At 37.9% G+C, this 60,948-nt stretch overlaps 1 protein-coding gene and 1 long non-coding RNA gene across 2 annotated transcripts; one reads left to right on the forward strand and one right to left on the reverse strand.

The window, feature by feature from the left end:
* Positions 1 to 17,567: 17,567 nt before the first annotated feature.
* On the reverse strand, positions 17,568 to 58,478 carry PAPSS1 (3'-phosphoadenosine 5'-phosphosulfate synthase 1). The gene is made up of 12 exons (XM_085058352.1): positions 58,234 to 58,478; positions 50,685 to 50,799; positions 47,331 to 47,566; positions 45,834 to 45,972; positions 43,344 to 43,462; positions 38,483 to 38,596; positions 36,445 to 36,556; positions 33,323 to 33,528; positions 31,082 to 31,217; positions 29,372 to 29,640; positions 26,824 to 27,053; positions 17,568 to 18,609 (listed from the first exon to the last, which is right to left on the reverse strand). The coding sequence occupies exons 1-12, from the start codon at positions 58,291 to 58,293 to the stop codon at positions 18,471 to 18,473; spliced, it is 1,875 nt and encodes a 624-aa protein (XP_084914478.1). The 5' UTR covers positions 58,294 to 58,478; the 3' UTR covers positions 17,568 to 18,470.
* A 15-nt stretch (positions 58,479 to 58,493) lies between these two features.
* LOC146438076 (uncharacterized) lies at positions 58,494 to 60,195 on the forward strand. Its single transcript, XR_014851659.1, has 2 exons — positions 58,494 to 59,594; positions 59,760 to 60,195. It is a non-coding gene; the product is annotated as an uncharacterized LOC146438076 (long non-coding RNA).
* The last annotated feature ends 753 nt before the right edge of the window (positions 60,196 to 60,948 follow it).

Here is a 60,948-nt window from a genome sequence, read left to right on the forward strand (position 1 = left end):
TCACCTCCTCAGGCCTTGTTCTGAGGGTAAATGACAATACAGTTTTCTTTCAGGCATGGAAAGAGAATAGAGGAATTCAAAAAGTTTGTAAATCTGAAATGTAGTCTGCATTTGTTTTTCATCACAGGATGCCTTATTACCATTACATTTTCTTATCTTGCAATGTTTTTCTTGTATGATACTAAAATGCTGGAAGGTCTGGAAGGAGACTGTTTCCCAGTTAACTCTAAAGCACAGTGTTCATTTCAGCAGGCATGTGCAATGTATGGCAGCAATAAAACAGCCACTGAGATCTCTGTAATGCTTGTCACCCCCAATAATGGGATGCAATAGCAGCACACTTTATACTATAAGATTTTAAGAAGTTATTATTAAGCATTTCAGTCAATTTAAAAGCATCAATAGGTATATATGGGATATCTCACTCATCCGAATGGACTTCCCAGTACACTGAATACAGAGAAGAGGTGTATTAAGTTCTTGTACATCAAAATTATGCAATAGTTTATCTGGACTTTTAGAGAGCTTTTATATAGATTACTTTTTTCTTTTATATATTTTAATGTAGGTGTTTTATATGTACACTGACTCCACATTTTTAAGATGACAGAGGATATTCTGTAGCAAAATAAGTTTGTTTTTCAGAATTAACAGCACATTTAAACATCTATCCTATACTATCCAGTACAGTTGGCACCAACTTGTGTGTGAGACACTGTTTAATCCATTCTTCAGAACTCTAGGGATTTTGATAGAGGGCTGTAACTGGGGATTTATTCAAATTATGGTTTTAGGTTAGCTATGGAAATACTTCAGTTCCTTGTAAATTATGTTTGCAATGCAAACAAAAAAGCTTTTTCTTCGATCAGTCAGGAAAGGTATTCTGACTGTGGCAGGGACAAAAGTAATTTTATTACTCTTCTCTGTCCTGCACCTACTTTATACTGCTACTGTTCTCTGTAATAACATCACACTGTCATAATAGAGCCCATAAATCCTGGTATTTTAATATAAATATTTACTTTCCACACATTTTCCTACCACCAGAGAACAGTCCCCTTGGTAAGGGCTGGACCATGTGGTTACAGCACTCTACTATTCCAAAAGGCCCACTGTGCACACTTAACTCCGGTTATTCCTTCTGGAAGAGAAGTAACTTACCATGAGGCAGTAGAGGTAAGAACTTGCACACACAAGAAATTTTCAGGGGGCAGCTTGCTCTCTCTGTGACAAGATCACTCCACTACCAGTTTGTGAGTTCACACCACTGACCTCTGTGAGTGAATCAACACCTTCCTTTTGAAAATGCTCTCTATACTACAAGTTGTCATGCAGCAGCTCCACATAAAAACATCAGTAACAAGAGTAGGCTAAGAGGAGATTCACACTACTTGATAAAAAACACTTAAGGATTATTATCCTTGCTTCAGTCACAATGAAGAATAACTTGCAGACTATAAGCAAGAATTTTCCAAAAATTCATAGTTCTCTCTCCAAGCAACAAAACAACTCAGCAATCAGGGCTGGCAGCTGACGTGATAAATGTCAGCTGGGTAAAATTAGAAATGCCTCACATGTGGGAGCTTCAGAATTGAATTTGCCTAGCAAAAATGCTACAATTCTATGTACAATCACTTTTATTTTAAGAGGTTTCAAAGGACTTTATTGTCACAGATATTTATTTCTGTCTTTACTACGACAAACTTGAACTTTTCATTCAACGCTTGTATTAATATTTTGTTACAAGAAAGACTAATTGTCCTAAAGGTTTTCTGTGGGTTTTTTTTCCTTTGCAATTACGTTTTATGTTAAAATTAGGTAAACATCCAAACTAGAAGTACCTTCCATCTTCATACATTTCCTGCTGAAAAATCAAAGTATGCCTCTCCTAGGTTCTCTTGTTCCTCTGATATTAACAGCAAATGGTTGCTGACAATAGTCACTGGAAATCAGCAAAAAATACAGGTGTTATCTTTCAAACACAAAGCCAAAGCAGTGTATTAGAACCATCCACACCCCTGCATTTCACACTTGCCAAACAGAAATGTAGAACGGATATTACCATTTAATATTATGCACATTTTCAAACATCTAACAAGCCATTACCAACAATGGTGGGTAACAAAAATTTAAACTTAACAATGGTAAGCAGCATTATCTTTTGAAAGAAAAAGAGCTAAAACACAGTTTAGCAGTTTTAACCGTGAAAGGATTTCTCACTAGAATTGCCTGCCCGCCTGCTGTTTATGATTTCCATATTCCAAGAGTTTTTCTGTAATGAAGCCACAAAACCACCAGGCATTTACCCCTATTGGCTTTTGTGAAGTTCATAGATGCATAATCAGGAAATATGTTGTTCCACTTTTTACATCAGTATGCTGCTTATATTCCCCTCAGCCTTATAGGGAAGAAAAATTTGGTCACATCTCAATGTTGCTGCAAGTTTTGCTCCTTTGTCACTGCAGTCAGAGTAACAAATGCAGTCTGAGAATTTCTCATTCAGAACAAATTATAGTAGAAAAGAATATATTCTGTAGATGTCTTCCTGTGGATCAACCAGATGCCTTTGTACAGCTCCTCCTCTCACCTACAGTATTTCACCTGGACTCTCCTATATCATGCCTTGTTTTGTCTAAAATTCCTTTCAAAGGCTTGTGGCCTTTCTATGAAATGAGAAAAAAAAATCACATCTCTAGGTAATCTGTTTCAACGCATAATCATGCTAACTACAAAAATACATCCCTATTTTTCATTTTAATTTCTTTGACCAATTTTGACCAATGCTGGTGCTGTGTTTCTCTCTAGATCAGGATCTCTGTGCTTTCCCAACTTGAACATACCTTGGGCAATACTCAGTTTCTTTTTGAATGAATTGAATGAATGATGGAGGATTTAAAATGTATTTCCACAAAATGTTTGCCAGTTTTCATTTAGATGTAATTTTGATTTTTTTAATGTGTGTTTTTCTTTTGTGTGCTAACCTATGATAGAATCTAAGGCAAATTTTCACGGTTCTGTAGAAAACAGAATCCCACACCCCAACCTACTACTGCCCCTGTTTATAGCAATTAAGTACTGCAGCAGCCAATATAGTCACACTGCAAATAAAGTTGCAACATTTTTCTCACAACTACTCTATAATAGATTTTATTGTTCATACTTTACAGCATTTGCATGCCACATTGATCATCCCACTATTTGAACCACAGTCCTGATGAGGCAAAAAATAAAACAGACAAAAAAAATTCCAACAGGATAAACCCAAAATATGAGCCTCACTGAACTTAATAATTATCAATTATAAAATGCTAAGGAGAACCAAAGAGTCATTTTCTGAAACATAAGAATCTTGCATTTTGTCATTGCTCGGTGGAGCAGAAAGCTCAGTTTTATTTTTTAGAAGGCAAAAATTTACACCAGGGCTATGAAATAAATAGAACTCAAAGTTTTGTATTACAGTAGGAACACCTTCAAAGGCTCACCTTGTATATTATATTTCTTTAATTCTGATAAATGCATCTCTCTCAAGCTCTTCATGAAGCTACAAATGTCTTGGTACTAATATCAACTAAAAGACAAACTACAGCAATGGTGTTCAAAAAAGAAACCCAAAACACCACACTCCTCAATTGCCTTCCCTGTACTTTTTAGCAATAGAAATAGAATTAATATATTTTAATCAGTTCCATATTCTGTTGCCTTGAGCAATACAGGTGCCCAAAATGCAGATGAAACTTAGAGTTCATACATATTTTCAGAGGTCATGTGTTTTGGGGTTGTTCCTTTTTTCTCCTTTCTAGTAATCTACAAGACCCTTGGCTATAAATTGTTCCTTCTAGCAACCACATGCCAGGATTTTGCTGGCTATTTTTATTCATTAATACCAGCTGCCTCACAGTGCCTGAACATAACAGCAAAAATATGTATATATGTTTTAACCATATGGTAAAAACTGATGAAGACCTTTTATGTAGGATAATCCATATATGCAGAGTATATGAATCTCTTATGCAAAGACCAGGCTAAAAGGCCTGTTCTCCACTTGAACCTTCAAGGAGTCACATCACTACAATTTCTTGACCCAAATCCAAAAGTGTCTGTTCGTAATGCTCCCAATAAAGTCAGAAGAGCAATGCCTGCTTCCATCAGTGTGTATTTTCTGCTCAAGTGGTGAGCACTTTATTAGCCTTCTGTCCTGGGGTAGATTTTACCATTGCTCTTAAAAATAAAAGAAGCATAGGCTTCCTTCTAACAACCATTTGTCATGCCACACTTTGGTTCCAAAAGTGTTCTGTTTAGTGTCATTGTTAAACAAGTAATGTTTGCTCTGAGACTATCTAATACCAAAGTTTAACACATATATAAAAATTAAAAAAGATGAGATAGTTGCAAAAATAATGTATTCAAATGACATGTTCCAATAGTCTAAAGTATTAAATAAAGTCAAGGACATTAAATGCTAGCACACAATCAAGTGCAGAATGCTTTACTTCAACTCATAGTAAGTTTGCACAAAATAACAAGATTTGTACCTCTTAACCACAACAGTTCTGAACACAGAACCATAGGAACACATCAGAACAAAACACAAAAATACCAAACCAGAGAGACAAATGTTATTGAAAGAAGAGTAACAACAGAAGATGAAGGAAAAGTCATGGATGGGTTTATTCAGAGGTACTATTGGGATCCTAAGATAAATTAATTCCTGGAAACTATATTGATTTCTCTTTCAAGAGGTTACAGACTATTCTACATGACTTTTCATTGAGATCTCTCATTTCAGTTTATAAATTATTTTCAATTCCTGATGTTTATATAATATGACAATAGAACAGGCATCTTTTTTGTATCTACAAATGCATATAATTAATGAGTTTTCTTTCGTATCAGTCTCTCATTTCCTCCTTCACTACTACTACTTCCAGGTATAAAACATTTCTAATTAACATAGCCAACATACTCTCTAGCATAGGAAAAAGGACAATCCAGACCTATGAAATGCTGAACATTCATTTGTGCTGCAACTTAATTTAAAAACTGGACATGGAGAAAAGTACCCTTGTATCATCTGGGAGACAATGTCTTCAAGATTTTCCATTTCTAAGCATGGGACAAAGTTATACCTACTTGGAAAGTCAATTATAGAATCACAGAATCATTAAGGTTGGAAAAGATCTCCAAAATCATCGAGTCCAGCTTTTGACTGAACACCCTAATGTCAACTAAACCACAGAACTAAATGTCACATCCAGTTGTTTATCAAACGCTTCCAGGAATGGTGACTCCACCACTTCCCTGGGGAGCCCATTTCCATGCTTGAAAACCCTTTCAGTGGATAAATTGCTGCAGAACTCCTCTGTGTTATAGACTAGAATGAATCTCTTTAATGACACCAAACTGAATTATAACAAGTGATTAAATGAAGGTTAACTTTATACGTTTTTCTTACTATACTCTCAGTGAATATCAAGCTAATTCAAACCACAACTCTTCTATACTGTGTAGAAGAGAAATAAGTGTTAAGAGATTTGTTTGAAGCCTTTATGAAATCCTGAACAGTAATAAAACCTTATAATGGTGAAAGTTTTTCAGTTTTGGCTTAGCAGGAAAACTGTTCTCAGTGATATTATCTATTCTCTCTGTGTCATTGTACATGCACCACGAAGTTAAAGCAAACTATTGCAAAACTACATTGACTGTGCTTCTCTGAGCAGGGACAATTCTATCTTGAATTCTAAAAATTTTCCCTTATGTGTCAAATGTTGACTTTGCTCTTTAGTGGCCATATTAAGAGGCCTAAGAGGTTTGTCAAAGAAGTGAGTAACCTGAAAATGCTTATAATAATACTCTGCATAACCCTTAATATGCAAGAAACATTCCAGCCCTGGAAAAGATACTGTTTGCCCTTCCCCACCAATTTTCATACTAGTGGTTTTCAATACTCCAAGCTTCAGTGTCTAGCAAATACCTTTTTCCCAGCTGTTAGCAAAAATGACAAGATCTGAAAATTCATGTTATATTATTTTTGTCAGCAGCTATGACATCTGTCCTCTGCACAAAATAACTAGACTAACCAACCACCTGGCTGATTAAACAATATGGCATCCAGCTCATTCTTCCATAGCTCTATTAGCCTGCAATCCCAACAGGGATAATCAAGTGGCTTTGTCAGTGAAGAAAACAGATTAATCTCCAGAGAAACATATGTTTTGGTTAAGACACTTTCTCTCTTTTCCCATCTCTCTCTCCCCCTCTCTCTCTCTACATGTACACACAAACACTTTAAAATATCTTGGTATCTCTTGGATGTGAACAACATTGAAAAAAAATGCTGCTCAGTTGTCACTTCATATTTTAAAAAATCCTTTTATTACAGACAGAGCTTTTATTTTAAAAGAAGGTCTCTTGTATTACTCATTATGTGATTCCTACTAAATAACAATTATCACTAGGACTCCACAAAACTGATTCTGAAGCCAAAAAGCATCAGTAAAACACTCACCTCTTGAGCATAAGTTAGGATAAAACTCATCTAACAACGTTATTTCACCATACTGAGTACACCTCGCTCACCTATCAGGCATCTTGTCCTGTGGAAACAGACCAGCAAATCTAGTGCATATTTCTAGTAAATGAGAAATACATCACTACACAAAAATTTAATGCCAACTTAGTTTGAAAAATAAATTGCATCTAAAAATGGCTGAACATTTATGTCTGGTTTTAATGCTAATTGAAATGGTTAAGTCACGAGTAAAATAGTTTGATTCATGGGTGATAACTATAATTTAGTAGAAATCCAGAGAAACCAATAAACCAAAAATGACAGAAGTTAGATTTGGCAAGTTCTTCTGAGAAGCAATGAAAAGCAGTATCAAACCTTAGAAAGATGAATGTAGTCTAATACTATCCCCCTTATGCTCTGATGAAATAGAACCCTATAAAACTACATACCCTAAAAACTAAAATGCTAATATTTTTGCTTAGGACTTACAATGAGAGAAAATTTACTAATTTAATTCACTATTTTCTTTGTGACAGAATCACCCTAATGCCATTACACTAAATGTACGCTTCTGTCAGAAGGAAATCAAACAAAACACAAAAAGGCACACATCAGATATCTCCTTCTTAAGAAGATAAAATGGAGAGCAGAAAGGACCATGTTTCAAAAGTTCTGCTCAGATAAATATATACGCTCCATGACTGCCTCCATAAAACAAAGCTTAAATAAGCCCTTAATTAAATCCTATTCAGTTCCTGCTTTTTTACTTGGGCAAAAGATCAGAGCAAATGCAAATAAGCATGTCACATATGAACAGCAGGTCTGGCTGGTATTTAATTTTGAGGAAGACTGATACAGTCCTGCTTATTCAGCAGAACTGTGCAAAGGGAAGGTTTTTATTCTTCTAGATGTATTTACAGAGAATGTTCAATTTTACAAAATAAGACAGAAAAGGAAAAAGAAATCCCTCAGCAACCACTAAGTTTTCAACAATATTCTAATCTTCCAGTTAAGTCAGTCTAATATACAGGACAGAAAGGCCTGTTCACCAATCTCAGGAAAAGATCAAGTACTGACTCCTGCAGTGAAACTGCAATGCCCTTTCTTTGCACTTGCAAAATTACTTTTCCAGGGACAAGATTCACCTCTGAGCATAAGAGGGCATCTGCCAGCACTGATTGCCACAGAAAAGAAGTCCAAATGGCTTGAAAGTCTACCAAGGCAAGAACATGCTAAAACAGCTGTTCCCATACTAGTCTGTTTTCACTGAAATCTATGTAACATTTTGCACTTCACCCATTAAATTAATCCCAGAGCATGAGTGTTAAGGGCGGATCTGCTGTTAGTCCATTGGGAATGACATCTTCTAATTAGAGCAAGGTCAACTGGCCCACAGAGAGGCTCTGACAGAGCCCAGAGAAATGCTCATGTGTAAAAGCCATCATTGTGCAGATTAAGTGTTATATTTTCAGGCTGGCCTGAAAATAGCCATGGTACCAGAGACAACGGAAAAATCTGAACCATTAAGAAACTTATCACTTTACAGGTGCAATGTTCTGTCCTCCTACAATTTAAAAGTGTTATTAATTAAAACAAATTCAGCAGCTCTTGGATAACTGCAAATCAGTTTAAAAACAAAAAATGGTGATTCTCAGTTCTTCGAACAAACTTAATCTTTCAGCTTGCATGCAATCAGCTCTTTAATAAAGAAATCTGATCAAGACCAAGACTAAACTCCTTTAGTATTTTGTCTGTGTTGATTTGAAATTTTGATGCTCTCCCATCCCCTGCACTCACTGCAGGCCTGGCATGTTTCTACTTGGAATGGGCTTCTCTTCTGCTCTTTGTTTCCAATGAAGCCTGTAAAAAATAAAGTCTTTTTGACTACTTCCCAGGTTGTGCATCAGTACCACGGATAGTGTTAGAACAATTCTGTGAACACTTTGCAAATGAACTGCTACCAGATGCACCTTAATTATGTCATACTGCAAACAAAAAGGCTTTCCTTATTACCATGGTTATTTATCATCTTACCTTGAAATACTGAGGAATCGTGGCCTTTATTGTCAGCTTAGTAGCAAACAAGGTTTTATCTCTTTGATCTAGGCTGCTCATCAAGGAAGCATTAGAGAGAACAAAATATAGAACAACATAGAGATGAGGTCAAAAGATGAAGGTTGGGTTATTAAGAGATATTTAAAGAAAATGGTAATTCAGAGCTCCTTGCTTTCTTCAGTTCTGCTGCTTCCATGTCACTTGAGCTTGTACTATGTTTCCTCATTTTTGAGAAGAAACCATTCTGATTGTTGTACTAATAAAGTGAATATAACATGGTAAAAATAAAAAAAGCTACAAAGTGCAATGTTCTGCTTCCAGATCTGGCACAAGTTCTTTCAGCAGGCTTCACCTGTGCATTGCCACTTGATGTTCCCCAGATAGAAGCTTTTATAACTACAGCTAGAAGCATATGGAAGTAGTGCAGTCCACAAGCATTGCAACCGTCTTCACTATCTGGCTACATGAAAAGAGAGTTTCTGCCAAATATGGAAATATCCTGGGATATCTGGAGCTGAAGCTCTTCAAACCTTCACAGCTCTTGTGAAGAAACAAAGGTTTACTGGGTTTGTGTGGGAGGGAAATACCTTTCTTTAAAGTAGCTCTTATGACACTGCAGTTTGTATTTGTAACTTAAAGCATTGGTTTAAGTTACACCAGTATTTGAGTTATTGCTGGATATTGTGTGCATTCACTGTTTCTCAGCAAGTAGGTTGTTAACTGGAAGCTGTGACATAAAAAGCAGTAGCAGAAGCAAAGAGAGACCATGAACTAGGACACTTTGGTTTATACTACAGTAACTGTTGTTTTCAGCTCCACATAGATGACAAGGAAGGGGTAAACCACATGCCCAAAACCACAGACCACAAAAACATGCTCCAGAAATAATAAAAATAGCAAAGCTCACTGAAAAGCATGCTCAGGAAACCCAAAAATTCTGGCTGTGAGAGAGCATTCAGCATCTGCCACAGTTATGAAGCAGCTGAGCCCAAAGAGAACCAGCTCCTGGAGCTCCACGGTGATAGCTAGAGTCCAGGTAAACCCAAAGCATGAAAGGTCAAGGCCATCAGGTCCAAGACCAATAATCTCAAAGCAGCCAAAGTTAAGGCACAACCACATGGCAGACAATGCCTGCTTTTCTAAAGAGAAAGGCAAATAAAAGAACATTTATACTCTATATGATTTCTTCTTACACAGACAAGGCTCAACATATTGTGTAGACAAGACTATTCTAGATGAACATTCTACCAGAGAAATGGTGATACTTGCTTTGGCTCCAACTCAATAGGTAGTGTTGGAGAGATCCAATCCCAGAGTTCAGGGTCTTAGTTCCTCTTTATGGAACATGCTAACCCCTCAAATACTGCCTACTCAATTTATAACATTTTTTTTCTTTTGATCTTGTTCCTTTGAATGCATCTGTACATTGCAATTTTATATAGACAAAATGAATCAAAACTTGTTAACTCTTATTCTAGAGCAATGGTTTCAAACTTGTGAGCTGCGCTTCCCAAAAGGCTCACAGACTACCGTTAAAAGATGAAAGGCTGACTAATGCTTACTAAAACAAACAAAAACCTCCAACCAAACAAAAAAACCCCCACATATCTGTAATAGTCTGCAAATAAAACAAATGAAAAAAGACTGTACACCCCTTTTATATTGACTCTGACCAACATCAGAAAGTCCATTGTCAGAGAACACTCTCCAGTTCTTTCTCAGTTTGCACAGCTGACTGATAAAACTGTAAACTGCATGAGTTCCCTTTTAAACTGCAATGTTTCCTTCAGAACATCCAAGCCAAGAAAATTTTCAGCCTGAAACAACGATAGCATTTTGTGAGAAAAGGAACACAAAGGTTCTAGAGGAGAATGTACACCATTACAATTTCATGTGAATGTAGGATGTTTTATTAAAACTGCGCACGGAGATGGAGCAGACATTGAAAATTCCACAGGAATCGTGAAATGCATAATAAATTCATACTGCAAAAAATCCTCTTCAATGCTGGAATTCTTGGCATTAGTGATAGTCTCCCTGGGGAGTATATCCAGTCACAAAGATCTGGGTTTTAGTGGGCAGACCTTCTTTACTTTGTACTGATCATTTTGTAAGCCGCATTTTTGTCTTTATTTGGCTTGCTAAGATAAGTCTGTTTCTTTGGAAAACCCAATTGTGTCACATTTTAAAAAAAAATAGTGGCTTACTCCTTTTCTTTCAAAATAAAAGCTCTATGTAGTCCAGCATTCTGTTGCACACTGAAAGAGAGAAGCTCGGAAGGCTCTCAATACAGTCAGATTCGTTTCTCCAAAGGCAGTGAAATCTTTCTTCAAATTCACATTGATGGACATCAAAGATGTCTTCTACAGTTAAAGTCAAACAATCAGCATGGAAAAGAACCTACTTCCCTAGCATAGTTTCAATGTCCACAGACATGTCGGGTAATAATCAAACCAAGAGCACATAGGCTGAATTTGCTTTCATTACTTACATGGTTATGTAGGAAAGTCTCAAATAAGGAGTTATTGTATACAGGTGAAAAAAGCCAACTAGTTATGTCTAAATGAAAACAAACTGTCTAGTGCAAGATTGGTCTAGACTGGCCAGGATTTTCAGTTCTTGGCTAATTCTCATTCAGCAGATTCTCAAACTGAAGACAATGCAACTGATTGAAAATGAAAGAGAATACACATTGGTCCCCTATCAAGGGGGGACACTTGCATTAATCTGGAAATTACTGTTTAATTTTTCAAGCACATTAAAAATGTGAAAAGGGAGCTGGTTTTTTTCCCCCAGAAAACTACTGACTGAAGAACATTCATTCATGTGGTGCTTAATGGTTCTATATCCACAAGGAGGCCGGTAACGAGTGGTGTCCCTCAGGGGTCTTAGGACTGGTGATTTATAATATCTTTATCAATGACATAGTGAGATTGATGGCACCTTCAGCAAATTTGTAGAACTGAGCAGTGCAGCTGACACAACAGAAGGACAGGATGCCATCATTGGACACATGGACAAGCTGTGGAAGTGCACACAAGAACCATGTGAGGTTCAACGAGTCCAAGTGCAAAATGCTGTACCTGGCTCAGGGCAATCCCAGACAAGAGTCGGGACTGGGAGGAGACCTCATTGAGAGCAGCCCTGGGGAGAAAGGACTTGGGGGTTCTGGTGGATGGAAAGCTAGATATGATCTGGCAGTATGTGCTTGCAACCCAGAAAGCCAATATTATCTTGGGCTGCACCAAAAGAAGTGAAGCCAGCAGGTCAAGGGAGGTAATCCTCCCCTTCTACTCTGCCCTGGGGTACTGCAATCTAGGTCTGGGAGCCCCAGGACAAGAAAGATGTGGACTTCTTGGAACAAGTCCAGAGGAGAGCCACCAAGATGATCAGAGGACTGAAGCACCTCTCCTCTGCAGAGAGGCTGAGAGAATTGGGGTTGTTCAGCCTGGAGAAGAGAAGGCTCCCAGGAGATAGTGTGGCCTTTCAGTATTTACAAAAAATAGGAAAAGTGATTTTTCACATGAGCATGGTTCAAAATTTATAAAGAAGAGGTATAGGTTAGATGTTAGGGAGAAGCTCTTCACTGTGGGGGTGGTGAGGCACTGGGACAGATTACCCAGAGAAGCTGTGGATGTCCCATCCCTGGAAGTGTTCAAAGTCACATCAGATGGGACTTTAAGATATCTGATGTCATGGGTGGTGTCCCTGCACATGGCGGAAAGTTGAAATTAGGTGCTCTTTAAGGTCCCTTTCAACCAAAAGCAATCCAGGATCCTATGATTTCTTTCTGCACATCTTTTAGGCAGAGCATGCTGCCTTAAATTTACATTGAACCTTAATTGTGATTATAGAAAGGGCACAACATTCTTTTGAAGTTGTCTGATTTTGGCTGGCATAAAGTTCATTTTCTTCATGGTGGCTAGTATGGGGCTATGTTTGGATTTGTGCTGAAAAGAGTTCTGGTAACAGAGACATGTTTTACTTATTTTGCTGAGCAGTGCTTACAGTGTCAAGGCCTTTTCTGCCCCTCACATCACCCCACCAGCAGAGAGGCTGGGGATGCTCAAAAAGCTGTGAGCCAACACAGCCAGGACAGCTGACCCCAACTGATCCAGGGGATATCCCATACCATGTGGCAGCACGCTTAGCCTAGAAAGCTGGGGGAAGAAAAAGGAAGGAGGTTTACATTCTGAGTGATGGCATTTTTTCTTCCCAAGAACCCATTACACAGGATGCAGCCCTGCTTTCCTGGGGATGGCTGAACACCTGCCTGCCCATAAGAAGTGGTAAATGAATTCCTTGGTTTCTTTGCCTGCGTGTGAGGCTTTTGCTTTAGCTATTAAACTGTCTTTATCTCAACGCCCAGATTTTCTCACTTTTACCCTTCTGATTCTTTCCCCCATCCAGACATGGGGGGAGTGAGTGAGCAGCTGTGTGGGGCTTAGTTGCCAGCTGGGGTTAAACCACATATTACAAGATGTGGGTTTTTTATTGTCAGTGCTTGAATAAGGTTATCCTGAAATTCTCCAGCACCAAATCACCGTCTTTAAATACACTTTTCTCCAGCCCATAAAGTATTTGACAAAAAATCCTCACATTAATGAATCCCTGAACCAGAGGCTAATCTGAAAAAGAAAAGAGCTAGAGCCGTTTTAATAGTTGATGAAAATTCACCAGTCTCTACATAGGACTGATGTTTACAAGACAACTTCTTTCTACAGAGGGAAAATGATCAAACTACAATGAGCAAAATAGCCAAGAACTTTACAAAGAAAAACTTTAAAGCTTTAATACTCTTTGCAAATTCATCTCATGGTAGACCTCAGAAGAGTCCATGTATTTAAAAATACTCACAGCAAATCAGAAAAACTACAAAGATTCACTTTGTAGTGTCCCTAACTACCAAGTAAGGAATACACATTTTCCATTTTCAGAAAGAAGCAGCATTTTCCTTGAAGGAATTAGGAACAAAGGAGTTATAAATAACTGTCTCTAATGAAAAAGTGTCAATAATACTTAGATTTTTGCACTGTACTTATGATGTTGACTCGGATGGTATGTTTATTGCTCTGCTGTCACATGGTATGATAGGAAATTTTTGCTCATATAACTACAACAGTGTATCTTTCAGACAGTTTATATTTATACTAGGATGCAGTAACAACACTAAACTTTTTCCTAGTGGAAAGTTAAACATGAACTTGTCTCATAATTGTCTTCATTGTCTGGAAACAATTGAATCAAGTCATTAAAATATTGTTTTTCACAGGTCGTAGATGAACTATAAACAAGGCAGAACTCACTGACACATGAGCAATCCTGCAAATAACCTTCCATTGACTAAACAACTGCAGTTTTCCATTCTGCACCAGGCAGTATTTGAGTCCAATGTTTAAGGGTAAAGAAATTTCTCCTGCTTCCACTTAAGTCTTTGAGAAAGCTGTCAATGAAACCAAATTAATAAAACAAAAGCCTTAATAATTTCTCATTCTCTAAGGAGCACTGTTGAAATCAGCAAAATGCTTCCATGTTAGAGTGGGTTTGTCCTGAAAAAAAAGTCATGTTTTATAATAAATAAAATGTATCAACAATGGATACTGATCTCTCTCATGTGTCTCATCACAATTATTGCAACAAACTTTCCTTTCAATCATTACAAAAATAATTGTTTAGACCGCAACATTTCAGACTCAAGTAATCTGGGTAGAAGCCCCAGAGATCTGCAGGTATTCAGCAAAAAAAAACTAACTCACAGCTTAGACTGAAAGTATTTTTTTACATGCATCATAACTGCTGTTATGAGATGAAAATAAATGGATGTGAATGTTTGTTTTCTTCTCATATGATGAAATTTAGAGTGATTCCACAGACAAAACAGCTTTGCTTGCAGAGGATAAAAGCAAGATTTAGGCACTACTTCCAGCCCACTAAAGTTTATATTGAAACTGATTTTTTCCCTTGTTTTATACATTCACAGGTATCATTCTGTCTACAATCATACTTCAAAGCATCGTGTAGATGGATTTTAACATGATGGTCGGGTGACTAGTCTTATACTGAATCCAAGGCTACTTGAGTTTTATGACATATAAAATCTCTGTATTCTCTGTTTTAAGTTGGAGCCACTAACAGTCTAAGCATTCCAGATGTGGCTTTAAAGCTGTGTTTTCTAGCTTTCAGTGTAGTTGCCTTTCCCCCTCAACTTCACAATTGTATCAAGATGAGGCTTCTAGGGCAAACAGCTCTGGAAATACTGAATGCATGATTCTGGCTCATGAGCATATATAACCTCCATAGAGAAGAAAAAAAGTGATTTTAATAAAGACTAAATAATGAAAAGGGATACAGGTCAAAAAAATTAATTCCACAAGAACAGACATAGAGCTTACAGTAGAAACAAAGAAAACCCTTCAATAGACACTTCAAAAGCCTAGTAAATATTCAGCTATATTCATAATCAAAAAGTTTTTTGTGAATGAAAAAGCTAATTTAAAAGAGGTGCTGGTATTCCAGCCCTCAGGCTTTCTTCAAGGTAAAAACAACACAAATGAGCAGAAACCTCTGCAATCTTCCTTTAAATCACGTTTACCTGGCACTTGTTTGGCTGCTGGCAAGGAACTCTCATTTCCATCAAACTAGCCATTGAAGGCTTTAAATTTCCCCTTAGCAATCTAGCTTCTCAGCTCCATCTGTAAAAAACTAAGCACGGAAAAAAAAAAACCAAAATGGAACCAGAGTCACTCTTCTCTTTAATAGCATCTAAATGAAGAATTTTGGTAAGAAAGTTTCCAAGACCAGTCCAAAAAGACAAACAAAATACTTATTCTAAGCTATCGGTTGCTTTCATTCCTGCATTTAATTCGGCCAACTCACTCCAGGCTGAAGTCTCTGGCTTTTAACGGGTGATGGGGAAGGGATTTTGTGTCTGGTTTGTGTGGAATACCATCTCTACACATTTTTTTACTAATGTTCTAACACCACAGTAAATCTCATACCTATAGACATATATGCAAAGGATAAACAGACATACACGCAAAGTTAAATGAAGATCCGGTTTCCATCTTCTCTTTTGCCTATCAGTTGTCCCACATTAAGTGAAGGATTAGTTTTTCCTTTCCCTGTCTTTGGAAATGGTGCCATAGATGCAGTAACAGATCTTCTGACTCACAGAGAAGCAGAGATGAGAGGTTTTTTCCGTGTTCCTACAATGCCTAGCACAAAAACTTAAAGGTTCATGACTAGAGATAAAAGGAATGCTGAAGTTGTCAACACTTACAGGGAAAGGGTGTAATACACTGGTTAGTAACTTTAAATCATTGGGAAGGGAAAAGAATCTGCATTACAATGTTAATATTTGCTTAGGATGCTCTAAGTAACTTTTATTCTTTTTCTAGCACAGAAAGACAGTAAGTTCAATGCTCTGGATGACCCACTTATAAAACTTTTTAAAATTAAGGAAATATGAAATGCAAGAGCGGTTCAAATTGAGGCAAGTTACAGTACTGGCTACACAGGTCAGTAACCTTGTTCTATTTCCACAACCACTGTGCCAGGATAGCCTCTCATTTCCTCCCCCCCGATTTCTACTGCATTATTCCAGATGTAGAAACTTGATTAGCTCCAAACTGCACCTAAAAAACAACCTGTGACCTAGTCTACATTCTCCATTTTGCATCTCAGATGCATTACTGAGTTACTAGTGCTCAGATTCCCTATTGAAAGAAAAAAATCAGACAGAAGTCAGCATCTTCAGCATTTATCTACTATTTTTACATCACAACCTGTTGAGCATTATGCTGGAAATGCTGTGGCTTTAAGTTAGAAAAAGCCTGCAGCTTCCTTAATACAGAGCCCTACAAAAATTGCTTTGCAGAAGCACTATAACAACAAAATGGTTTTAGTCTAGAAAACTAGATCTACTTGTTATCAGTATATTAATCGGCTTGAAGGCATTCCTACTTCTAAATTAACTTGACAGGATAATTCACATCCACGTTCATCACTCCCACTTCTTTTCTAGGCTTCATATAGCATTTTTTTTAAAAACATTAACTTCTGTAGACATTCACCTGCATTTGCTATTCTGTCAAAATATCTTTATTATCTTTCACTACAGCTTGCAAAAGAACCAAACCTGACAGCAAAGAGTTCAAACTGCAGCTTCCAACAGCAAAGCCCATTTTAGCAGCTGACAACTCGCGTTCACCTTCATGGTTAAACATGAAGTTTTGCATAAACAGCTGCAAATAGACGAATGGACTCTTCTGGATTTTGTACATCCTAAATATTGATACAATCTAAAAAGAAAGCCAAATTTGAAGAAAATCTGTTCAGTGATTCTGAAGAAATAAGCTTGACACTACCAAAACACAGTCTCAAGTAATTTTTGTAGTTGGCTAATAAACAAGCCTCTTGTTTTTCCCCAATTCCACCCTACTGTCTATCAGAGGAAAGAATCCCACTAAAACATATATTCTACATCTCTTCAGAGACAGAGGAAGAAAAGAGGAGGTCATTCTCAAAGAATTTGTCTTAAGTGCTATGGTGAACAAGTAAACAAAGACTGCAAGTAGCATACATCTCATTCATTACACAGATCCCCTAACCACAACCTTCCTGGCATTCAAAAAATCAAGATGGACATATGCTTAATCCAGTATCAACATTCTAAAAACAATTTTGAGCTGGTTCTTCCTATATACACTGTTTAATATGAAAAAAGTAAGTTTCTGTGGCAAGGATAGGAGATAAGAGAGGTTATGACTATTCACTGATTACCTGCAAATGCTTGAAAATATCCCAATAGGTCAGTATTACTTTACCCTTGAAGAAGTGTTTTACTTTTCACTTTTGATGTTTCTTCAGGATTTTTGAAGAACCCTAAAAGAACATGTGCTTTGTCTTTAAAGCAAGCAAAGCTGACTCACAAGATTCCTCTTTGGAGACCTTGAAAAATAGACAGAAAATTAATATCTGAACCAAGCATTTTTACCACAGGAAATGCCAAAATCTAAGGATTTTCTTTATTTTTCTTGCAATAATTAAACATTAATTTAAATTTGGTCTGTCATGCTCTTAAAAAAGTTGTAGTAGGTTGTTTAAGTATATCTGAAATTAAAAAATGGTAAGTTACATCAAAGAAATAAAACATACCCTACTGACACCTATGGCAGCAAGCATATACAAAAACAATATGTGAATTTGTTAACAATTCAAAGTGAAAACTAGATATTTTCTTTTATTCATTACTTGGCCAGCTTTACAGGTCCACAGCAGAAGAGAATCACCATACAACTCAATACACTCCAAAATTAAACAAAGAAAGCGAAATTTTAATTACGCTACATTAAAAAAAAAAAAAACCAAACCTCTGCTTTTTGATTACATATAGTCAGAAATAAACTTTAAGTGCTTCTGGAGATGATAATGATGAGATAAAGATGAGGACACTTTCACAGATGTTTTGAAACATTCTTTACTTTTTTGATTATAGATAATCTATCCATAGTTAAGGGACTAACCGTTACATTTTCTCCTACAAACTACTAAAACCAGACACTACCCAGCAGCTTAAATAACATATGAAAAAGCCGTATCTATTTAACAGCTGCAGAACTCAGGACAGAGGCAGTAAAATATAAAAAAATACATGAGTTAAAAATCCTACTGCAAGAATATTAACTGTAATGAAAAGAAGACATTAAAACCAGCAGCTAGTTAGGTGCCAGGACATAATAGAACCCATAAGGGCAGGCAAAGAATGATGCTAAGTTAGGAAGAAAGAGTCTGTTTTCAGAGAACTTCCTGACAGACACCACAACAAAGCAACATGAATGGTGACTGTGTGGTCCCCTTCTCGTAAATAAATCAGGCGTCAAAGGTTGATCTGCAGTTAATAAGAGGTCTAAGCCTTCTCCAAGGATTTGTAGTATTCTGTCAGCACAGTCCAAGCCTTCGGAGCCATGAAGCCTTCCGGCGGGTTTTGTCCTTCTCGAGCCAGCTTGCGCATGCGGGTCCCCGATATAAAATCAAAGTCTTCGTGGCTGAGAGAGTAGGAGTGGAGGCAAAGGGGGAAAAAAAAATACTTTAGAAGCAGGCAAAGTTGTTCATATTCCTTTATTTTCTTGATACTTTATACATTACTTCTTGGGAGTATAATGCTGTATAGCAACTATCATTTCCAGACAGTTCATTTTACTGGCCAGCAATGCCAGTAAATCTCAAGAATACACATCCTCTGCAATACTCAGCTTTGGTAACTCCTGCTGAGGTTTTAGCAGCATGGTCTAGCTGAACCCTTGTGGACTGAATTCAGACACAAACTCCTGTTGAGGGAGAATCCTCTACTCTACCTACTGTCTGAGCCCTCTGCCAATGCAACAGCAGCCATCCTGATTTAGACCTTGCCATGTCAGGGCAAGAGAACAGCCCGATGAACTGGTTGAATGTTCCTGTGCTGAGTCAAGAAGGTCATTTCAGTGCCACTAGAAAATGTGTAAAAAAACATTGTACAAAATCTTAGAGAGAGACTGCTTGGAAAACAGAGATAAAAGGTAAAAATACCTTCCACTAGAGATATTCACCCCTAAAAAGCAGAATTCAGTTGTACAAATGCAAAACTGAACACAGATCAGAAATGTTTACCATTGTTAACATATGAATCTAAATTAATAGTAATTTCTCAGGTATGTGGTCATAAGCAGCAAAAGCTACACAAATTAAATTACTCCTCAAAGGACTGAAACAGTAAAAGCAAGACAAGAATGCCAGAGTTCTATCAAATGCTCTGAAGGAAAAAATTATGTATTTCTAAATTAAATATGCAATTTTACTTATGCCATTTGCTCAGTTTGCAACATGTATGCATTACTCATTCTTTACTTGTCTGTTTGAAATAAAAACCAATTATTGATCTCAGATGCACATGCCTTAGACAGAAACAAGAGCCAAGTGCGCACATCAGAGGGCAGAACTTGGCTCTAAGTGTTGGTCTATGCTCAGCTGGGTATGGAAGTTAGCAAGATGCAAGAAAGCATTCCACAGCTCCCTTTCACAACCCGACTAGCCCAATAATTTTTGATTTGGATTGTATACATTTACACAGCAGTACTGTCATACATGCTCTTTTCTTGTTGCTCTAAATTTGGGACTGTGGGTTCCTGAAGTGTCACAAGGCAAAAAGAAAAACCAAACCCCTACTGTGCTTTAGTCCTGCAAAATATAAATTACACAAAAATGAAAATTTAAAGTTGATGCAGTTCCATGGGAGAAAAAGTTGGCACTGCTACTTACAACATCTGAAAATTTTATTCCTTAGCAGAGGATGTCTGCTGTTCACCAACCCTGTCTGAAGGTAACTTGAGTTCTTTGCAAAGAACTATTTATATAAAATATTTGTGGGGAAGTGATAAGCCTGGTTAATTCTGTCAAAAAAATACCAAGTCTTCAGACGATCAGAAAAAGAAGAGTAAAGCAAGTACTATAAAGTTTCTCCATATGTGTTTTCTCCACAGTGTGGTAGCAATTCCAAAGTTAGAGCATTAAAAAAATAAAAGGTGCTTTATCCTCTCATCATTTCTTAAGTTTTCAGAAAAACACTCAGCTTCCTCCCAGCCCCTACAAGTGAAATAATGGTACTAAACCACTACATTTAGGTATGTCAAAGTTTGCTTCAATAATACATACAACTCCCTTAGCTGCTTCTTATTCCTAGTTGCACAAAAAGCAGCTAAAAATTTGGGATACCAAGAAAGAAAGAAACACGAAAAGAAGCTAAGGAGAGCTACAGAAATTATTAAAGAATGAAAGAAAAAAAGTGAGGATTATTTCAGAAACATAGCACAGTATCTCATAACATGTCAAGAAATGTTTCCAAAGTACTCTTAAAAAGTACAAAAGTACTAATGATGTCCTCTCATTATCCTGAACATCTATTTTCAAAGGGTTTTTCTTTATTAAAAAAAAAAACAAACCTTAATTTGTAATCACTAAAGTGATTCAAATGGAGCCTTGGTAATGTATACACAACAACACAATTTTTTTTTTCTTTTTTTAAAAACCTGTATTTACAGTTTTCCAGTTTAATCTCCACTTTCCTACATAAAACAGAGTATTTGATAAACCACTCAATGCTCATTGTCTTTACTAATGGTAAAAAGCAAATTTCAGAAACTGAGATTTTTGCTAAGGAGAAAGACCTTATCAGTACTGTCACCATTTGGCATGACGTGGCCCACAAGCATTTTGAAATAAAACATCAGTATGAGTAATTTGCTTTAGTAGAAGGAGATACTAAAAAGTCATCAAGTAATTTTGCTCCAAGTGAATTTTGAGGATATTAGGAGTTACTCTATATAAGATGGATTTGAATGGAACATGAGAGGGGAAAACATTTGACCATTAAAGATGCTATAAAATATAAATGCCAAAGCCATTCAAATTCCATTCTGTCAGATTTGAAATGACCCTCAATGAAACTTGATACAAGCCCTTCTGAGTATGGGACTTAAGTGCCTTTGAAAATTTTACTCAGTAGCTGCTGGAATCAGCTTTCTTTTAGCCACACTGGATGCCACTAAATACTTGTAACAGGGACTTGACCTTTTACTACCAATTGAACTCAACTTAATTACACAATACTTTGTGCCACTGCAATTAAAAGCATTCTCCAAAAGAAAGAGGAATAGAAGGAAAAAAATTGTCAGCAGAAAACAGTCTTGAAACGTTCCACATTGAGGACTGGTATTCACTCTGTGGCACAGCATCCTAGAACTCTACTACACTCACAGTGTAGAAAAAAAACATAACCTACACACATGGAAATTTCCTTACTCATGGAGGACAGGGATTTCAGACACCTTACAGTTTCTGTGACAAAACAAGGATATCACTAGTTTGCAAGAAGGAAGTGACTGCCACAGGCCTATAGGAAATCTCCTGTGCTGTACCTCTGAGGTGTCAATACAGTACATTAATGCAGTAACTGAAGAGAGTATTTTTTTCTGCTTCAAGATTATTCCCGACAAATTTAATCTAGGTATAGGCCACATTACATAGATTTTTCATCTGGGAGCACTAAGGATCAGTCATAATCTTGGGAACCCTCCTGTTAGGTATTTAGCACTGTAAAAATTACCTTCCTGGAATTCCTATTCTCTGTGGAGGGCAATATCTAGTGTTCTCAAGGTCTTAAGGAATTAGTCTTATATACAAGACCCACAATAAAAGTATAGACCATTCACTCATAGTGTTGCCTTGTTTTAAAACTAATATAAGGAAATAATAACATGACTTATTCATCCTGGTCTGTCTTCAAAACAACTCTGATGTTCTACTCAGCTGTTAACTTCAGACTATTTCTGGGACAATTCATAGCCTCCTTATCTGTGGTCCAGTTCTAACCTTAAACCCTTTTTAGAAGGATTTTCTCTGAATTTAAACTTGCCTTTGCAGCATCAAGTCATGACTTACACCATAACTCCTACAGGAAGACTACATTATGCCTTAAGAATAAATGTCCCTCAATGCTGAATGAACCAATTAGTGCCAGCTAGGTTCAAATCCCAACCAGCCATGAACAAATTGTTTGTGAAATTAGAACACGATAATGTGATTAATTTCAACATATGCAAAGCAAATCCTTTTAATAATTCCTTTCTGACTGGCAGGAGGGTTTGAGTCTCCTGGGTTGATGTAGTGTTTCAGTGTATCCTAAATTATGTACTAATGGTAACTGAGAAACAGTACTTCTCATAATTAAATTAAGGAGGACAATCAACTGTGCTCATCTCAGCCTCTTATTATCGCTTAAAAAAACAAACAAACTTGAGAACACTATGTACTTAGTTGGAGTAGCTGTTCTGTAAATATGATTTGATAGCATTAAAGCAGTCATGGCAACCATATTAAAGGTCCTCAGAATGAACTATATAAAGTTAAAATCTCTCTTCTTTACAGATACCCACGCTTCATTCACATTTTATAGACAACATGAACAATCTGCTCCAGTTGCCTTACTTAGGCATTTCTTATAGCCAAAATGTTCTCTTTGGTTTTCTTTTAGGAAAAGAAAATAGTAATTTCTTTCCAGACCCTGCTGTGGCTTTTTTAATTGCCAGGCTAATTTCCTTTCTTAATTGAGTTTTTTCTCAGCAGCGGTCTGTGGCTGCATTTTATAGGACTGATCTTACATAAAGAATTGGGAACCTCTGCTCACAAAACCAGCTACTATTATTAAGCCACCAATCCCAAATTACACTTGTCTCTGGTAACCTTTTTGCGAGGTTGTTTGTGAGGCCTTTTTGGCTGAAGAAACACACTAATTGTTTTTCTGAAGGGATTTCAGCATTGGGTAAGCTTTTTGATGGGGGAAGTAGTGGTGTTATTTGTTGGTTTCTTGGTTCTTTGGTTGTTTTCTTTATACTTCACTCTACCAGTTGTTTACAGGTCACACATTCATTTTGAACTACTCCATTATAACTAGGATTCTTACTATAAACTCTTCCAAAACACATGTGGACATATTCAATAATAGATCCAAAATTCTATGAAATCTAAAAGTGTAAAAACTTTTATAAGGACTGTAACAATATTAATACTAGTTTTTATATGCATTACTTCAGAATTCTATGCAAGTGGAAATGCTCAAGCTTCCCACAGAAACTTAGATGAGGCTTACTATCTGACTTGACTAAAAGCAAAAAGGGCAATTTTATTTTTATTATCCTCATTTAGACCAAAGGGAAAATAAAATGAAATTAACTCTACCTGTGCTGCTTTACATCACTTCAAATGCATTCCTCAAATCCCTTTCCTAGATCTTAGTTTAAGACATATTTTTTTCAAAAATATGTTTCAAGAGTTCAGTTTCATGAGGTGCTAAACCTAGTTCTAAGATGTCCAAGAAATAAATTAAAAATCATGCTGGCTTCATGAGGTAAAATACAAATATAATTCCAAGTCATTGGTTGTTCATATGTCTTAATATTCTAAAGGGCAACTTTATTTAAGCAATTTATACAAGTTAAGCTTTGTGCATTACTCCACAATGACAGTTGCTGTGCAGCTGTTACAAAGACTTTCACATCAGTCTTTTCTTACCCTCTTTCCTCACAGACAATGCTCCATTATCCTGAGTGCAACCAGGATATTTCTGCCTTTCCTTACTAACAGGGACCAAGTGACTTCAGCTCCAACACAGCACCACAGCAGCCCAGAGCAGCTCAGATTGTGAAGCAGCAGCACGAAGCCCTGACACACAAAGTCAGTAGTCTCCAGACCGTTCCCATGCAGATACTGAGTCAGCTGAAACGCCAAGGGCAGTACATGTTCTGGGGGATACTAATGGAACAGAGAAACAAACTGAACTCTATATAATCACCACAAAACTACACTTGTGTGGACACCTTTGGGAGCAGAAGACCTTAAGCACGATAACACCTTGGAATTACAGGCAGCACAGCAGAGAAGTGAGGGCCTTTGGTACTAATTTGGAGGTAGGGCTGGTGTAGGCTTTTTGGTGCTCCCCAGGCTTGCCACCAAGGTCATGAGCATCTTGGCCACAACCACAGGCAGGTCTCACACAGCTGCCCAGTATCTGACCATACTCTGAACACCCACCCCGCCAGGCACACAAGGAATGCTATCAGCAAGCATTACATCCTCCTCACAAAAGCTGAGCAAAACAACTCTCTGCCACTGCTAGTTCTGCAGCCACAACTTTTCACACATTCTTCTGGCAGCTGGATTAAGTTTTTGGTAACCTCTCACCATGAGCCAAAGATGCATTCACCACCATCCCCATGCCTTGGGATTTCCCTCAGAAACCAAAAGGTATTCCACTAATAGCAGCAAAGAGCCCAACTGCAATAACTTCTGCATGTCTTTGCTGCCAAGCACAGGTGTGGGTACAACTCTACCAAATTACAGAGACACTCAAGGTAGCAGATGGTGTCTATTATGGCTTCTCACAAGCACCTCCACAAACAGAGGAGGAGGCCTGAAAGAATAGAAGAGATGATCACGTGGGGAAAGAATAACTACACACAGCAGCTAGGGGACACAGCTCAGCTATAGCTCAGTCCAAGGGCAATCCACTTGCCCTAACCTTCCACACCCTCATTAACGATGTAAGTTCCGGAACTGCCTAGTTGACTGTCAAGTCTCCAAGCTTCAAAAAACTGAAGGTTTTTTGGTGCAAGGGATACCAAATCACCTTTTTCTAAAACAAGTAACAGCAATGTTTCTATGCATACAACCCTCCTCCCCACATTTTCATGCTGTTTTTTTCACTAAGTGAGTTCAGGAAATATTTCCACAAACATCACTATTTCACATGCAAGGGTCTTCCACCAGTACTGATCCTCTCAGATTTCCAGGCAACCCTCTCTTCCCTGCCATCCTCCTTGTGGAGTCAAACACCACATGGTCCAGGAGTCTGCCACATTTTCAGCATTACATAGACTATCTTGAAAGGCAGCCAGCTGCACCCACCCAAGCTCTAACTCTGTCTGGAGCCTACCACAGTGTTCTGTCTCTGGCAAGCAGGAACAGGAATGGGAGCCTGCATGTGTCTGCATTGCCATCTAGAGGATTGCTGCCATGCTCCATCTACAAACAATATCTAGGCATGGACAGGACAAATGGTCTTACATCCTGACAGCAGAAGGGCAGAACTGCACATCAGTAGCAGCATGGCCTTTTTTCCCCTGACAGTTACAGAAACAGGGAAAAAAGTGCCCCAAACCAAGGCCTCACAGACATAGTGAAAGGATAAAAGGGTGCACTTGATTCAGTCTGTGGCAAAAGGCATAATCTGTTCCCATGGGTTTTCATAAATAAAAATCTCAAAGAGTTGTTTGGGATTTTTTTCCTCATTTGCTCTGGCTAATGACAGAGGTACAATTTCACTCCCCTTGATCAAAATCACATCTATCCTGCAAAGAGAACAGTATCGATGATCAGAGAATCAATGATCTGAATTTTGGCCTGTGACATTGCTACTCCCTTACCATTCCAATTTATTAAGAATTGACACACTAATAAAACTACTTCACTTTAATCTTTCTGCATTGAAGCATGACCAGCAGGCCCAAGAAGGTGATTCTCCCCCTCTACTCCACTCTTGTAACAGCCCACCTGGAGTACTGCATCCAGACCCAGGGACATCAACATAGATGGACTGAGTCCAAAGGAGGGCAAAAAATTTGATCAGAGGGCTGGAGCAACTCTCCTCTGCAGACAGACTGAGATAGTTGGAGTTGTTTAGTCCACAGAAGAGAAGGCTCTGGAGAGATCTTATAGCACCTTCCTGTTCCTAAAGGAAGCTACAAGAGAACTGGAGAGGGACTTTTTGCAAGGGTGTGCAGTGAAAGGAGAAGGAGGAATGACTTTAAACTGAAACAATGTAGGTTTAGATTAGATACTAGGAAGAAATTAATTCCTGTGAAGGTGGTGGGGCACTGGAACAGGTTGACCAGAGAAGTTTGCATTTCAGTCCAACTTCAACTGCAGTTTGATGTAAAACAAAAATATATTTCAGTAATCTCAATAAAGAGGATTAAACTATAATGACAAGTCATCGTCCCACTATAAGTCATTGTTACCAGAGCAACATATACACTAAATTTTGGACTCCGCTATGCCCCACAGGGGAAAAATAACATTGGAACATGCATAGAGAAGGTGAAATGTACTGTTCTGTAATTGGATTAAAAAAAGAAACAAAACAGCTGAAAACCCTGGGACACAGAATATTCTTAGGGCATCATTTTGCATTATTGCTAAATGATAAAATATTACGAAATGAGAAAATAGCTACTTGTCACCCCATCTTGTCCACTTTCTTCTCCATGCTGCACACTCTCATTGTTTATCTTCCCTCCAATCTGATAAACACCTGACACCTGAGAAGCTTATTTAGAAACAAAAAGCAGCAGAAAGCTATCTTACCATTATAATAAATAGTAATATCTTTCTCTGGATTTACCAATCTGTGCCACTATGTTCCAGAATAAGAGAAACCTCAGTAACTGGGGAGCCTCCATGCGGCAGCTAAGTTAGATCAGGTAGTTGCACTGTGAACCAAATCATGTTGAAATCTAGCTACATTTGTCTAAAAGCTACATTGATCTAAAACCACATCTAAACACTGCCATATTTGAGCAATATGAATTTAATTATAAAGAATTTTTTTAATGTGGGCAGGGGTAAGAGGCAGTTATTGCTCAAAATCTTCTTAAAATGAAAATACAACTTACTGATCAGAGTCATAATAATCCATGCACTTCTTTTTTTTATTATAAGCTGCAACTCTGAAGGGTACAATTTCCAGTGCTCGGAGGCCTGGAGCCATTGTCAGCACTTTGGCACCATGGGTTGGTTCATACAGATCTTTCCCAGTGTCAGGGTGTGGCATCCCTGCTGGGTCTCGCCCTACAATGTAGAAGTTAGCTCCTGCAACCATCCGTGATCTGCAGTGCCACTGAACCTGAAAGAGAGACAGGAAAAACAGTTAACAGAAGAAAATGCTCAAAAAATGCAGCCCTGAAAATGGCCATGCATTCTATAATTACCACACTTTCCTTAATCAGATGTGATTTTTACTATGGAGCCAAAACATAATAAAGAACTAATTATGTTGATCGCCATCAAACTTACAGCTAAAATGTACTACTCCCATTTTATTTGTACAGTAGGTGCTCAGAAAGTTACTTCAGCACTATCTACACATTCAAAAGCAAAAATCACCCATGTTCAGCATTTTCAACTTGTACATGTGGCAAGGATATTGTTCAAGGCAGAACAAACACTTAGTCTGCATGAACATTAAGACCCAAAGGATATAAACTAGGTACACATTGCACATGAATGCTTGTAATAGGCTTTCAGAGTACGAAGACTATTTATAGCATTTTTAACTTTTTTTTTATAGTTCAATTACTACTGAAGGTAAAAAAAAAAAGAATACTTCAAAGGAAATTCTGCACACAGACTATTTAATCGTCCACACCCTGCTATCAAACAAATGCTTTCAAATTATTTAGAAATGTATCTCTTTTACTAAATATGGTGAGAGGATTTTTTTCTCCTAAAGACTGTTTGAAGTAGTTTCTAGATACTCAACTCTTAGATAAGTTACACTTATGACTGTTTTTAGACTTACCACATCATAGGATGTTACTGAATGTTCTTAATTAATTTTTATAAGTAATGTTTTCAACACAAGATTTAGCTACAGTAAAGAAAAGGCAAAATAACTGTTATGTTACTCTAGGTAATGAAGACACCACCTTGGAAAACGTCAACATGCTGGCAATGCTCTTCCTAATGCATCCAGGATACCACTGACCTTCTCAGCCACCAGGGCACACTGCTCTTGTCCATTTCTATACATCCACACTACTTCAGAATATATTTACTTTCCTAAGCAGGTGAATTTATTGTATTTTCATGCAGCTTTGCCTTACAGAACTGTTTCTTTTCTTTCTTATTAGGAATGTTAAAAATACAAGAAATGCTAAATTGATGTTTATGAAACTTGTCCATTAAGATTTTTACAGACTGGAAGGCCCCATCAACCCTGTAGTTAACCATATTACCAGCTCCTTGTTGCTCTGTAAAGCACTTGTCCAATAGAAACAGATCTAGAACCAATTACTTTTATAAGTAATATAAATATTACTTATACTACTTTTAAAAATAAACTATGGAAAATTATTAAAGAATCTCTTTTATTACTTTTATTACATTACTGTCAGGCTGTACTCTGAGGTCACTGGAAATGCCATATAGGTAAGGAGAAAAATTTTATCCTGTTCAGAATAAGGGCTGTGCATCTCGTTCCTTCTCAGGCATACAGGAATGAGATAGAAGATACCTGTTAATTCTCACAAAAGGCTCATGGGTAACAGCAGAAGATTCCCTACATTAGCTCACTCATATGCCTCAACTAGATCTGGACTGTAGTTTTTCCTCTGGACTGAAAGACAGTGCAAGCTCTGTTTGACCAGTCAACTGGCCAGCAAAAAATAAGTGGCATCGGTCTGATTTAACTTAACTAAAACTACCTCCTATTTATTAGAAAAGCTACAGAGTGAACCCTAGAGCCTGAACTTCCTGTGACTCAAGGTGGAGGGAAGATGAGAGGGAAAAAAAAGGGAAAAAAAGGAATGGGATGGAGAATCAATATTCCCTAGAGGAATTGCCCTCAAATGAGAGCATTTATTCTTTCTGCTTCTTCCCACAAAGCTCTAGGGACTCAAACCCAAGACCTGGCTCCTAAATAAAGTGTTGCCAAAGAATTATTTCATACAAAAGCCTTGAAACAATTCTCTCTGAATTAAGTTTGCCAAAAACCAAACAGAATGTTTTTTTCTTAGCATGTGAATAGCCCTTCAACACACAAACTTATTGCTTAACAGTCATAAAACTTAAGTATCTTAACATTCAGGACAACCATTTGCTATGTTAACAGATCTCATAATTCCTTCTGAAAAGGGCCATAAAAAAAGGAAGAAGGATTAATTTATTATCATATCCTTGTAACTGTAAAGAAAAGAACCTATAAACCCAGTATTTTTTCCCACCATTTCCAGAAAAATCCTCCAGTATAAAAGTTTCTTCGTAAGAGAATGTTTTGGTTGGTGACAGACACTTGATAATCTGCTTTCCCAGCAAAAATTAGTCTCCTCCTCTCCATTAAAACAACACAACAACACACAAACATCAGCCATAGCACAAAACACTTTACAGTGAGCTCTCAAAAGGGGTTTGTTTTGTTTTGCTTTAAACTGTTGATGTATTTACCTCAGTCGGTCCTGCATACATCATGGGGGAAGGGAATATAGCTACCACTGTTGTTTCTGGATTCAGGATTCCCTCCTCCAGTACTGCAGTGTGCTGCTTCATGCGCCACATAAGAGGAACGTCATCCTCCTTTGTCCAGCCTCCAAGTGGGTGCAAGAGCAAAACTGGGCGCCGGTAGCCACGTTCCAGAAGTTGCTTATGGGTATCCTGCATTAAAAGAGCGTGCCCATTGTGCACCGGGTTGCGTAACTGGAACGCAAAGACAGCATCTGCAGAGAAAAAAAAAAACAAGACAAAAGATATAAAGAAAACAAGTTATTTTATCAGCAGTTGTATAATCACAGAAAAATCTTCGGTACATACTCTGAACTCTATTAAATAAGTATAATAGCAGTGGTCACAGGTCATTAAAGAATTATTAATTACTACATAATCATTGTACTTAGTAAGCAAAACTAATAAAAAACAACCATACTAAAACAAACAAAAACAAACAAAAAAACAAACAGCTTCCATAACTTCTGCATTTTCTGCAGAATTACTTTGCTTTCTCCAATAGCTATAATCTTCTATTTGGATTTTTCACTGGCATAAGTATACTGTATTCTAAGAAGAAATCAAACTATGCCACCTCTCTTAAAGGCTCAATATATCATCAGGAGAATAAATGGACCTCTTTGCAACAAAACTAATAAAAGAGCATTTAATGTTCCTTACTAAGTTTCCTTCACCTTAGTTTAGTAGATTTTACAGGCAGTAAGAACAAAGCAAGATTAACTGCTATTCCAGAGTATTACAAACCCTTCAATGAAAAACCCTGTCACCAGGACAGGGTGACAGGGATTTCTCTCTTCTGCAAATTCAGATGAACTAAAGTATCCTGCAAGACAGCAAAATCACTGCAACTGAGAGGTCTTCCAATATGGAACTGATGAAACCTGAAGAACAGGGTTTTTTCAGATCTCAAATATGTGTTTGTTTGGGGGTTAGCTAAAAGACTGATATCCCAGACCTACAGATCCTGGACATGCTGACCACACAGAACAAAGACACAAGCTCAGGACCAACTGTGGTTTGCATTCTCCATGTTAATCGCTCTCCCCACATTTACAAGTGCAGCTGCCTGCCAGTCACTGCCACAGTGAAAGCAACACGCTTGTTCTCTGCTTTTTGACATTCCTCAGCCTCTTACTTACCTGCCTAACATAACTAATTCCGTGAGAAAAACAGTTTTGTTTCTTGTTCAGAAAAGGAACTTGGCACCAGCCTACTTGCACTACTTTCATAAGCCTTGCTCCCCAGAAGCAGTATGGAACCAACATAAAAAGAGCAGAGCATGAAAGTTCAGCATTCAACCATGTCTATAGTTTTAGCTAAACATGATAATATTTAAATCACATTTTATTTTAATCTTTTTAAATCTAATTTAATAATATTTAAATCACATTATATTTTCTTGCATTACTGACATGTCTAGAGTGCATGGAAAGAAAAAAATTCAGAACCTCAGGCATTACCAGTTTCTATTATGTATTTAGGCAGTGCAATGCCTGAGATCATAAAAATTATTACTATTAAAAGCAAAGAATGTCACCTACCAGAGCATTCAAAGTTTTCATCCTTGAAACAATGCCAGCCTCAGTGGTGGCAGCAGACATTTTGATAAGCCTCTGCAGGAAGGAAGAAAGAAAGCAAGAAAAATTTACTCACCGGCATTCATTTCCTTGAATTTCTGCCTTAGTTCAGCCGGAGTAAGACGGTATTGATCAAGTCCATCATTCCAATAAATACGATCAAGGACCTGTAGATCTCCCCCTACAAGCCAGTTCCCTTGTTCCATAACCATCTAAGAAAAGAAAGGAAAGTCCTCGTCAGGATTAGTTATCAGCTTCTCCTGAGCATCTGGGGCATTGCAATGGGGCACATCTTTACCAAGGAATGTGTTTCAGGTTAAATTTATTTGACAGTCATAAATCAAGCATCAATGTTAAAAAAAATGAAAAAAATTCACTGCAACATAGTTCAGACATGTTATACCATGATGTAGGACAGATGTAAAAATCTTCAGTAGGCATACGCTTCTCTTTCAAAATTGAGATAATATATAGAAATGCAAATTGCCAATACTCTAACCAACATTGCACAACAAACAAAGATAGTTTCCAGAAAGCCTTGTCTATTACAATTTTTTAGTGATATAGTATGTATTAGTATATATTTTAATTAGTACATATTTTTAATTTAATTACAATATATTAATACAATGAAGCTGCACACTTTACACTTCTTGGTCAAAGAAAATGCTGTGGCAGTATCACTCTGTAGTTTACAAGATTCTGGTCAGCAATAAAGTAACAAACAAAACAGTTCTGATTAACTACTCACCCACTTCAATCTATTAATAAAATCAAAATCTTTGAAGTAGAATAGCTTTTGGATTTTTTTTATGGTAGCAGTTTACCCAAGTAACAGATGTTGGACAGTCACTACACTTCTTTTTATATCTTTAAATATCACCTCACCCTTTATCAAAAAATAATTAGGGCAAGGTGCTTAACATACTCTATAAATGGCCATAGAAATTACTCTGAAACTTTTAATTTCTAAGAATGCATTTTCTTCTTAACATGAAATCACAAAAAGCTGTCAAGTTTCAAACACATTTCTGATAATTTTTTTAGCCTTATGCAATTTAGAGATGACAACAAATGTCAATATAACAGAAGACATTACATACTAAACACAAAAGCCAAGATGTGAAAATTAAGTGTGAAATTTTCAATTTATTTTTGCTTTGACCTGCTGGAATTAAATGATGCCACAGTAACCATCCCCTTCCTGAAGAAAATGCCAGACTTTGACATCTTACCAAGGTGGAGGGAAGGTGTGATAATGATACGAAGATGAGAAAACTCCGTACTACAGAAACTCTCGGGTACCCAAGTATTTCTGATTAATTAGGAAGGGCCACCAAATTCACATGCTGTCATGTTACTACTATACACCCCAGTGCAGGCATAAGAACATAGTTCCTCATCTTCTACATAACAAGTCAATCAAATTTTGTCTGCATGAGATTTTCTTAGAATTTATTAAATCTGTGTAAAGTTTTCAATAAAGGGGTAGTCTTATGTTCAACATCATAGAATACATCAAGAGCTTTGAAAATCTTCTATCAGTCATACAGATACTTTTATAACACTTCACAGCTTTCCCTTTTCAAGAGCAAGCTCATAATTTGGGGTTTGGTTGATTTCTCTTTATCTAACTTTAAGTCATACCTGCAAATAAAAAAAATAGTACAGAGAGAAATGGGGAAATAAACATATTTTGGCTCTGCAGAGCTAAGATGCAACACTTACATCAGCTTGCATAACCCAACACAGCATTATGATGAGTGCATTACAATTAGAACATTTCAGTACGACATACACATCAGGCCAAGATAATAAAACATAACGAACACAATGGATGGGAAATTACTCCCCAGAGGGTTAAATGATTAACTCCCCAGGAACACAGCCTGTTTCAAAAACATCTAAAGCAAGCAGGTCTCACGTGCTCCACATGCAGGCAGAAAATAAGTTTTCTATCCTTCACAATGCATGTATCCACTGACTAAGGAGCTTTGATGATCCATCTGGCAACACAGAGGGATGTATTTCCTAGGCACACTGGAGGGCAAAGTTCCCTCTTCTGTAGCACAGATTCTACAGTACATTCTAAATTCATTTCATGTGTACATATTGACATTAGATTTTCACACTACATACAGACTATTCAACGGCTGCATAGAAAAAAATTACCTTTGTTTCTGCTCAGATATTTTAATTATTTTCCAAAGTAGTTTTTTTGTCAAAGCACATCAGTCACAGACATGCACTTCACTTAATTTGCAGCTCCACAACAGCACAGCGAATAGGACTAGATTTTCAACTTTTAAACACACACCTTGATATAGGGATGTTCCTTGCATGTTGTTCCCCACTGCCTAGCACAGCGTTCCTCTTTCCTGTGCTCGTAGAATTCGGGATTACGGAGAATGGCAACGCGGCGACCTTCATACACCAGAGCAATTGCTGTACACCCATCGAGCCTTTCTTTGTCTTCTTGAGTAGCTGTTAGCACTATAGGCACTGACAGATTAATAACTCCCCCTGCAAGGGGAAAAAAAATGCCCTTTATCCTTAGTAATAGTCATCAATGTTATTATGAAAATCTACCTAATTAACAGGTTGCTTTTAAGGCTGAAAGTACATGAGAGGTAATTGAAGCACTTATTTTAATAGGGACTAAAGCAACTTTTAGAATGAACTCATGTTTCCATAAGATACACGTGCTATAATATTCAGCAAACACTGAGGTTTGAGAAAGAGTGAACACAGTACTGAAAATAACAAGTACTTAGAGCTGCACACAAATATCTAAACTGCAAGGATACTACTTTTTGGGAATCTCAAATTAGTACCTTTCTGAAGAATCTATATAGAAAGTAGAAATACACAAATAACATTTTAAAACAGATCATCTAAGATATTAGGCACGATTGCTACTGGAGTGGATAATGAGTAAAAAGGAAATAGCATTCTCAATAGACATACTTTTGGCACCCAAGAAATAATCAATGCTATAGGAGCAGACAAATGTACCCAAGTAGTGTATACACATAATTCAACTATTTCAAAAGGTGACTTTTGTTGTTTACTTAAACTGTGTTCACAACCAAGCATTTACCTTTCAGAAAAAAACGCTGAGTCAGGGAAACATTTTGCATAGTTTGTTCAGCTGGAATTTTACCAGCTACTTTACTTCTAAAACTAAGCCAAGTAGCTGAATTTTAAGGTTATGTGTGGTCTTCATTTTTAAGCCTCTACTTCACTGCCAGATGCTGGAAGTCTTGTTTTCCTTGACTACAAGAGTGAGATTTGAGAAACCCAGCAGAGTAAATATCCTAAGTCTGCTACAAAGGCTTGGGTTCTAACAAGCATATGCTTGAGTGCAGAACTTTTGGGTGGCCTCCAGGAGAAAAGTCATGGACCCTTTAAAGTTAATGGAGGTTTTGGCATTTGCCAAGACTCTAAAATAAGGCTAATTTTGCTATTATTTAAGCAATACATTTTTTATTCGGAAGTTAAATTTCTTAGGAAATTAAAAATTATAAAGCTGGATGAAAAGTTTAAGAGAAAAATAGATTCCCCCTTCTTTCCTAATATAAAATGCACAATGCATGCTGTGCATCTCCTCCTAAATGCAGTCTTGATCCCCAGAGTTATTTTCAAAGCAACTAGGTCATAAAATTGAGTTTGGCAGCAGTCACAGAGAGTCATTTGACACCCCAAAGTTGATAATTTAAAAAAAGATTTTGCGTTGCAGACAAGTAAGTATTTCAAAGTATGAAGAGAACTCAGACCTGTTGATTATTAAAATTTTGTCCATGACGAGCAATAAATTTATAGTATCTTCTACATTTTTCTTCAGCCGCTGTACAAATAAGAAACTGAGGCAAGGTAGTGAAGAAAGTCTGTTAAATCACAGATGAACAGTGTCAGGATAAGACTTTTTTAGACAACTTAATTTTTAAAGGGAGATAATCAACACATCTGCACTGATCTCCACAGCTTAGAAGTCAGCCAGTATGAACACTGCATTTAAAGCCCAAAGGAGATGCATTGCAGGTAATAAACCATTGCCCTCTCTTCAGAATCAAAGCCCTGCAAAATGACTGCTGGTGTAAGACCCAGAACTAACATACCAAGGAAGGAGGAAACTTTCTGGATGTTGTTTTGACTTAACTGTTGCTATTGCTGCAAGTAGCAAGGCAGCTTTAAGGCAATTATATTTTTCTAAAAAGATTTTCACATGTGAGTGTTGTAGTAAATAACTATAAAGAGGAAATCAGTAACAGGAGATCTAGAGGAAGATGACTGCTTCATTCAAGCCTAGGACTGCAAGATTGTTTCCATCGATAAGTTGTTATTTTTCATTATTCATGTTTTTTGTAGCATAGATGAGATACTCAAAACAATTGCAAAAGAAGTTTAAAAAATTATTATATTGTTGTATCTAAAACACAAGGTCTTAAACGCCTTATAAACATTCTGATTTGCAGAAAATTACAGGACAGAACTAGGACCTACAATCTGTTTTAGCAGTTGAATGCATTTCATGTCATCTGCAGAGTACTTTTCACCTGGATGGATGTACACAAGGTAAACAGAATGAAAATGAAACTAGCAGTCTAAAATGATACTGCAAATTTAAGATACTCCAAAATAACAGGATGGCATTATGTTACCTAGGATAGCACCTGAGGGACTTAGAGAAAAGGGAATTGAGAAATATAAGGACAACATATGTCTTTCAGCTCTATGATACAGACAAGTGACTTCTTTTCGTTCTGCTATTTGGTCTCTTGAAAAAGAAGAGTAATGCAAAAGGAAGTATGGAGATGGGAAGAAGGATGGAGTGAAACACAGCCTTCAAAGAGGAATAAATGAAAAATGACAGAGAATCAAAATCAAATTCCAAAACCCGAGGATGTTATCACTTATTCACCACTTTAACCAAGTTCTTAGCCAACTGGTAATGCAAAATAAAATATATCCATTTAAATCATCACAGGATAATTACTAAGTCACAGTAATTCAATTACATGTGACAATTGTTCATACTCAAGCCACATACTCAAATCCCGATTTCATGCTTGCAACAGCTCCAGCACTCAAGTCAGTTTGTTATCCTTTCCTTCATTACGAATATGGAACAAATCTTTTGGACAGATTAGAAGTGTGCAATTTAGAATTAAACATTTTTCAAAAATTAAGACATTTGAAAAAAAATTTATAAAGGCAAAAAGACAAAATATTCAAATTCTAATATGACGGTCGGTGTAAAAAGAATAAACTCATGAAGTTTAAAACTGTTAATTATATTCTATTCCCTTATCCCAGACCTCAAGTTGTGCACAAGCCTGATAATGTGTTACCACACCACCACTAAGAAGCAAAGCATCAAAAATATTTTAGAATTAGGATTAGTTTGCTTGGTTTTACAAATGGTGTGTTTCACCCTACCATCAAGGAGACAGTCAAAGTGAAGGCACTGGAGGTATTCTCTCTCTCTCATAAAGCCATTCAGGGGTGTTGCCCAACCTTCTGCTAGCACTTGTACCCACTGCATATCCACCTTGTAAAGAAATGAAGAAATAGAGCGGATAAAAGTTACTACTTAATTACTGGCATCAAGTTTTAATTGCAGTAGATCAGGATTTAATTCTAAAATGCAGGACAGTACAAATGGAAGATTTCTCAGTATTCCAATTTTTAATCACAAATAATTGAAAGTTTCTAGGAGTAAGGAAAAAAGAACAACCTGTTGCTCACTGGTATATTTTTGGCTATTTTCCAGTCCTTACACTGGATCAAATTTCCATGTGTTAAAAGAACCAAAACAACAAACACACAACAACAAACTTTATTTGTAAATCTTGATAAAGTTCATCTTAACAAAATTAGAGAATTCCACTTGCCTTTTTTTAATGCAACAAGATAACAAAGATGTTAAAAAGAAAAAAAAAGAAAAAAAGAATAACATGTACAACTACCACAAAACATATCAGAATTATGGCTGTAAATATTAAGCTGTCTAATCTTAAAACAAATGAGAAATAATTTTTTTTCCATAAACTAGGGAGACAATCCAGAAGTAAAATTCTCTCTGGACAAGTGCTTGTTTTGGTACAAGGTATCAGTTTACACAGAATTTCCTTCCTTAGCACTCAGTCACACTATGACTTAGTGTGTGGCCTCTATTACTTCTGCATGTGCATTACTAAGATTTGGTCAAGTTTTTGACAAGGACAGGCTTGGCTTGTGCAAGTCTTTCTCATGCAAAGAGCATAACTAATTTTATTACAATGTTTAATTTATACTGAGGCAAGTACAAAATACATTTTTTTCCCAAGCTTACATTACATATCTGTTTGATATTTAACAAACCACTGGTTGAAGGTGGAGGGAGAAATAATTTGTTTCTCTAGATAGGGAGCAATTTAGAATGGGACACTGCAGAAGCTTAATAATGGTGACCTTAAGTATTTATTCCTCAACAAAACAGTGAATAGTTTTACAGACACATACGTGAAAAGAAATTAGTAAAATGTGGTGAAAGCAAGTATTAATATTTATTACTAGTAGAAGACCAGGCAAATTTTAAAATTGCTTAGTTCAGTGCTTAGTTTGTCACCCCAATCCTTCAAAGTCTTCTCATTACAGATGCTGAACTCTGAGCTTAGTCAGCTCCTAGATCAAATGCATAGTTTTAAGTTCCAGTAATACTGTCAAAAAGCCAATGAAAAAACTCATGCATTGTATCTGTGTTTAGGCTTAGTCCTTCAGTAAATGAATAAAGTAGAACAGAAACACAGACAGAAGCAGCTTCATCTAATGGATCTGAGTTGAAAAATAATGCATTTAACCAAAATAAAAACAGGTCTGATCAAGCTAATCCATGCTTTTCCACATTCTCTGTTGGAAACCAGAAAAGTAGCATGAGTATGTTCTAACTAAAAGACAAAGAAACAAAGCAGATCTGATCATCTCTTTGCAACTGTTTGAGTTTGATGTATATATAAAAAAGGTTACTGCTGTTTAGCTGAAGATTCCCAACAAGAAGAATCAAGAGGTAGTAACTGATTTCTCCTATATTTCTAGGCAATTGCAATTTAAAATAAAATGTTTTCTGTAAGTAAACTAAAAAAAAAAAAGAAGCAATTTCTAGAAGCAATTTCTCATGCAAGACATTCCAGGCATGGCTTAATCCATGGATGTGGGGGGAGTGTAGGAGGAAATCAGCGTAAATTTAATCTCCAGGCTAGGGATAAACAAAGTAACACTATACCAGAAGTAATTAATGAAATATGAAGACTCAATTATCTCTAGTAAGCAAAGAAAGAAAACACAGATGCCATGCTTTCTCTCAAGGAAAGAGGGAGATAGCATATCAAGCTGTATTCTGTAACCAGTAGAGGTATTTCAACTACATCTACTTACACTAAGCAACAGATCAGCCTGTCTTTCAGCTTCAGCAATGAGACACCTGAACACACAATACCTTATTTATTTCCAAAGTTAACAGAGACTCAGCATCGGTTTTGGCCAACTGCAGCTTGTTTTCTGGCACATAAAGCTCTTTCACCTCATAAGAGGCATCCACTGGTACAATGTCCTGTATAAAAGGAATAAACAGAACTTAATGTTTGCCCAGAATGCCTCTTGGGCACTGAACACACATCAAGAGGTAAAATTCTAATGATGCACTACACAGTAGCAAGAGTTTATTGATTATGCAACTTTTACTCATTTCAAAGCCAGCACTGTTCCAGGATTACAATATATTGCTAGTTACTCAAACCAGCAGATTGCCTCAAGTGAAACATTCTAATAAGAGATTTTTTCTAAACCTTAAGTAACCCAATTAAAATTTACCTAGTTAATATTTAACTACTGAATTGAGTGAAGTTTTGTGACTTATTAACACCTACATTATCTACAGCAGAAGACTCTATGCTTTTACACATGCTGAAGAAGTAAAAAAATATTTAGAGACTTACCATTTATAAATTTAAGTCATTCACTATACAAGATACATAAGAAATTGCAACATGAAGGTTAAAAAAATAAAGCTCCTTCTCTACTGAAAATTTATATAGAAGTACAAATTAAATGTATTTCCTACAACTATTGACATAACAGCAATATTTTCATCTATACACTCTTGGAATATTTAAATGTGACATCATTTGTGCATATAGATACAATGAACTGAAATCTAGCTCTATAACCATCATCAATTTTTTATTTGAAAAAAAAAAATTCTGTTTTCCTCCATTTGTACTAAACGAGATATTCTCATTCTACAATGCTCAAGACTCAAGAACTTAAACTTGTTAGAAGATATCAACACAAAGATAAAAACATAATAAAAAAGGAGAGGTCATCATGATAACACTGTAAAGAGTCTTCTCCAACAAAGGATGGTGTAATATGTCAAAATCCAGTCAAAAGTTCCAGCAATGTTCAATAGCAAAAATAAAAAACCAAAAAAACAAACAAAACAAAAAATCAATGAAGAGACTGACTGTTCCTTCTAAAACACATTTTTCAGTGTTTGAGAAATCTTTGTGAAGTAATGCTTTATTTTTTGAGAAAAAAAGCTCACCCTTACAGCACAGTATATACAGACCCATAACAACAATAAATTATCTTTACTTTTCCAGTATATGCAGGCCAGCGTAAATAGGTATGCTTGCAGACAACACAAAGTTAGCTCAGGAATTTAAATGCATTTATCAGACCTTAGGCACTACCTCCACGGAAAGTGAAACAAAGGCAGTAGAATGCTGACAAGTGAGAGATAAAACGACTACAGGAGGAACAAGATGTGATGAGTCTCACTGGCTGGTGCATAATTCATATCTTCAAAGACACATCAAAAGAAGACAAATTAAACTACCACTTAGAGATGGTGTTTTATAAGGAAAAGCTTGGTCCATTACATATCAGACATCATTTTGGAAGCACATTTTATTACATCATAAGTTAAGCAAAACCTGCCTTTTGTTTTCTCTGCCTGAGCAGCAGCATGACAACCCAGGAGAGCTGCTTGCTCCTGCCACAGCAACAAGCCAGAGTCAAATGAAGGTATTGCCTCCTGCAAGGAAAGCTATAACGATGGAGTGCACATTATGCTGCTTCACAGAAGATTTCCCTCTGGACCCTAGCTCATTACCAGGCTAGGATGTCCCAATTTTACAAACCATCAATAGCTTAAAATAAACGTGCCTATTAAAAAGATCTCTTAAAGTATTATCCTGGTTTTAGTGTCCCACTAACAGGCAAAACAAAGGTTTCCCAATGCAGTCTCTGTCAACAACCTACTTCATTATACAAGAGTAAACAGCTTGAAGCCAGTTCTAGCAACACTGACTCTGACATTTAGAGAACTTGCAGGATTAGTAAACCTAGACTCGCTTGAATGCATGAAAGTGGTACTTAAAACAACAACTTAGATTAAAAAAAACCTCAACAACAAAACAACAGAACCAGCAACAAAAGGAATCCATGCATCTTTAAACTGCATGAATTTTAGGAATTAGGAAAATGCTAGGTTAGTAAGCCATCTAGTGACCATTCTAAGGCATCAATTTTACTGAAAGCTTAATTCTACCAAAAGGCAAGTTACCTAATATTCCTCAATATTTATTATTTCTCAATGCATTCATATAAAAAATGGCCAAATAATAAAAAAATAAACCAGATGCTTTATGGGAATGTGTCTCCTCACCCTGGAGTGGTAGGTTCTTTGCTGATGCTGACTGCCTCTGGAGATCATCTAGTCCAGCCTCCTGCTCAAAACTGGTCCCACTACAGCAGGCTGCTCAGGACCTTGGCCAATCAAGCATTTAATCTCTAAGTACAGAGCATCCACAAACACTCATAGCAACTTGTTCTAATAATTGATCATCTTTATAGCAAAAAGGTTTTTTCCCCCCATGTCTAGTTTTAATCTCACGTATTTCATCTCATGTCTGCTGCCCCTCATCCTACCCTTGTGCAACTCTAAGAAAATACATCATCAGTCTTCCTTATAACCTCCCATTTGGAGGACAGAGCAACAAGAACTCCTTTAGCCTTCTCCAGGCTGAGAAAATCCACCTCCCTCAGCTTCTCCCTGTGCTGTGACATACTCCAGCCTCTGACCATTTTGGTGACCTTCTGCCCAACTCACAGAAGCACATCAATTTTTCTTCTGGGTAAAGGAGAAGGGCACAAACCTGGTCAAAGTATTCAGACAAGGTCTTAAAAGTGCCACATAAAATTGCAAAATTGCTTCTCTTGAGCTGGTGGCTATGCTCTTATTATTTAGAGTATGCAGGTAGTGTTCACTGCAGCCAAGGCATGTGTTTTCATAATGCTGATGAATGTTTTTACAATGCTGAATGATTTATTTCATAGAATTACAGAAGCACAGCATGGTTGGGGTTGGCAGGAACCTTAAGGATCATCTTGTTCCAACCCTGCTGCCACAGGCAGGGACACCTTCCACTAGACTAGGTTGCTCAGAGCCTCATCCAACCTGGCCTTCAACACCTCCAGGAATGGGGCATCCAAGCTTCTTGGGCAACCTGTTCCACTGTCTCACCAGGCACAAAATAATGAATTTCTTCCTAATAGCTAATCTAAACTACCTTCTGTCAGTTTAAAGCCTTGTCCTACCCCTAAATGCAGTTATAAAAAGTCCTTCTTCAGCCATCTCATAAGCCCTCTTGTTCCAACTACAGGAAAACTACAGAAATTATATTCTCAAGGTAGCACTGCATTAATATCTAAGAACAAGATGTGCCTTACCTTGATTTCATTGTCTCTCATTGAGCTAAGCAATCACTAAGATACCTTACCATTCATGATACTGTTATCTTTAAAGAAAGGAAAAAAGTGCTAAATGTGGCTTAAACAAAGGTGACTGGGCTAGGAGCCAGCAGTCAGCACTATGTACCAATGCAAGACTTCAGGGATCACAATCTTGGCACATGTGACCCTGGTTTCCATAACTATGAAACACACTGAATTGTCTGAGCAGGAGGCACAGGGCTCCCACAGTCAGGAACCACCACCTCTCATAGGTAGGACTCCTACACAGCTCTCCTTTTTTCTTTCAAAAAAAAAAAAAAATTCAGAGGGGGATTTGGGCAAAAATCTAGAATTATCTTATGGTTTTCTGCCCTGTCTTATCAACCTTGAGCAAGCAGTCATCCATGATGCATCTTCCTGAAAATTTCAACACAAGAGACTAAATCTCTCCAGAGTTATACTTACAAAGAGGGTTAAAATTAACTCTGTGCTGGCTACATGATGAGGACTTTTGCTTGTATCAACTTCAACACTTGGTGGAGCCTTAAGCAAACTATTGTCTATACCCTAAATTTCCAGAACAACCAAATCACATATAAAAGCATGAGTAATTGTATCTCAATTAAAAAAAATAGTTGTCTGGAATGTCATCTACTACCCACTGACTATAGATAAGAATGTAAGGAAATATATTTCTTTTACATAAGGATTAGCAAATTTTGGAAGTACGGTTTCAAGAGGATAAAGCCATTTCTTGGCTGCCTTCACTTTTAGTGTTGGGTTTGAGGTTTTTTTTCTTGTTAGGTTTGTTTTCTGTGTGGGGTTTGCTGAGGGTGGGGTTTTTAGGTTGGGTAATAAGCCAAATCCACTTATCACACAACAGGAGAAGCTCGGAGACTTCAAAAGGGATGGTGTAAACTGCAGGCATGAACAAAGAAAGAGATCTACCTTTTCAGAAGCTATGAACCATAAACAACTCAGCCATGACAAGAAGATCAGCTTCCTGAACCAGTCATTACACAATTGTAGGACCACTTTTACTAGTGCAAGAAAACCAGTGGAAACAAGGGAAAGCAGACACAAGCACAGCAGCCCCTATTTAAGTGAGATCAAATCACTGCTTAAATGCACCCCGGTCTCTTCACATCTGCAGTGTAATTTGTACACTATAGAGACAATCTAAAAAAATTCAGACTCTTCCAAATTGGTTGCTAGTCAGCATTTTTAAGTTGACAAATTTTTAAGTCAGCTGACAAATTTTTAAGTCAGCATTCACTGTTGGTTCTGTAACAACTGAGACAGCCTCCTCTCCCTTCCAGTTATTGATATAAATTAATGTTCCACTTGTCCAAATCTTATTTCACTTGGAGATCAATGTCGTGCAATATTTAGGTTTAAAAAGAAAACACAAAATAGGACAAGTTTAAGAGTTTGAATTGAAAGATGAATAAGCCTTTAACTCTCAAAAACTGCCTTTGTTTTTCCCAGCACATACATTCAGATTGCAGGTACAACTACTTTGGAAAAAAGTTACCAAAATATGTCTCTCCATTTCTGCTTACCCTCTCTTGAAGAAGTTCCACAACTTGTTGTATACAATCATTCACATCACAGGAATCAGTCTTCAGCACAAGCTCTGGGGCTTCTGGTTTTTCATATTCAGAGTCAATACCAGTAAAACCTACAGAACATAAGACAAAAATATTAGGTGACTTCTTCCTAAAGATGACTCCACTTTAATGCTGTTTACTCACAGTTTTCCACATATAAACCAACAGAACATGTAGTTTTAGCTTCCTTAACACAGGATTTCTTAGGGAAATCAGCAGGTTTTTTCTTTATCAGACTCTTTGCTAATCGTACTATCTGACTGCATCAAACTTCAGCATTGTGCAGTACATACATAGCACTTTTTTGTTGGTGAAGCTATTTGATTTTTACTGTGAATAAAGAAAAGAGCACTGGCAGAAGAAACGTGCACATCAACCCAAAATTAGTCATCCATCCACTGCCCTTCATTATCAGCTGACTGTTGCTCTTTAAAACAAAAAATACAAGATAAAAAAATATTATGAGCTGTGGCTAGCACAGGTCTTTCCCATGAGAATTTTCTCCTGTGTTTTATAAACAAAGATAAAGTTTGGATGTTATTAAAACAGTGTCTCGAGATTTGGACAGTTCAGGCCTGGCCAATCAGGCCTAGGGGGAGGTTTCTGACTGACCAATCTGGATGACGTCTGAAAAGTCTATATAAGTTGGAATCAAAATAATAAATCTCTCTTGTCTTGCCACACTGAGAACCCGGGTCCTTTCTCTGCTAGCGGCTCAACAGCGACAATGAACATCCAGTATATATGTAAATTTACACTCATACCACCAAGCAGTACTCTGAAGCGAGGAATTTCAACACCTATTACATTAGTTTAGCTAATATACTCATCTCAAGATAGCTGCTAATGTAAGATTGATGAGTGTGTTTATTATAGTTATAACAGCTGTCACAGACTGTACTAGCTACCCAGTGACACTTGTTCTGGCCTACTTAGCTTGCAATCTGCTCTGAAATCGCGAAGGTTCTAACCACCCATGCATAAAAAAAGGAAGAAAAATCAAGCCCAAAGGCAAAAACTATTAGCACTACAAGTCAGATCTGCATCAGGAGTATCTGGCTGGGCTACAACAGAGCATCTGCATCCTCCACAAGTGCAAATGCAAATATTAGCACTCCTGTTTTTCACTTCGGATTTAAATACCCTCAAAATTAGTAGTTTAGTTCCCCATCTAAGAAAAATATCAATTAATGCAGTACCCCATGTGACAAAAAAAGGCTGCTATCTTTTCCAAAACCTGTATACTTTAGAAGGATCTGATTACTGGAGTGGGAACAGAAGGCAAAGAAAGTGTCCTATTATTGCCAGAGAAAAAGAAGGTAACAGTTGCTGATATTCCTTGTGAACTGGCAAATTTGTAAAATTTTCCTCCTTCATGTATCAAATAGCTCATAAGATAAAGCCACTGCTATGCCCACTTGCAGCTTACTCAGGCACTGTTTACTTCACTACCACTTCTACAGGAACACAATTCCATCATGGGGATTGAAAAATTAACAAAACATTAGGGATATTCTACGGCCCAAATAAGGATTCTGTACAGAACTGTATCTTTGTATCATGTCAGCTCAAGCCATCTTGCTTTGATTTTGAACAAATCTGAGTTCAGCTTTATTTATTCCTGGTGTTCACATGATATATTCTGTAGTACTAGAAGTATCAAGCAACCACTCATATGGAATGTCTTCGATTTCTTCAATTGTATATCACTTCTTTTTAACAGTGAATTCATACAGCATCTGCAAACTCCACCCCTAAAAGTGATTACTTTTGAAACTGCTTTGCTACTAAATACAGAGCTATATATCATCAGCCTCTGCAAACTATACTGTAACAGAGCAAAGCAGCACTTGAAACAATACTTACAATCAATGTTTGCATAGCTAAGCTTTTTTTATTGCAGGTTATACTTAAATCTTAACCTGAGGCTGGGAATATGAAATCATTTTCATGGGCACTAGAACAGAACACTGATTTAAAAGTAAAAGTTGAGCTATTCAGAAGTGCTCTTAATAGTTTTTACAGGGAGACAGTGGTCATGCTTTACTTTTTGGAAAAAACTAGCAACTTCTAATTAAAAATTTAATTAATGCAGTTCTTTAAAGACTTTAGAAACAATCAGGCCCTTTTTCAACTAGTCAATAGACACACAAAGGACACAGATGAATTCTCAATCATTACGTGATTTCTATGGCAACCTCTAATGTGCTCAAGTTTTTTTCTGTGTGAGGTTAGCCATTTTTGCCCTTTTACTGTCCTACCCACTTAACTAGTCAGTTTCTTGAGTTAGAAGTCAATTCTAATTTTCTTCTCAGTCCTGTCCCAAATCCATGCTCTTTTTTAAGGGTGGTACTCTCAGACCTGAGCACACCCACTTACATGGAGTCAAATTACACCAATGTTTCACTTATGCAGAAAGGATGTGATAACATCTAGGTTCACCTTTAATTTCTCCAGCCCTGGCTTTCTTATAGAGTCCTTTAACATCTCTCTGCTCACAGACATGCAATGGAGCATCCACAAATACTTCAAAAAAAGGCAAACTTGCCCCTTCATGAATTCGTCTGGCATTATTACGATCCTGAAAGAAAACAGAAGAAAAATCCTAAAAGGTTGAACCAACATATTATTACTGGGTTTTGCCTTTGAAGTTCGTTTTAAAGAAACTGACAGCAAAATGTAAACAAGCTTTCAAACTTTGAAAAAAGAAATGTGATTTGATTAACTGATGCCCTGCAAGCTACATCACTTTGGCTACAGTAGATCACATGGTAAAAACTGACAGGAAGACATGAGACATTTTACAATAACTTGATTTATACCAAAAAAACAAAACCAAGCCCAGTCAATAAAATGCAGGATTTTCTATGCCTATACACATATATCTGAGGAATTAGATCTACTTAGCTGACTACAGCAAGGAGGAGTTGTTACCTGCTGCTCCTGATATAACCCCCCTTCTCTCCCAAGCACCGGTTTTCCCTACATTCCTTAATCTGATAAGACTTGTGTAGTTAAAACATTGTATTATTTTTATGGCTTGCCAGTCATTGGAACAATATTGGTGACTTTCATTCAGAGAAAAAAAAAGCCTTCCAAAATCCACTAAAACTATCTCTTACTAAATATTATTTATTTTATTAGTTATATTCCTCATACCTAGAGACTTCTGTTTTCCTGTAGGATTTGAGTTCCCCAAATTATTATCAGAAGAACTGTTTGTACCACTGTAACCAAAGAAATAATACATTGTCATGACATGAAACAGATAAGCTGAAAGCCCCTGGGTTTATCCCTTCAGGATACTTGGGTGTTCAGACATCCTTTTGGTCTCTCCCCTCCGGGTTCTCATGTAGAGATGAAAACAGTCTTCACAAAACAATGTGAACATGGATTTATGTTAATTTTCAATATTATATAATGTCATGTTGTATACATAACACAAAATAAAGTAAACAGAAGTAAAAGAAACAGTGTAATTAAAACACTTTTCCCTTAAGCAACTTGGTAAAAATAAAGCTCTCACTGCTCATTCGCTAAAGGAAAAATTGCTTTTAAAAACAATTTAACTGAGTCTTCAAGCGAAGCTTATACCTAGTCTTCATATTTATAAAGTACTGGAATCTACATGGAACAAACAAGATATTTTAAGAGTCTTCCCTGGAGCATCATTTGAGCTTCTTCATGGTATTAGAGTAATAATTTGTCTAATAGACTAAAGGGCAGTTCCAGTTATAGAACTAATATGAACATTTTATATTTAAGATTAGTATTTCTGTTTTGAGTAATCATCTCCACAAAGCACAAATGCCACCAAAAAAAAACCAAACAAGTAAGTACTTGATTCTGGCTAAGTTCAGAAAGGGATTTCTGTAACTAGAATTCTGAGGGACATTTTGCATTTTCCCTACGTTTCATCTAGAGGTTTTTCACACTTACCTGAGCATAAGGAGAGATGAAACTAGTAATGCACACCAAACCAGCATCTGCAAACAATTTAGCAACTTCAGCAATACGACGGACATTTTCTTCTCTATCTTCTGGTGTGAAACCCAGATTCTTATTAAGGCCTTGGCGAATATTGTCACCATCCAACGTGTAGCATGGAATACCATGGCATACTAAATACTCCTCCAGTGCCATGCTCACTGTAGTCTTCCCAGCACCAGATAAACCTAAAATATTCAATAATAAAGATATAAGCATAGAAACAAATTAAGGCAAGCTGTAGTGTATGTGTATTATGAAAATCCCGAAGTGACAGGCATAAGCAGCAATGCCTTTTGGATAAGCTTACTTGGAATAAAAGCCAAGTGCCTTTTACATAGACAACAGGTAGAGAGAGAGTAAGGCATAAGTTAAGTGTGTAATTTGAAGCAGGTGAGAGTTTGGCCTTGAGCTCTGCTGCTGCTGCTGCTTACAGAGGTGATGCACTTTCCCTTGTGCTGGTGCTGGGAATTGTTACTATTCAGAAACCAAACACAGTTGTTATATGAGGAGAGGAAGATCTCACACCGAAGTGAATTTTAGTCAACAAAAGAAATGGGATCAGGCCAAATACACACTCTGTTCTGAGTCCTTGCAGAATAACAGCACTGAATTAGACACCACTGACAAAACCAACCTTACTCATTCAAAACTCACACACAGCAGTGATGCTCCACTAACTGGCATGTGTTAGCAACAAGATGAAAAAATAATACTATCAAACTCTGGTCTAATTCAAAATCTTTGGCAACAAACCTTTAAAAAAATTGAGAAGTCTTGCTGGCCCTAAAAATTCCACTATTTCCTTTTATTTGGAAATTGGTTTAAATACCATTTTTCCAGATTAGATTTCAATTTATCTGGAACACATGCTTCTGCTTAAACCAAGAAGTCAATTCGTAAATGGAACACAAACTCAGATCTTCATTACATTTACCTTTTGGGTGACAGAAAAAATAGGGTAATGGTAGTATAAAAAAGTAGCATTACTGGGTGAAGAAAATGATTTTATTAGTGAGGATTAAGATTTAGTCTAACTTTAAAATAAATTAAAAAAAAAAAACAAAACCACAAGGCAACAGCTTGGTATTGCTTCCAAGCCATTAACGGCAAAGGATTGCAACCATGCTAAGAAGTGTGTCCCAAGAAACACAGAGTGCAAAGAAAACCTTGACAACTTAGAGTGTTTAGGGTAACTCAAAGGACTCATTGCATTGCTTCCTCTGGTGTCCATTAGCCAAATCAGTTTGCTAATCTCACTCTCCCCCCAACCCCCTCCCCATGGTTTTTTTCCCTTTTTCTTTTTCTCCCGTTTTTGTATGCGTGTGTGTGTGGAGGCTGTGGTAAGTTCACTGATGATTTCCAAAGCTGAATCAGCTCAGTGTTGAGTTGGGCAAGCAGCGCAGTGTGTGCAAGGCAAGAGAAGGAACACAAGGCAGGAAACAGAACAGTGTTCTTTTGGCAGCAATGAAGTACACCCACATCATAGAAAATAGGCATGACAGTCCAAAATAAGATTTCAGTAACTTCAGCATTTACTTCTCATTGATGCAGTCATTGACTTGCCATTTCTGTCTCCCCATCTAGCCTGCTATTTGCTCAAACATTCTAGCTTTTCACACATCATTTGATCTCTAACATGTAATGAATTGCAAAAGTTAAGGTTATCCATTAATGAATTTAAAAACAGTCTTGGAGTTGACAAGTCTTTAACATAGCTTACACTCTCAATATTGCATGTTATGTTACACATGAAAGCAATGTTTTTCTGTATTTTTGCTACATTTCTCAGTTTTCTTTACTAGGACCCTCTGACTCAACATTGGTTAAAACAGAGCTCTCAAATAATGGCTACCTTGAAAAATGAAAAGGGATCTCTGAAAGATCTTTCCGTACACTTCCACTCCATGAGTGCTGACAAAGCGAGAGAATCTTGGGCTATACCAATATTTCAGCTTTTATTCTAATACCTATCAGAATTTTGAAACTCATGTTTGCACGGTTCTAGAATGATTAATATTGCTTATTTCAATGCCTACAGTTCTTTTCACCCCTTTCACATTACTGCTCAAAGATTTTCAATAATCTAGCTTCCCACACACATTCTTGATATCTTACCACCACCCTCCTTCCTGAAGAAAAGGAAACTGGGCATTAAGATTACATTTGTTTAAAGAGAACATTGATTGGAAAATGTTACCGTGTAGATAACTGAGAAAACATTTTTATCATGACCTTTTTCAAAATTAGATTAATGAATTACCAGAAGAAACAGAAAGGCAGACCACCAGATTATTCAAGCATTGAGAGAGAGGCTGGAGCTATGTGATGGAAACGGGGAGAGAATGGGCTCCATTCTTTTCCCAAAGAAATACATGACAGCAAGCCACTGTATCAAATCTGTTTGGAATGGCTTTCAGCAGTTTGTTATCAACGACTGCTTTATATTTCACACACGTTTACTAACACTGGTGGAAACCAGTTTTATTTAATGTAGTAAGTTTCTCCAATACTCTGTAAAGACCTTATGTGTTGCAATGCAACAGCGTTCTACATGGTTTACAAACCAATTAAATTACATATTTTGCCACATTGCCATATTTGTTTTTTATTATCAGTTTTAACTAAAAAAAAATAAATTAAAGGAAACATCTCAAAGTTTCCAAAAACTTTGCAAGATAGAAGAAAAAAAAAATCCCACAGAGTTACAAAACAAAAAATGTCTTCCAGAATGTATAAACCTGCTCCAGTTACAAAATAACCAAAACCCACAGAGCTGATTTCAAAAATAACCCCCAGTTTGCATCACCTCAACATGCAAATTCTGTCCAAAGGCACAGGTTTGTGTTGAAATGTTATTTCAATCCAAGGAACAAATCCAAAAAGAAGGGGCTTTTATAGAAAAGATGCAGAAATACAGACTGTTACCAGAAAAAGTTAGATTTAGTTTCTAAATAGATAAAATAGACAGTACAAAGAGTCAGAATTGGTTAAAGAGAAATTTAAAAAAGGCAACACACACACAAAGAAAACAAAAAGCCCAATACATTCCAAAACTCGACCAGAATTAAACAGGAGACAGTATCAAAAAAACAACTCTCCCTGAGCACTGAAAAAAATACATTCTCAAGTTACTATCTGTCCCAAAGCAATTTCCTGCTAGTCTACCTAAAAATAGTAACAAAATTGCATCAAGATCTTATATTTCACAAACATTCAACTTTGCATGCAAAAAGGAGCTACAGCTAAGTAGCTTTTCAAAAGAGCAGCTAAAACAAAAGGATCCTCAGAAATCCATGGCTGTACCTGTTAACCAGACTGTGCATCCACGAAAACCACTTCTTGTTCCTACCACTTGGCCTCTCTTATTCCGGCTGACATGATGAGCTTGGTAGGTAACATTGGTTGCCCTTTGCATTCCCTGTAAAAGAAGAAGTTGATTAGGTCTCTGAGTGATAAAGAGTGAGTTGGCAAAGCAAACAAATTCATTCACAGGCACAAAAAAAGACTTGGAGACAGAAAAATGGAAGTAAAACCAATATCCATTCCATCAGCTCCAGCATGGACCAAAGGAGATACAGGAAATTAGAAAAGTCACCCATGGCAAACCACATCTCTTGTGCTCCTTCAGTGAAGCTTGGAACTGACAGGTTAATCAACTACTACTTTCAAATAAAACTTGTTTAAGAAAAATCAACTATAAAAAAGACAGATGAACTGACAGAGCTGCTTGACTTGACTTCTATTCAAGTAATTTCAGGAATCTACTTGGTAGAGTACCATGGAATAAAGACCTGAATGGAAGAGGGGCCCTAGAAAACTGGTTAATATTCAAAGATCACCTCCTCCAAGCTCAAGAGTGATGCATCCCAACAAAGAGGGGGGAAAAAAGAGGCAAAAAAAAGCCAGTTAACCTGCATGGAAAACAAGGAACTCCTGGGCAAACTCAAACACAAAAAGGAAGACTACAGAGGGTGGAATATTAGGGAAAATGTGGGCCCTCTCTGGAAGGAAAAGGGAAACATAGTTACCTGAGACATGGAGAAGGCTAAGGCAAACAATGACTTTTTTTGCCTCAATCTTCACTGACGAGTGCTCCATTCACACCACCCAAGTCAAGAAAGGCGAATGCAGGGACTGGAAGAATGAGGAGCCATTGCACAAAGTAGGAGACGACCAGCTTCGAGGCCATCTAAGGAGCCTGAAGGTGCACAGGTCTGTGGGACCTCATGAGATGCAGCCATGGCTCCTGAGAGAACTGGCAGAGGCTGTGGATAAGCCATGATCAATCCACATTTGAGAAGTCACAGCAGGGTGGTGATGTTAGAAAGAGATGAACATAAGTCCATTTTTAAAAAGGAGAATAAGGAAAACCTGGGCAACTACAAACCCATCAGTCTCACTTCTCTCTCCACCAAGATCATGGAGCAAAGCTCCTGGAAACTGTACTAAGACACACAGAAAATGAGGAGATGATTTGTGACAGCCAACATGGCTTCACTAAGTGCAAATCATGCCTGACAAATTTGGTGGCATTGACTCTTATGCTCATTTTTAATTCTCAAGAGGCCTTTTCACTGTAAACAATGCATGTCTCTTCCAATTTTCAGTTGAGCAGATACCTCCAAGCCACCGTGCCCTTATGCATGCTATTGTCAGTCTCCAGGCAAGAGACAAGTTATCATAGATTCTAAATGTTTAAAGAAAGCACTATTTCAAGGAAATTTTTAAAGAATTTCTTTTACAAGATGGGAATTTTTTTATCTAATTTTAATTAAAATAAAGCTGGTTACCAAGTTTCTTAAAACTATTCATCATAATAATCTGCTCTACAAATATCTTCAGTGAGATGACACTGCTGTCAGACACATTTCACAATCTAAAGTGAGAGAGCCCACAGGAAGATCAGCCTTGGCATCATCTTAGACTTTAATGATATCTGGCTATATGAACTTTGTTTGTAAAAGATCAAGACTGCCAGACAGCGTACGAACAATCAAACAAAAGAGAAGGCTTAAAAAAAAGATGAGGGGGTGAGGGAGGAGAGGGATTAGTGGTATCTGTAATGCTGCTTTGGCTTCTCTTGATTACAAATGTATTGCACTATCTTCTCTTTCATAATTGTACCAGTGCTAGTTGAAAATGAAAACATGTATATTTATTATAAAAGAAAGGAGTAGATTTCTCTATGGAGTACTAGCTAAGAGCTGGTCATAGTTTCAGAGAGAGACACCACAAAGCAGAATTAACAAAAAATGGTATCTACTTGTGGCTTCAAGGACTGCTGCTACATCACTCTTCTATTCAAAGGTTAATCTATAACTTAATTGGAAATTACGAAATTGTGTGATTGTATGTCCCCACTTTTATACACAGCTGGGGTCATAGTTAATACAATCAGAAACTCAAGGTAAGAACTTATGTTCAAGTTTTTAAATACAATAACTCTGTAAGTCAGTGGTGATAGTCCAGCAACTAAAATTAGATGAAGTCTAAATACCAACCCAGAAGAAACCACAACCTGCAAACAGGTTATAACCATACAAAACGAAGCTATCCTTGCTGATGATTTTATCTTAAAATAATTTATATCCTAAAACAAAGCTGTTTTGTGTGCAAAGTCATTGCAATACAGTTAACTAAAACCAAAAACTCAAAAGTTAAAAAATTGAAGTCTTTCTTCCTATAGCAGGAAAAATTAAGCACTACATAAAACTGGAGATCTTAGTGAGCAAGTGCATAAATTGTGGAATTAAAACCAACAAAAGTAATTGAAGTGCTTCAATTAAAAGATATACAGTGTATAATGAATGAACACAGGCATTCAAACTAATACAGTAATAGCTACATTCTCTCTCATTAATTCCAGTTGTACTGTACTGTACCAGGCACTGGATAAACAGCAATCTCAAAGCACAAATCCCATGCCACTGTCTCAGTAAGCTCTCTTACAGTAAGACATAAACCAAAACATGCTTTGCTTTTGATCCCTGGCAAAGAGTCTACTATCAGGCTTGTACAGTGGAGGTCAAATGTCTTACTCAAGGAGACCTCTTCCAGTCCATATTCCATAAGTTACATCCATTTTCTCTCTTTTCCAGAACTAGGAAAGCAGAAATGAAACTGATCAGGTTATTATATTAGGTTTACAAAATGCATGAAACTTTAAGGAAGCAGGCCAAAGGGATTCTCAAAATGACTAAAAAGACACAACTTTTATGGAAAACAAGTATTAATACCTACTTAGCAGAGATGAGAAATCACAGCAATGAGAAGGCCAATTGACTGCTAGAGGGCAAGGCACACAAGTGCAGTGGAGCAGCCAGCAAGCTGAGCAGAGGGACAATAACCCACTTGTACTTCAGAAGCAGGCATCTAAGACTAAAGGTGAAAGAGCCCAAAGGGTCTGCATGCACTCAAAAATACACCCGCCAGTCACCAGTTGCCCCACCTTTTGCATCTCTGCACAGGCATACAAACAAGGCAGCTCAGTACTAATCCTGGGCAAAGCAATACCCAAATCCCCCTTATCTTTCAATAGAAAACCACTTTTTATAGAGGTGCTCTAAAAAGTTAATAATTTAGCAAGTCATTTGCTTTGCTAAAAAAAACCAAAAAAAAAGTAGTTCCCTAATTATGTTCACTTCCCTATTAACTAATTTGCTTCGATATGATTTGCCCACACCGCTGAGCAAAAAAAGCTGGACAAGCTGAACATTGGATCTTCAGCAATCCAGGTTTTTAATTACTATCCCTGACATACACACTTACTACAAGTGTTGATGTGGCACCAAAAACATACTCACTGGCGCATGTTGTTTGTGCTCTTAAATTATTTAGCCAGTCTTCAAATTCTTGTACATATAATTTGATGACTATCAATTGATGAAATTATATGGCCATCCAAAAGGATGCCAGACATAAAGAACAGTCGTTTCCTTTTACACTATATCAAAGCATCACTCACCTTGGAGATCTATATTGACAATGTTAAAATAAATGAAATGTAAGAAAACATGCAATGGAAAAACTCAATGTAATGAGCAAGCACTCTTTGAATAAGCTATTTTAAAATTCGAATCCTAATTACATTAACTATAGTAATCACTGCTGAAAGGGCACACTGTATTTTTGTAAAAGAGCTAATGAAAAAAGGGCATTAATCATCATTTATCTGCTTTTTTTACAACCATTGGATATTTCCACTCTGACATCCCCACAAAATTATGTCTTCCACCCTGCAACATACTGCTTCCTGCATTATGTAGACAAACACTGCATCTTAATATTTTCCCTCCCACTTCACCACATTAAACAGAAATAATGCTTCAGTCCACTGTGTTTCACTATCGCAGTAATGTCAGCTGAGCATGCTGACATATTCTTCCTTTCTTCTCCCCTGCTATGCTGGTTCATTTCTCACATGAAATCAAAATTGCTCTAACAGGCAAATATCTTTGTACTGAAGTTAAAAAATGGGTATTAAAGAAATTCTTTCATAGATGTGTACTGGAGAGTTGCAATGATAAAGCAAGGAAGGATAACTCCGCTGTTTACTTTTTCTGGCATGAAGGTAAAATTTCAAGCTTTGCAGGTGGTTCACCAAGGAAATGAATAACTGCAGACATCTAGGAACTACAGGAACAAAAGAAAGATGATGGGGGTAAAAAGCAAATACTAACTCTGTCAATTTCTCTACACAGACTTCCTGAGAGAGATGACCCATTCTTTTTTCTTATCTTTCTTGATGTTTTGCCCAGTTACATCTACTTTTTTTTTTTTTTTTTTTTTGCCAAAGCCAAATCAGACTATCAGTGCCAAACACCTTTGATGCAAGAACACAGACAGGCATGAAGACAACATAAAGCAAACCCAAGTGACAACACCAAAATCAAAAGACGGCCAAAGGAAGAGATTATTGCTTAATTGTTTTATGGTTAACAGACAGGTGGCATAAGCTGAATTTATTCTTCATTACTTCCAAGCAACAATAAAATATTGTGCTTCTATGATCAATATCAAATTTTAAGTTTTCACAAAGCAAGACCTCCAGGGAAGGAAGTAAGTCTTTCCATGGCCAGCAGAAACTCCCCAAGCTGCAGCACCAAGCTGGGACAGCTTTAAGGTGGAAGTATCAGAAAAAACAGACATGGTTTCCACACAAACCATATATACTGAAGAAACTGTGACTTATTCCATGTCCTTCTGCTCTACGATGAGTGCTGGTTCCCCAAGCTAAGAACTCCCATAAGCTAGCACAAGCAACACATGCAGCCTCCCCTCTGAATTGCTGCCTTACTTTCAACGCCTTTCTCATTTCCCAATGTTCTTTAGGTCATTTGTTAGCTTGCCTACCGTGTGCCTCTTATAAACCAGGGATACTCTGATAACAATACATTTTTACAACATTTATTCTTCAGCACTGATAACCAAACCATAGTTTTCTTTTTTTCCCTGCAAAGTTCTGCTCAATAGGCAAACAGCAAGTCAAGCAGATGGAACATTGCCCATTTTTTCTGTCTACATACAAACACAAGCAAGCAAAACAGACATGGTTCCAACAAAAAAAAATCAGCTTCCAAGAGGCTAAACCCACATATTTAGATGAGGTTTCTAAACCAAAAGATTTGTCAAGAATACCTTTCATTGGTTACATTCTCAAATTCTGATTTGAAAATCTGTGCTTTGATTTGGATAACTGTGCTTGGGAAAGAAGGACAAGCCCAGAAATTATATCTGAGCAATAACACCTTTTAGTCTTTTAAAAACTTAACAATTCCTCAACCCATATTCTGCCATAGCCTACAGCATTACATTTTCTCCCACCTACAACAAAAATTCTTAGTTGGATCCTTACAGTTGCCACCAGAAAGCAGTTTGCCACAGAGATACCAATACAATAAGTTGTTAAAACACCTCTGCATGTGGCACCACCTGATCTGCCAAATGCACATCTGCCACTCACACAGACCAGGCTCTCCTTTGCCAGGTGCTCTAAAGCTGGGACAGTTTGAAAGATCACAGCAGCAGAAATCACCCAGAATGTTCTACAGTACTGTGGATACAAGCAATTCTGTGCTAAAGACACTATCAGAAGTGTGTCTTCGCTTGCAAGCTGCTGCAGTACAAGCATGACCAAAGGCAGAGACAGCTTATTGACCAGTGCTGGAGGGGACTGACCGGCTGGCATCAGAGAAGACGGATAAAAAATGAAGCCAGAATTACTCCACTGAATATGCTCTCAGAAACAAGAAACAAGAACTGGAGAAAGCTCTCATTCAGAGTCACCTGCAAGCTGACACAACAGCTCAGTTGTGCTAGGAATTCAAGCCACTCTAAGGAAAGCATTCCACACCTCTCCTTGTCGAGCCAGTATAATGGCAGTGCCTGTAGCTGTGCTGGGCTCTGTAACTGGGGAGTATGCTGTGCTCAGAGGTGGGCTTGGCAAGGGCATTTCCACAGACAGAGGTGTATTTTGAATAGCACTGGAACCACCGAGACATTCTGAAAGACAAGGCTCTGCCTACCCTCCTAGGGGCTGCCAATTCCATCAGGGTAAGTCACTTTGACTTTGCTCTCCACTGAACAGATGCAGAGCCAGAAGTGCCAGAACATTTGCCTGTGGAGCGTGTGAATCAGCAGCATTTTTGTTCCTGGTGAAGCTCATTGGTTTATAAAGAGCATTTCAGTTGAAGTCTTCTGAAGAAAAAGGGAGAAGCAGAAGACTTCCTCTGCTTGCCACGTAGCATAGAAGGGATTGCCAACCTCAACTGAACTCAGCAAACACTTAATATCTGTTGAGGAATTTCCCTGGTTTGGACAAATCTATCTTGGCTTTGCTTATGACTCAGAAAATGATACAGAGTAACTTTTGCACACACTTTGTTAACCCCACCCAGACATCGTCTATTTCACTATCTTCTAAACATCCGATTTTGCTTTTTCCTAGTGGAAATTGAAAGAATGTAACTTACAGATTACACTCTAATGTAAACAAGTTTGAGCTTGTACACAGTGGAAGACACTTGGACAGGCATAACATCTACCGACCAGTACAACACCAACTTCCCCGTTTTTCAGGCAACAGCTCTTTTATCAGGAGAGCTGTGGCCTGCACTACTCGCAGCAAGACTTCAAAGACTGATTTACACCCTTACGTTCATATCAAATGTTTTCTGGATCTTATTTCTCGCCTGTTTCAAATCAGCGTTGGTTGAAAGAAATCATACTTTCTTTTTCTTTTTTTTTCCTCGTCTTGCACCATCAGAGGTATCAAATGTTCTCAAAGGCCTGCAATGTCTCTTCTAAATAGCTGCATTTTGGTCTTTGCTGTAAACCGATCTTCCCCCATCTTTTTGAACAAGAATGAAGGCTTTGGTTAGATTTTTTTCAGCCCTGTCTCGACAGTTTTCCACATAACACCCGCCATACAAAGAACCCCAGTCTTTGGCCAACCCAGGTTTATGAATGGCCACATTGTACATCGCATTCTTAAAGTCTTCCTTCTTCCAAAACGCTGGGAGCCGCGGGCTCCCGGCGGAAGAGGCAGGGATGAAATCTCCAGACGCCGGCTCCTCTCCGGAGGGGCCTCCTGCCCTTGCCCACAGCCGCCCCGCGGGGCTCCCGGCCGCGCTGCCCTCGGGGCCTGGGTCTGCCGCTCCGTGACCGAGCCGCACCGCCGCGCCCCCGCCCAGCATCCCTCCCGGCCCGGGCGGGGAGCGGGACACCGAGCCCCCCGTCCCAGCTCCCGCTGCAGCGCGCTGCCACATCACCACGGCGCTCGGCCGCTGCTTCCTCCCCTCTGCTCTGCCCCCGCACGCCCCCCTGCCCACCGGCGCACCGCCCGCCCGCTCACCCAGCTCGGCACCCTGTTGCTCAGCTTGACTTTCTTGCACTGGCTCTCGGGCAGCTCCATGGCCGCGGGGGCAGCGAGAAGAGGAGGAAGGGGAGCAGGACGCGCTTTCCCGACTGATGCTCGGCGCGGATGAAGCCGCTGCCGCCGAGGAGCTGTGCCGTCTGCGCACTCCCGCGACTCGGCCAAAGGTGGTGCGGGGAGGAGCCGCGGCCCGGCGGCCGGAGGGAGGGACGGAGGGAGGGAGGGAGGGAAGGAGGGAGGTGGCTGAGGGGAGAGGGAGCCCCGGCAGCCCCGCTCCGCGCCTGCGTGCGCCGTGACGTGCCGGGGAGGGGGTGGCCGCCACTTCCGCCGCCTGTGCTCCTGCTCTGTTGGTGTCTATGTCCCTGTCCCTACCTCTGTCCTTCTCCCTGTCCCTATCCCTGCCCTTGTCCATGACACTGCCACCCCCCGCGGCCCGGCCCTGCGCCCACGAACGCAGCTCTCTTCGTTCGGGAGGACGTAGTCCTACGCTATGACGAGAGAAGATAGCCCGAAGGTGCGCCAGGGGAGGTGTAGATTCGACACTTGGAGGAATTTCTCCACTGAAAGGGTGATGAGCCACTGGAATGGGCTGCCCAGGGAGCGGATGGAGTTTTCGTACCCGGAGGTGTTTAAGGAAAGACTGGATGTGGCACTTATCTCCACGGTCTGGTTGACACGGTGGCGTTCGGTCACAGGTTGGACTCGATGATCCCAGAGGTGTTTTCCAGCCTCATTGATGATGTGCTTCCCACCCACTCTGCACTACAACGTTAGGCTCGGCGGGCATAGCGGAGATGTTCTCTGGAGTGTGGTCCTTCCACCTTCTCCACTTACACCGAGGAGAGGCTGCTACCGCCTCGGGAAAAGCTGGGGCCCGGGGCAAGGTGCGAAGGGGCTGCCGCGTTATTCCGTGACAACGAGTTCCCCAGCAAACAGATCTAATCCCGTGCTGCGCTCTAGGAAATGTGTCTTACTGTGAATTTAGAGCCAGAAGTTCTTGAGTTCTTATTTCCAGAACAGAACTGCTTTACAGTTGGATTCTAATCTTAAGGTGGAGACAATGCCATGCTAACGGGAGTGGCATATACTGTTTAAATATTACTCTATTATAATAGTTCAAGAAAGTAAGTACTTTAGCACTTAAGTGTTGTAGGTGGAAATGGTGCTGTAATCACAGGAGTTGCATTCACTGTAAAAACATTAGGTTATTTGACATCTGGAGCGTGTTTGTTCACTGACAGTTCAAATAGGAAATAAAAATGCCCTTTTTGTGGATCAATGTTTACTCCTCCTATATCAGAAAGACATCATTCCAAAGAAACGAAGGTGTTGGCTTAAAAGCATGTGTTGATATTCTGATTAAAAGCTTAAAATCTTTATGCAAAATAGATGATGTCTCTGAAATTTAAAAAAAAAAAGTTAGAAATGCTCTCAGCCAGTTTGAAGTTCTGATGGAATTAATACAACATAACTAAGAAATTTAAAAATCGCATTTATTTATTTAGGCTTGACTTGAATGTTATACCACACGTTGTCCTGCAAGTAACTGTTCAGGTTCACATGGTCCCAGGCTGTATTCTAATCATGACAAACAGTGACAGAGCCAGGGCAAAATCTCCCATGCAATGCTCTCCCAGGCATGGAAAGACAACTGGCACACTGCCATAGAACAGTGAGTTGAGATCTTCCTTCTGTTGACTATTCAGTTACGTCTGGGGTGTGCTTTGTTAGTGTGCTTTGCACAACATTGTTTTACATGGCTTAAGAGTAATTATCAGTGTTGTTTGTAGTCACATTATTTTAAAAATTCTACTGTTATTTTATTCTGATTGTATTGATATAGATGGTACTGTTCATTCTGCAGTCTGAGAGACAACATTGGGAAGACAGTAGTTTGCAAGAGTTGTAGATTAAATCCAAAAACCAAGGCAGCCCTCTTAACCATGCAGAAGTTGTCTCTTACTGGTCCATTTGGCTCCTCTGTAATACTCACACATTGGCTGGGAACAAAACACTTTGGATTTTTTAAAATGGTCTGCACAGTAATTTAGCCTTGGTCAGCTGTTTGACAGCAAGAAGCCCCATCCTATCACAGGACCTTTTCTGCTATGTACTTTCTAAAGAAGTGTGGCATTCTGATTTGAAGGTTGAGAAAACAAGGTGTTGAGCACAGGTGATGTTTTAGACAATGGTATTTACAGTTTGAAAAAACACAAGAGAAGAAAATGCAGTTGTATTGATCAGCATGTATGCACAATGCCCAAACAGACTGAAGGCAGGGTGCTGCATGATTCCTTCCAGAAACCATTGAAAAAACCCTGATGAACAAACTATATACTAGAGAAATACAAAGTATGTCTGCAAATATAGACCCTAGTGGTCAGACAGATTACATAATCTTAGAATGTAATTTTACATCATTTCTGAACAGCAATTCCTAAAACAAAACACCTTTTATGATTACACCAACACTCTAAAATAATGTACACATAAATACATATGCATATAGTAAATACCGTAGTAAAGGCATATGGATGAGGTGTATCACAGAATTGGTAAGTCTGGAAGGGACCACAGTGTCTCATCTGGTCCAACCTCCCTGCTCAAGCAGGGTTATCCTAGAGCACATGTCACAGGATTGCATCCAGTTCTTGAATCTCTCCAGTGAGGGAGACCACACAACTTCCTTACTGG

This window comes from Lichenostomus cassidix, chromosome 4 (assembly GCF_008360975.1).
Source record: "Lichenostomus cassidix isolate B80296 chromosome 4, HeHo_3.0, whole genome shotgun sequence".
Taxonomy (NCBI): domain Eukaryota; kingdom Metazoa; phylum Chordata; class Aves; order Passeriformes; family Meliphagidae; genus Lichenostomus; species Lichenostomus cassidix.

Coding starts and splice junctions, on each gene's coding strand:
- PAPSS1 (XM_085058352.1), bottom strand. CDS start 58,293: ATGGAGCTGCCCGAGAGCCAGTGCAAGAAAGTCAAGCTGAGCAACAGG. Junction 38,597..43,343: donor TGGAACTTCTTCAAGAGAGG/GTAAGCAGAAAT, acceptor CCTTTTATACAG/GACATTGTACCAGTGGATGC. Junction 33,529..36,444: donor CTTTGACTGTCTCCTTGATG/GTAGGGTGAAAC, acceptor TTCCCCTTGCAG/GGGGAGTTATTAATCTGTCA.